The following is a 70,772-nucleotide window of genomic DNA, read 5'->3' on the forward strand; positions in this document are numbered from 1 at the left end:
CTATTGATGCTTCAATATTTTTGACTGCAGATAGTCGTAATCTGGCAATATGCATTGCAAACTAGCCATCTAATTTTGTCTATGGTTTTACGGCATTGCAAAACCGTATCACTTCATAATACAATTACTCATGTAAATCATAAATTGCATGACAACCATCAAAATCTAGATTCTTTTTAACTATAGGAAATTGGCTGACAAAACAACTGTTCACATAATATACAAGTTTTTCAATGAGTAAGCTGATCGACTACCTTCTCTCAAGTTTTGAAGCACTTTCATCAAAATGGTCACAGCAAAAGACCCTAGTTTCGAGCATGTTCACAAATGACTAGGGGTTAATTGAGAACTCCATGCAGTTGCCACTAATATAATCAAATTGCATGCTCCTCTTGTTATTTTGAAAGAGAGATAATTTAATGTTTTCTGGACTGAGTTAAGTCTTGGCTTGTCTTGAACAGGCTGTTCTTGCAGCGATTGCTATCATTCTGGGTGTTACAAAAGGAGCTGATGCTTGGTGATTCCATGGATAGAAAGTTAAAAACCATGGGCGGTCGTTGCAGATGTATATATTATGTATAGTTGATGGAATTATGGAAACAAATACTGTATATATCTGTAGAAATTATGTGGGATTATTAATTATGGTTTTGGAAGTTTTAAAGCATATATACCATGGAATTCCAATATATTTGTGGTTTTATTTCTATGGCATTTATTTCTAAAATCTTTCATTTATCTTCTGTTTCTCTCTAGATGGAATATATATATATATATATATATATATATATATTTATTTGGCTTGCAAAATAAGATAAACGCAAGCCGGGTACATGCACATAGGAAACCCCAATGATGGTTGGCTCATGTGTTTTAGAAATCCACCCCTAAGTTTCCCTAACTAGGGATTTCTACCACTGTATTTAACTATTTTGAAACCTGCGGCATCGTAGTTCCCATAATATATGTTTTGTAAGAGGTTTCCACATCGTGCTGGGATTAAAATTGTTTTGTAATATCAAAAGATCTTTTGACTGAAAGAAACACGTAGTTTAGAAATCACTATTTTGAGATTTTGTACTGAAACTACTGTAAGCGAGCTACTAAGTGTTTTTCGAGTGAAACGCATCAAAAATGCTGCTTACAAGAGAAAAGCCCAGTCTAACTGTGTTATCAAGCTTATAAAACACTTTCATCGCAATGCGTAAACCACTTTAGCTTAGTTGTTGTATGTCACCATTGATTAATTTTATATTATAGAGTCCCCAAAATAATTATCAGACTCAAATTCAAATGTCCTCGCTTGCTGTGTAGTATCCTAAAACAAAAGCATAGAAGAGTCAAAACATTGATAGGTAGATCGGTAAAATTTAAGTTAGACATTTTATATGCGCATCACCATTTTTCTAAATCCTAAGTTTTCACATGGATGTACTATATATAAAAGAAAAGTCATCTGTAAATCGCACATGAGATGCATTATATATGCATACAAGAAAAACATCATCACGCATATTCATTTACATATAATACTCTAATTAGCCTGATCGATTTATCCCTCTGATCAACTCTTTCTCGAGCATATCTCTTTAAAATAGTACCACTCTTGGTCTAAAAATATCTCAAATTAATCACTTTATTTTGTTTAGCGTATTTATAAAAGTATTGAATATAGGTAAAAATAGAGAGCTGATAGATTTTAACTAAGTGGACTTTCTTTGTAATAGAAAAGACTGACAGAGATATTTATGAACAAAAGAGATATTGAGAGAAAAGTACAAATACTATGTGATTATAAAAATAAAAATAAAAATAGAGATAGAAACTAGAGAGAAAGGAAATTGAGAAGGCAATAAGATTAGTTGAGCGCGAATGGGGTTTTAACCATTGATATATCGAGCGTCACGGACTTAGTCTATCGCAAATGGGGATCTTGAGTGGTGATGCCACCGGACATGCAGCGGCGGGGGAGATTTGATACCGGGGCATCCATGACATGCGGCCCGAGCCGGGATGACCCATGACGCCAGCGGGACACGCAGCAGCGGTTGAGATCGAGGGGCGTCACGCAGACATCTGACAGATATCCCAAGAGACGGCTTCATATACTATATATATATATATATATATATATATATATCAACACAGCAAAACGAATCTTATAAATTGTAAGAATATAATATAGATAACAGTGATTTTTCTTTTAAATAAAGATGTTAAGTTTTTCGTAAACAGTCAAGTAAATGACTCCCCTCAAGCAGATGGGTCTGATCAATCAGTTACATAAGATTACCCATCTTCTAAAAATCCTCACAATAAAAGCAAAACACATGAACAGACAAAATATCAGAACATAGAAAATCAATTCAAAACCACTGAAGCCCCATCTCATCACCAAATAACTTAAATTTTGCATACAAGCACAGGAACGATGGGAAATCAGAGAACACAACTATGAGTAATCTTCAAGCTGTTTGAACATGCAATACTCATGATGGGTTGTCAGCGTGAATTATACAATATATTTTTGGACGCACAAATGGTCACTAGTGAGACTCCTTGGACTGATAATCTGTCTCTGAGACTTATCAAAGATTGATGTTGCACCAGCATTCTGTCCAAGAGTTAGCTAAACGACCAAAATTCACTGTCTTTAGCCTGGGATGCAGCATCAGCAGCTTCCTTTGCCATGCCAATTCGTGCATATGCCTGCTCATATTGCAGATCAAGATATCATGTCAGAATTTTGAGAATTTAAACCTGTTTGCCTAAAATAATAATAATAATAATCTAGTGGACTCTATTCCCAGTGATAGCTACTACGAAACCAAGACGTGTGGCTCATTTTTGGGATCATTTCTCGTTTTGGCTTGATGAGTCCAGGTAGGGCCAAATAGATTGGCCTTCATGATGTGAAGTTGAATTGAAGAAGATTGGGTTTGGTTTGAAGTACCTCCTGATCTTTCCCTAGGTTCTGTAAGCTTTGGAATGTACTTCAGAGCCCTCAGCTTTCGCATCAGCACCAATGCATGCTTCAACAAGGGTTTATAACCTGTATAAAACAGAAACAATTGGCAAATCAAAGCAAATGTTGATTCTGTTATATTTGTGATTGGTAGCCAAAAGTGAATTTCAAGGGAAGTTGAAGATAGGTGCAAACGAAAATACCCTTCAAGAGCTTAAAGTACATATTTGGTCTCTGTCTTTCTCAAAATTTTTAGTTTTATTTTGCAAAGAATCATTTGGTGACATTAAAAACATGCTTGACCAATAAATATTACATAATTAAGCAACTTACCACCAGGTGGTCTCTTCTCTTTGGAAAATTTCTCCAGCGCAGCCCAGTCTCCTCGGGTAGAGAGTGCCAATGCTTTAAGCCAGTACCACCTCTTCTCTGGCACCTGCAACAGCAAATATTGGCTATGGCATGAAAGAAATGGAAAGGAAAACAGAGACATGTTATCAATGTGATGAGTCCTTAAACATTGCTACCTACCTTAAATTCAGTTCTGACTTTCATTGCAGCTCGATGATTTCCCGTGCTAATACAAGTGCGAATTGTATCACTGATGCTCGAATCAATGAATATTGCTTGTTTTGTTGAAACCTCTAACTCATGTTGGATTCTGTAAGAATGCCAAATTAAGTGAGAGTTTACTTTTCTAGTAGAACATAGGAAAACAACATGAAGATGCCCTTATACGGGCATTAGATCATCAAAGAATGTTATTTCACACTTCTAACGGTAATTTATCATTCATGGAGAGGTTCCAGGCTTCAAGTTTCTTCCTATATAGCATACAGGAGAGCCAAGAAAGACAACAAGGCCATAAATTTCATTGCACTCCATGAAATCCGTTATACATGTACGGTGTCAGCTTTTGTTTCACTTTACCTCAACAACTTTGCATGCTCTTCAGCAGCTTTTGATTCAAAACATGTGTTCTTTGGTTTCAGCAAAGAGATTTTGTGCCTTCTCAATAAGTTTTATGCGTGGACCGTGAAGAGGTGTTCCTTTGCTTGCCATGGGATTCTTCTCAATTTCCCATGATTCCTTCAACAAAAGAAAAGCAACATCCTGCAAAACCAACTTTTAGTGCACCAAGTCCAGCAATCCATGTATAAATTAGCATGTAAGTTCTTAAAAATACTGATAATCCCAATCCAATAACTCAGTTGATAAGATACTTTGAAAGGTATTCAGTTTGAATTGTCTGTAAGGTGGAGCCTCAAGGCTTCCTATAATTCTATGAAAATCATCCTCCATAATTGCCAGAAGTTTCTTCTTCCATTGCAATATTCTATTCCAAACCTGTTGTCTGATTTTTCCAAAAAAGGTATCAATTACATCTTTGTCCCAATAGGTTAACATGCCAAAAAGGGCTTTATTTTTCTCTAATCATCTTAAAATTATCTGAAATAATAACTTCGAAGAATGGCTTCCAATGTTGCTGTGAAAATCTGCAGCTAATTTGGGGGTATGAAGTAAAAATATGATAAATAGTTCATACAGCAAGATATGGTACTCATGTCCTGCACTAAAAAGGTTCAATTGGTGAAGTGATCCGACATTTATTGTGTTGTTTTCTTTCTCACAGACAACTTCTCATATCATCTTTAAACTAAAAGTGTCCCTGGACCATGATGTTTACAACATGAAAAATTATAGGAAAATACAGATAGACGGGCGGAAATAATAACCAGCATCCATCTCATGTATTCACACATTGAGAGATAGGGTTTCAGATTTTTCCATTAAAGAATTGAAAGATGCATCTTAGAGCAAGTGCGTATTATATTGTGAGGGTTCACATGAGATCATAATAATATTGTCAAAATAAACAGAGGACAGTGGACCAAACTTGAATAAACTACAAACTCTATAAATCCTTGTTAGCATGTGATTCTCCAATGAAATGAGATTGTCAATGTGCATCCTTTCAGATGGAAGTATAATCCAGATAGATTCTAACACAACCACTGAAAAAGTTGAGTCCAAGACCACTGTGGATTGCAATTAACAAGTTATCTCTGAAGTTGCCATGTACTAGTATGAGAACAGAATATGGAATATAGGTATCAATTTGAAGCCATTTAGAAAAAGACTAGCAAGCTAACGGAGTGAACAAAACTTAATCGTTTATATGGCTTCATAACTTAAACTTACTTGAAGTTGCCCAGTTGACAGAAAGAAGTCCTTCAAAAATTCATGTTTATAACACCTGTTAAAGGGTAAAATAAAAATTTACACAATCAGAATGCTTATTTTATGAAAGAGACAAAATCACTGCATAAGGTACATGGACAACTACCTAACATATTTGATAAATAAATCACGAGCCAAGGGCCTTGCATTGATTGTTCCAAAAAAATCTAAAGGAGGCCTCTGCAATACAAAAATATAAGTTTGAGAAGTAAAAGTTTACTGTTGCATATAGAATGGAGACTTCAATCTACAACAAGAATCTATAGATAATCCAAATTGTGCAAAATACCCAACATCAATACCTTCTGCCATATGTGGAAAAGAACAAGATAGACAAGGTCAGTATCACCACTTTCAGTTGCCTTTACCAAAGCTGTGTCTTCTTCTGCTATGCTTAACAACAAAGGGACCTAATCCATATAAAGCAATATCAGAATCAATCTGAATCAAACTTAATGAGCAAAACACCAAAAACAAATCACCAGCATAAGTTCAGGTCCTGTTCAAGTGAGTAAAATATTAATTCACCAAAAGAAAGGTGCAGTCATTCCCACAAGGAAAAAGTATTTATGCATGGTCTGCTTTTGAATTTTTGGGTAGGGAATAAAAGAATGATAAAGCATTCATTCCTTATAATAGCATCCAAACATCATAATCACACAAGAATTGAGAAATAGATACTGTATTAATACCGAGAATAGATAGTATGTGCTTAAACTATAACTATTCCAAGAATAAATTTCAAGTTTTCACAGACACTATTCCGCATGTCGAAGTATAAATTTGTTCAGTTATTAATGCTGTAGAAATCCACTATTTAAAAATTAACAATTACTTAAAGCCCCCATTCATTGTACAACATTCCATAATAGATAGTTTTATAATGTTAAACTAAAGGCTTTTTACTCTTCACTTTTAGATATGTCCCAAACTTATTTATCTTTTAAAGATCATAAATAACTGCCCTCAATTAAGAGCAACCCTGAAATCTTACAGCTAAAATTATTCTCTGCATATCCATCCACAGAAAATAATAGCTAATCTGCAAAAATCATGAAAATTCTCAATTAAATGGAAGAAGAAAAAAAATGTTCCATGTGTATTTCTTTTTTATATAGGTGTTTTTCCTGCAGAAAGTCACATGGCCCTTGTCAGTTATAACATGATCAAGGATCCAGCTATATGATAGTGCAACTGCAAGACAGGCCTTCAAAATTCATAAGCAATCTGTATTAATATTAAGCTCTCATGAAGGACAAATTTATACTATCAAATTGCAAAGAAAATCTGAACTAGCCTGCCCAGAATCTACGAACATTGATTCTTCCAATGTAATAGGCACTATAAAAACTAGTGTGGTATTAACAAATAAAATTAATGCAGACAAAAGAAAGAAAGAATTTCTTAGCCTGTGCAATAGAACATGCCTGTTTGGAGGAGCGCGGCTCATGATCCACAAGCAATGCAGCCAATTTTCTTCGGCCACAGTTATCTGCATGAGCAGCAATGGCTGCATAGGATATGCCTTTGCACAATTTTAACTGTAAACAAACATGTTTATTTCAGAATTTGCAGCACACCATGTCATAACAAGACAGAAGATGTTTCACGCTCCATTTGAACTTGATGGAAGTACAAACCTTATCGAGCAAGGTTTCAAGAAGAGGGGCGTCTTGGATAGCTGCAGAAGCAGTTATCTTTGCACATGCCCAATGCATTATAACAACCTCCTGCCAAAAAAAAAGGGAAAAGAAAAGAGGAAGGTAAGCTCATTGCAGCACAAAAGACAAGGCAACTTTTACCAACTCATTTCTGGCTAGATATCAGAATCCTTCACCTTAAAGATGGTTCAGATGTCTAAGTCTTTAAAATTTTACCCAAAAACGAGAACTATGATTGCATAAAGCAGAAAAACTTTGATTATTAACACTTGTAAACAGCTGAAGGTTTTTTTTTTAATTTCAATTTTTTTAATTTTTTAAAAAAAGATAACACAAAAGAACCTTGTAGAATAGTTACACTCCTATCACACCACACCATTGACATCCAGTTTACGCATGAATGCTAATATAAATGGGAAAGTTTAACCCAAGGAATCACAGGTATTTTCTGATCAAGAAACAAAAAATGACATGGGCAGATTTTGTTCTAGATTTACTACTATGAAACCTTACTGGATTTAGGTTGATGTACTCAGAAATCCGAAGAGCCACAAGATGATGATTTGCATTGATCAAACGGTCAATGAGAACTGGTGCTGTTAGCACCTGTAAGGAATATTGGATGTTGAATGATTACTACAAATAAAACAAAAAAAAGAAATTAAAGTTTAAATAAATTATTATGGTTAATAATGACCTTGTATTGTTGGATGCTTAAGGAAATACCGATCTCATAGTTCCGAACAGCATTTAACACGCGCAAAATTTTGCACATTTCTTGAAATCGCTCACGAGGAAACTGACTGCCAAAGCCAACTGGATATCATTACCAAGATCTCAATCAGGAAATAGTTGCTCTTTTAAAACCTAACAAACAACAGGAATAGTTACACATTGAATTTAGCATAACAACCTTCACTATCAAATAGGGTTCTATAACCTAAGGCACCATGTTCCACACTATGTTGTGTATCAGACAAAGGAGGTGTCATTGCTGGGTTCAGGACAACTGACCCTAAGTACAAACCTGTTTCATGGACCTTACAATTAAAATCTCGGATAAGAATCACCAACACAAACTGATCATGATGTGAAATTTCTAGCATTAGACAGTGGTAGAAAAATAATTTTTTAAACTGATTATGATCCAGGAGTTTTTTTGTGAACAAATAAATACTGCAGATTACACACGCGCGTACACACAAACAAGGAAAAACAAAATAAAAAAATAAAGGGAATGCATACAATCAGATCAAATTTTAGGTTAATTATCGTAGACCCTATGTGACTTAATTTTTGCAAGTTTATAAATACAACTTTTTGTTAAAAGACAAATATACAAAGTTTTTAGGATTGAAAGCATACAAAATTTTATAGGGTTTTCTTGTATAGAAGGCAGTTCAACATTGGATTGGCACCCACCATGTATTATCTCAAAGCACGCATTATTATTGAGATAACTTCAAATATATCCTATTAAATAAATCACATACAGCTTCTCATATTTTCCCCCGATCTGAAAGCAGGCCAGTAGAAGTTTCCAGGGGTAGATCATTAATTAGTATTGCCACAAATCAATATACCCACACTTTAGAGGCACCTGCACTTCCCACATATGCAAGATGCCCTCAATGGGTTGGATTTTCCATGCAAATTATAATCAAACAACATAATTAACTTTGACCAATTGTCCACTGAGATAATAGGGTGGCAAATTATCTACAAAAGAATTAGATTCAGCAACAAGGATCAATGGCAGTTGTTGAAGGAATTGAAGGAAATGCTATCAAATAATGAAACTAAATTGAGTAAAAATCTAAACAGGGTGATGAGAGAAATGTACAATCATAATTTCAAGAATGAAAGAAAGTAATTAGTATTCATAAGCAGGAAATTAAATAACTTTTCCAGAAAAGACAATTCCCTACAACAATTCCAAACGAACGAACAAACAAACAAACCTGCAAAATGCTCGACCATAACTCGCAGCCCTTAGCAGGGTTCTCTGGCGTGAAACATCAAATTCATGTCCAGCGGCATCTATACAGGCCTCAACTGCCTCAGGCAATGAGGAACGAATTAATCGTAAGTTTTCATCAGCCTGTGAAATATCAACAGATTTATCATGGTTACAGCAATTTATGGCTAATCAAGGCAAGAGTTAAAAGGTAATGTTGCAAATTCTATGGCAATTAGTGACTGAACTTACCAGATCATGGCCTCTTAATATAAACTGTCATCTGGAAAGGAAATAGGAATTTGCCAATAAAAAAAAATTATCATCAAAGAAAGGAGATGAAGGCAAGTAATTGGTGTGCTCCATATAAGATTTATATTTTAAACATTTGATCAACTCAAGTCTTCTGGCATTTGATGCCACTGCAAATCATTCTCAAATATATCAGAAGAATAGCCATTCAGTGAAGAAAGGACCCAAAGAAAAGTAATTGGGAGGAGTGATTATAAGAGAGGTTTCTATTACTTCCTAAACTGAAAATCCTCTTAGAAATTGCCAAAGATGTCTGAAACACCAAACTGCTTGGAGTAATTGAGAAGTATAAATACTTCATTGGACTACTTCACGTTCCTTTGACCATATATGACTTCCTAAAATAGAAATCTCTTAGAAATTGCAAAAGAAGTTCAAAATAACAACTCCTCGGTCAAAATGTAATATTGACTATAGTTAAAGTTGGGTGCAACCACAGTTTTACCACCAATAGGCCATATGTGGGCTTATTCTACTAGTTTCAATGAAACTCAGAAGCAGATTTCACAAAATAATATATTATAGACTTTTTGTAAAATTCAGTAACACGCAAAGAGATAAAACTTAAGGCTGTTAAAAGACACAAGGAGCAACTTTTTTGAAATTAGACGTAAAAGAAAATACCTTGGCACTACGCCGGTCAAAGTGATCCAAAGCATCATACAGTAAAGCAGCTGGAGATGTACTTCCTATTTGAAAGATGGAAACAGTAGAATCTGGCACTCGATGCAGAAACTCCATACTTGAATTTGAAAGAATCCTCACTCCATCACACTCTGGAATGAGTAAGATTGGTTCGTCATATGAATACCGCACAGGATCACCATTTGGCCCCACCATCAGTAGTAGTTCATCCCAATAAAGCAGCACAGTGTCCATCCCACACCAGGCTAACTGGTCAGGCGGCAGGGCAGACTACAAGAGCAATAAAATTGTCAATGGAGTAACCTACACATGACGTGTTTTTTTGTTGGTTAACATGAAAACCACAAGGTGGAAAAGTGTGAGAATCTTCACAGTTAGATTACTGAAAGGTTTAAATCAAAAGCAAAAAATTGTTAACATGAAACAAGGGTTCAATGTTCAGGGTTATATGACCATAAGTTTCTTAAAGATGTTTTTGTAATTTGAGGGTGGAAAGGAAAAAAGAAAGATAGAGCGTAAATCTTAATCAATTAATTTCCTTTCATTGTGCTCACCAACCTTATTTTTCTCATCCCACAAACAAACACACACTTTTCCTCAAATTTTATTCAAACCATGTGCATCCCCTAGTGATGTAGAAGCATAATCAAGATGAACTGTCGAACAAAATGGCTAAAAATGGGAAGTTACTAAAGTGCATTGCATTGCTTCACAAGTTTATCATTACATTTCTTGTCAATTGCTAATCTAACATATTTTTTCATTTAATCACATACTCAAAATACATAAACTAACACTCCAATAACAGAACAGTAACAAATTTCCCTTGCCAGACTTTTAGGTGATGAAATGAAAAACAAAATGGCGAGAAAATAAATTCACAAAGAGCAATTGCATTAGTTCACAATGAAAGCGATCACACAAGCAATAACCAAGTCAATTATGAGCACAACTAACCTCACAAGTGAATTCGAAAATAATCCTGGAGAAATCCGTGGGAATAACAAGAAGCCTCCCATCGTGCGTGAACGTCGCGAGAAGCTTCCCATTCTGCGAAACAGCCATCTTCTGCAGCGGTCCAATTCCAGCCCCGAGCGGCTGCACCCCATCCTCATCCACAAGCAAGACGTAATCCCCAACACCCAGCAACACTTCCACGTTCCCCGACATCGTGTACTGCGGCTCGATCACGGCGACGCATAGCGGGTACTCCTCCAGCCCCGGATCAGCCAGTTTGCACGGTCTAGGGTTCTTGAGATCGGGGACGCAAAAGATCTGGTAGTTCTCAGTGATGCAAACTATGCCGTTGCCCCAGAAGACACAATCAATGATGCCTTGCTCGAAGCATTCACTGCCCATGGAGAACTGGCCGACGAGCTCAGCGCGGATGTCGAAGCGATATACGGTACCATCCTGGACGACGCAAAGCAAAAACAGGTCATCGTCCCACGCCATGCCGACGAGTCGGCCGCCGGGTCGATCCCAGAGGTAAGAGGCAAGGGGTTGGCCGGAGGAAGAGAAGATGAGAAGCTTCCGACGGGCCGACTCAGCGAGGAGCTGCACGATCTTGGAGTCATCGCGGATGGCGGCAACAGGGCCACCGAAGGGGGCGCAGGCGACGCGGTGTCGAGAGAGGTCCATGCGGCCCCAACGCATGGAGTAGATCTCCGGCTTGCGGTAGTACCGATTGTAGAGGAGCTCCCACTCCGCCGCCACGGACACCGCCGCCATGGCCGTCGATCTGCTTCTCCGACGCCGATGAGGTGGTTCTAGTCTTAGATCTCGGAAAAGGGAAAAGAAGAGATGGGGATGGATCGTTTATTTTCAGAAATCGAAGGGTCCATGTGAAAAAAAACCAAAGAGAGTGATCTAATGATAGAAATCAAGATGATAAACAGAGTTCGGTTATTGGGTTTTAGTAATTCATTGGGCCTTCATACTTTTGGGCCTTGGATTAAATTTAAAACTTAATTAATATCTTCATATTTAGGGCTAATTATTAGAATTTAATTTATTAAAATAAACTGATATTTTTTTGCCAATAAGTAGCTAACTAAATACTCCAAATTAAAAATAAATACTCTTGAAAAATTGATATTTATACATAAATATAAAATTGGAAAATCCAAATTGTTATTAAGAGGGCCATTTTTTTTCGAAAATACACTAATAATAATTAAGCAATTATAATTATAATGAAAAAGAAAAGGAGAGGGCTAGAAAGCGAGGGAATCGGCCAACCGCAAAGCACCAAGCTACGTGGAACCGCAGTTGGCCCCCTACTAGCCTCCGTGGCAAGATCAACGGCCAGGATGTGTCCGCGCAAGGCGTCGATGTTTTTTAAAGGAATAAACACCGGTGAAATTACCTCCCCTATATCTAATTACCGTGAAGCCCTTTTGTACAGGGCTTGGGGTTTAGGGTTTAAAACCCAAAGCCACGAACGTGGTGGGAATGCGAGGACGCCACCTGGCACCACTTCACCCTCGTGATGACGTGTTGCGTCACTACTTTATATAAAGTTCGTTGCTGCTGTAAAAATGGCCGATGTGGGACTATCTTGTAGTTGTGGTAAAATTAAAAAAGTGAAAACTTGTGAGGGGGATCGAGGACATGATGGTTTTGATGAACTAGTAATGCACTTTTTATGGTAAAATAAGGTTATTGATTCCAATTATATTTTTAGCTTGCAGTGAAGGATGCTCTTTTAAAATACCTTAATTATTTAAAAAAATATATATATATATATATATATATATATTTACCAGAATGACTAGTGTCATAAAAAAATTGACAGATGCAACGGTGTAATCATTGGGATAAATTTTCTTGTCATGCGATCTTGTCAAGAATAAAATATTTTCTCTTATAATCGAACTAATAAACTCTGTGTGAGTTATTACTTCATTAACAATGGAGTGGTTTTGTGCTCTTAAATTTTATTAGAATTTTTTTATTTTATCATAAATTTAAAATTTAAACTGCAATTATTTCATTTTCTTCAATTTAATTTTATAAAATCAAATAATTAATTTAATCAACAGAGAGTTGTGAATTTGACGAGAAAAAGAAAGGGTTCATGTTAAAAAAAAATTACAAAAATTACATTTCTTTTTTTAATATAATAGAGATTAAAAAAAAAAAAGTAGGATGAGGTTTACTGTTTGTCCGGTGAGTTTTCTCCTTCCTGAAACCGAAGAAGAAGAAGAGGGTTTATGGCCGGAGCTCTCCATTGTTCGCCATCTTTGGCACTCTCGTTCTCCCACTGCCGCCTTCCACCCTCCTCGCTATCTCTCCCTCGTTGTCCCCGTCTTGGCCTCGCTGGTAGCCGCAGCTGGAGACGGGCCTCGGTGACCACTTCGGCCAAGTATATCCGGGAAGACTACCTCGTGGTATCTCTCTAGATCCCCAAGTCGTGGTTTTTCAAGTTTGCTTCTTGTTCTGCTCTTTGTTCTCATTGTTTTGTGAGCTTTGTTGTTGGGGTGTTGCAGAAGAAGCTGACTGCCAAGGAGGTGCAGGAGCTTGTCAAGGGGGAGAGGACTGTGCCTCTTATTGTGGATTTCTATGCTACTTGGTGTGGACCTTGCATTCTCATGGCGCAGGAACTCGAGATGGTAATTTTTGTTTGGATTTTTAAATGCTTATCTTTGCAATTGTTTCTGTTTTCATATTGTTGAAGTTGGCGAAAATGGTGTTTGTCATTGTTGGTTTACTTGTGATTTTCTCTGTTTAAAGGCATGTTGTTGAACTTGAGTTGTTTGTGCATGGTAGACACTTTGAATTTGTCCCTTTTATTGAGAATTATGATGCAGAATTTAGTTTTCATTTGTTTTTGAATGGAAACTTCTTGTTCGAAGATCTGAGTAGGTCTGGTCGAGGATTGTTGTTTATAGTGTTTTAATATTATGTTTTACATTGCTACTGAAAACACAGTCAAAGGTGCTTTTGGTGTTGTTCTCATATTCTTATGAAAATGAAGGTAGTGTTACGGGTTTATGAGTTACTAGTGTGGCCTATCCATCTTAGAGCATCTCCTGTTAGAGTTTTAGTAAATTTTTAGCTTGAACAAATTTTGTGTGGAAAATTGATGTATTATATTTTGTTATAATGTTGTGGTGGAAACAGCTATATAATACATTCTATTGGTATGTGTATGATGTGGATGATTTAGCAGGGCATTTTGTATTTTTCTTTATAATTGATCATTACCAGTGGGGAACTTTTTATGCATGGTTTGATTTTGTTGGTATAGGCCAATTACATGGTTAGATGTTTAAATCAGCCTATATTAAAATATTAATGTATCCCCAATTTTCTAGAATGAAGAGGGTTTCTGGCATATTTTTATAGGAATCTGAGAACATCAATCAAGCCCATACGTTCTGCAGTAGCCCTATGCATGACAGATTTTCTTAGTGGTTGGTATAGGAAATAACTGCAATGAATAACTTTTCTTGAATACTTTTTGTTTACAATGTATATTTGGGTAGATATTTGAAAAGAAAAACTCATTTGGATGCTATGACACTAAACTTTTCTGTGTGCCTATGCAACAATTGAAGAATGCATTCTGAAGGCATACCAAGGGTTACTGCCTTCAACTATCGCACAGACAACGTTAATATGATGGTAGGCTACACCTGAGGCACTGAGGTCTGGGTACAATATTTGGACCCTTGGGGCACATGGATCACCTGCTAAACAAGTCTCACATTGTATGATGATGCTTGTAATTGGGAATTGTTGTTCTTGACTCCTCAGTCAAACTGTGGGTTGAGGACCTAGCATAATTGCTCTTCAGGAGGTTTTTGATATTTTAGTGTCCAGGCTTTGTGTTTCATTTTCCATCAAATTGCTGATGTAGAGGATGCCAAATTACAAGTCTTGTTCTGTACCAAGTACTTTTTTAATCTAGTGGATATTTCATTTCCACAACCTTTTTACTAGATCAAGAGCTCTGAAGTTGTCAGTGTTCTGAATTCAATTGATTATTTTTAAAAGCCATTCCTTTATATTCTTCATTTCTCATTTTTCTGTTGTGTTGCCGAATACACCTCCAGAAGTTTTACCTTTTCGAGTGGTGATCTTTCATCTGAATATCCATCTTTGAGCACTGCCTTTTTAAAGCAATTCTTTTCATGCTCAACAGAATATTTGAATTTCTGTCAACCTTATTTTTTCTAACTAATCGCTGTCTTTGTTTTCCATTACGTCATGTACTGATGCAATTTGAACAATCACCTTTCTTCTTCTTTGTGATAATTTCTTCTTCTGACTTGTGCAAATCTAATGTTAATATTTTGGTAGATATCAAAAAGTAATTTTTTATTATATATTAAGTGCTGCTTCCTGTTCCTAGATCCTAAGTTGTCATATGTCTTGCAGCTTGCTGTTGAGTACGAGAACAATGCGCTATTTGTCAAGGTAGATACTGATGATGAGTATGAATTTGCACGGGATATGCAGGTACTACACTACTACTTACGCTCTTACAGCAATAGAGCATTTTGGTTTAACTACAGTTAAGAAGGGGTTGGAAATTTAAATTCTTTGTGCACTGTGCCAGGTTCGGGGTTTGCCCACATTGTATTTCATCAGCCCTGACCCAAATAAGGATGCCATCCGAACTGAGGGACTTGTCCCACCAGAGATGATCAAGAACATTATAGATAATGAGATGTGAGTAATATGCTCAAGAAATCAATCTATCTTGCCTCAGATCATCGCACTGAGACTCTACTTAGGATGTTGTTGGAACATGAGTTGTTTATGGAGTTGTAGGATTCAAGTTCCCTCCTGATTATGCTGTTGTATGCAACTCTAACAATTCAGTGGCTTTTTTTGTTGAAATTCAAATTTTGTCATATGTTTACTTAATGGCAGAGTAATACATGATTGTTGCTATATCACACAGCACCACTTTTCCAATTTTTTCCCACTCCTTTATTTAATATATGTACAAACCCATATATGATGATGGAAGGAACACTGAAATTGGTGTCAGGGATCCAAGGATTACTTACTTTGGAGTTTAATCCTTCATTCTTAAGAGGTAACAAAGTCAGGATTGCTTCGCCTGTTGTTGAGGTGGATTATTTAAATTAGTGTTTATTTTAAGATGATTTTTTTACTTCACTTTTTTTTAAATTCTTTGAGCACCATGATCTCATTAATACGCAAGGTGTATGTATATATAATAAGATATTAGAGTTATTGTTTTTCTGAATGAGACTTCAATTATTCTTCAATCCATCATATTGATGTAACTCCAGGTATAAAGCATCAGATCTCAACCAAGATTCATGAGGTACAGAGCATCAATCCCCAAACTTCATTGTCTGTTTTCTGCTACCATGTTCCTTTATTTTTAAGAACTTTTTGTTTTAGGTACTCTGATCTCAAGTTAGTTAATATATTTCAATCAATTTCAATTATTCAGTTGCCCATATTTGAATGCAAGGAGTTGCATTACACAATGCCAAGTTGAATGAAAAGTTTTCAACGTTACTTTATTCTCTTCTTTTGACAAATACTTGGGTTGTTTTCTTAAGTGATGAGCCTGAAACTGGACAAGTTGACATGAACACCTCCTCTGATGGCTTTTCCAAAGGAGAAAAACAAAAGAGAAAAAGGAAAGCAAAGGTCTAGATGATGATTGTGTAGCACCACCAGCCTCCATTGGAGATAACCATGTATGTTATCTAAACTATTCTGTGATTTAAAATAAATTTCTATTATAACTCTATTGATTGGAGTTGTTAGGACTTAACATCAGGGATGCACTTTTGATCTTTCACTAGGACATCACCAGCATCATTATTCTTGGAACAAACTTTATGCTTTATTATGATTACTTTATGATGGATTACATGGTTTTTATCAATTGCTATTCTTGAAACCTTTACTTTTTTTTTTCCTTCTTCTTTTTATTTTGGAAGATGCATTAAAATTAGTTACAAATCTCTACTTAAAAGGGTTTAGTAGTGATTGATTAGCTTGAAAACTCAAACTCTGTTGATACCAAACTATGTGGAAGGTAGGAAAATGAAATCACTTGAGTGTGTGTTGAAAGTTGAAACTATGAAAACTGTTGAAAGGCTAATATTTTAGAGAAGAGGTTATGACTTTGAAGTGAGACTGACATGCTTCCCACTATGTCACCACAATGGAAGCAGATATGGCCAAAACCTGAAAAGAAGTTGTGGATTGATAGCTGTGTTCCTTCTACCTCCTCATCAATGAGTTGTTTCAGATATCATTTTTGAATTTTATGAATGTTTGCAGTAGGTTGACATGGAGCAAAATCCTGCATTGGACCACCATTGTCTCCTCTTCATCATTTCAAAGTGTTTGTTTTGACTTTTTATATTTGAAAAACTAGTACACCTTACCTTACTAAACCAATCTTAATTATTGTTTAATAGTAATATAAATTTTATTTTGCTACATGTATAATTATGATAGTATATATTATTTGTATTCTATGAATTTTTTTATTTTTGAGTTGTATTGTATATAAATTAAATCAACGATAGAGATCATTAAATTGAGATATGATTTTTTTTTTAGTAGTAGAATTTTTTTTTTGCCTATTTGTTTTGCAAATATAGTAGAAGTACAAGTAAAAAAAAAGTAATTTGATATAGTACAAGTTTATGAATTTTTTGGACCACAAAAATCATGGTTAAAATTTTTTTCAAGGTAAAGCATAATAGAAGACAAACCTATTTTTGAAAAAGAAATTCTGATTTCCTACGTTAGATATTTTTGGAAATTAATATTAATTAATATATTTTGAAAATTAAAAATATAATTATGAATTAATATTTTTTTTTATCAATTTTAAAAATATTCAAAGGGCATTACATTAATTTTGCAGTTTTTTATCCTTGTGTTAATTAAACAAAAAAAAAATTTGTAGTTTACTAAGCATCAAATATTAAACAATACAAGCTGTAATTCAATCATATGTACTATATTGATTGTATTGTCCTCATCAGCAAATCAAATGGATTCAAAATATTTATTATTTATCACATATTGTACTGTTATATGTGATGGATTGGTATGTTTTAATCACTAGTATAAAAACTTTTAATAATATTGTGTATTTATAATTGATAAATATTAAATTGAACAATTACTTTTAAACCAAACATTTCTTATTCGCTAAGGGTGTTATGATATTTTATATATAAATTATATTATTTTATTGTAATCAACCTGTGACATTTAATCGAAGACTATATAGATTATATAACGAATACATAAAGATTTGTGATAATCTAAGATAAGATTTATCACTCATATTGTAGGAGTGAGAAAATATTTTTACGTTGGGATATATTCTTGTGTGTTGAATGAAAAACCTTTTATATAAAAGGATATGTTATTATAATTGTTTTTTAAAATTGTTTTATCTCCAACACAATTTGAATTTTGGAGACACACATATGAATGAGGATTAACAGTAGCATAGATGTCTTATTATATATACTTAAAGAATATTTATTGATAGAAATATGTAAAATATTACATCGGCACCTCACACATAAATATCTTTAATATTTGGATATAAGTGCAATTTATTGGCGAGTATAATTGTGATCATTAAGATTAATAAGGATCAATAAACTAAAATGTAAGATCCTAACCGCTCCTTGTTAAATAATCTAACCAGATATAAGATCAGAGTTGTTATCTAATTGCACTATTATTTAATACAAATTTTTAAATAAATCACATTCATTAAACTAATTGATCTATTAAATTAAAAGAAAACTACAAGAAATTACTTGAAGCAAGAGAACCCATGCGTTGGAGGATTTCATGCTTGTGAAATTTTTGTGAGGTAATCTTGATTATTCACTTATATTAATGTGTTCATCTGATTAATTTTCAATAATTTAAAATTATTATGTCCAAACTACTAACCCTATTTCGATTAGGGAGATTTCCAGTAATATTATATCAATCATGCATTTCATTTGCATTATACTAAGTTAATTCTTATGCAAATGTATCTCGATTTAGGGTTAAGTATCCATTTATCTAATCTGGTCTATATCTCTATTCTTTGTTTATATTTTTTACTATATGTGACAATCCCGCTATTATATTTGCTCATTTTATAAATAAGTGTTTTTTTAAAATAAATAAATAAACCACTAATTTATTAAAAGAAACATGTTATAAATAAAGTAGATATTATATTTGTTCAAGTTAATTCTTGTGTAATTTTTTTTTCTTTTGTGTGTCAAAATTAAACTCATTTGAGTGAAAAATTAGTTAATCATATGCTATATTTATAAGCAAGTGACATCCACCTCGATTCTTTTTAAAAAGACGAAGAAACGAACAAAATTAAAAATAAACAATAAAAAGTTTATAGACTTAAAAGCTTAAATAATGGCTTCAAACAACCTAAAAAGAAAAATGCATTACCTTAATAAAGTAGTGAGATTATCATTGATATGAAGGCCAAAACAAGGCTGGAAAGCTAATAAATTAATTTCATCTCAACCTTAAGCTCTTGATAATGATCATAGCCACTCTTGGGTCATCTAATGTCATCATGTTTCCAAGACTAACTCATGCTTCTACTTATCTGAAAACAAGTGTCAAGTAGCTATTGCAATCAATTCAATCACCATGCATGCATCTACCTTCTCAAACTAACATTTAAATAATTTAATGAATTAAATAACCATGAACTATACTTCTTCTGACTTATTAATTTATATATACATAAGCATAACCAAAGCAACTAGAATTATTGACCACCTTTGATGTGATGTGGTGAACAAAGAGATGATATGATATGCACCTCACTTGAGAATCAAAATGCATCACAAAATGAACAAAAAGAGACAACCATTCATTCTCATTTTGCAACTTTCCATTACAGAATGTACAACAGAGTGGGGGACTGTATCACATGCTCCTTCTGTTAATGCCTTTCTTACACTACTCCTCCACTTCACACCTTCTTATCCATTTCCACCAATACCACAACTCCTACACCTCATCATTGCATCACCACCAATTAACAAACTTTGTGATGAAAGAGAGTTCCTGAGGAACAACTTAAACAACATTGCCAACTTTGCGACCTTTTTACTGCAATGAGGTTCAAAGTAGTATTTCATGCTTTCCTCTGTTCTCTTTGTTCCATATTCCAGCATGACTTGCTTTACAGTCTGAAAGAATGGCCGGCCATTTTCTCTTTTGTGCTCTCTCAAACCCCACCAACCCTCCCATTGAAACAAAAAGCTGATAAAGTCTGGACAAACAGGTCCACTTAGCTTCTTCATATTATATATATTCATGCCATTCAAGTAGAGATTCCTTTATTAGCAAACAAGCTAGATTTTGCTTCACTAAACAATGAATTATATAATACAACAATGCCAGTGACTTTCTTCCTTTGATTGTTTTTGGTTTCTCTTTTAGTTTAGAATTACATTGCATATACATTTCAATGGTGCTTGCTTTACTAACATAAGCAAAGTTGGCATGGTTTGTATAATGAAAGGGAAGAGAAGGAAGGTATAAGAAGCTTGTTTTCCATCATTGTCTTGAGTTTCCATGCTTCTCAACAATATAGTCAAGCTATGTACTGATACTTCTTCTAAAAAATGCTAGCTTTTGTGAGGAAAGAGATGTCTGTGATGCTTGCAAGCTTTATGGTACTTTTACTGCCTTCTTTGGCTGCTTCATCTGTGCATAATAACCACACAAACATTCAGCAGAATCCTCTAAAGGTATTGTACAAGTTATCAGAAAATGTTGTTTGTTTTTTATTTTTTGCAATGCAGTCTTTCTTTGGTTTCTTAGTCTTCATATTGTTTGCAGTTGAATTCACAACTCTCCTTCCAAATCATATTCCATGCTTTTCTACTTTGGGCTTCATTGGGATTCTTGATGCCTGTTGGAACACTTGTGATCAGAATGTCTAACACAGTGAAATGTGGGAAAAAGCTCAAGGCTCTGTACTATTGCCATGTTATTTTGCAGGTATTTTTCTTGTTTTATCTCTCACTCCCTGTCAATCAAATCTATTGATGAACATTCTATAACCATTTTCTCAAGGACTTTGAACAATCACTGATCTATTTATTAATCAGAGTCATCAGACCAATGAATGAACTTGATTCTGTTTAATCAATTGACAGATTACTGCAGTATTGCTTGGTCTTGTCATTTTAGAAGATAAAACAGAACTGGCAGATCATGATTCATCTAGAGAAACAATTAGTGACAATTGATAATTGCCTTTATTCAATTGACAGATTACTGCTGTATTTCTAGCTCTTGCTGCGGTGATTTTATCGATAATTCACTTCGAGAACTTTTTCAACAACACTCATCAGAGAATAGGCTTAGCACTCTATGTCCTCATAGTGATCCAACCTTTGGTTGGCTTCTTTAGACCTCAAAGGTATCATCATCATCATCATCATCATCATCTAAACTCTCTTAAAACCATTGTTTATCACTAATCAAGCTTGTTGTTTTCTCAGAGGAGTGAAGTTTAGGAGATTGTGGTACTTTGTACACTGGATTCTTGGCAATGGGGTTTGTATTGTGGGAATCATAAACATCTACATTGGCTTGCATGCTTTTCATGCAAGAGCTTCAAAAAATGTGAGGCTTTGGACAATTCTATTCACTGTTGAAGTATGCATAATTGCATTCATTTATCTGCTGCAAGACAGATGGAATTATATGCAGAAACAAGGAGTGATTCTGGGAAATGAGCAAATCACACCAACTGATCATTCACCTCAAAATATTCAGAAAGATCATGAAGCTGAGATTCCTTAATGATTAATTCATCCAAAACTAACATTGTTTGGTTTTCATTGGATATAAAATACAGATTGGATTTTTGATATCCTTTTATATATATATATATATATATATACATATAGATGGTGAAGGTAGAGATTTTAGTTGGAGTGGCTTGAGTTGGTTTGTATTTTATATATATATATATATATATATATTGATATATGTAGTTTAGATTTTAATTTTGATGAAGGATGATTATATAAGAATACATTGCCAGTTTATTTTTTTAAATGTGGACAGTCTACAGGATGGATTCTAATTATTGACTTTGGACAGGAATGAAATGAAATACTAGTTGTTCTTAGAATGTAGAATTATTGGAATTAACCAAAGCCACTTCCACTTGGTTCAAATGGTTAAAAATATTAATATAAGTTTTTTAATGCGGGCAAAATGATGAAGGTTGGAATTCTCGTTTAAGGAATTATCTAATGAGTGATGTTTCACTCCCTTTCATATATTTATATATATATATATATATATATATATATATATATATATATATATATATGTTTGAGGCAATATTTTTTGTGTAATAATTTATTTATTGTTTTTGTAAAATGAAAAAATATAAAAAAATTAATTTTGAAATTAGTGCTATATATATCTATTTGTTTATTATTTTTAAAAATATAGAGAAACAAGCAGATTTGCACTCTATTATTCTTAAAATAATCAAGGATGTATACACCAAATGTTTTTTTATATAAAAATAAATAAGCTAAATTAATTTAAAATAATGTGAAGAGAAAATGAGATGGGTCAGTTCACAATGGAAAGAAAGGCAGGGATAAATCAAGAAATATTAAACAAAATTGATCTTTCACAATATTTTAAATATTTATTTCCCTCCTTTAATTATCTAAAGAAATATTTTTAATTATTTATTTTTATTATATTTGATCATTTGCTCATAAAATGACCTATTTTAATTTTCTAATTCAATTCAAATCTTAAAAAAAAATTAATGAAGTTAAATAAGTTAAAGTCAGAATAAAAATAAACAATTATATAATCATCAAGGGACCGAAGTGAATATGTTAGGGATACAAAAAACATTTAGTTACAGTTCAGGGACCAATCGTGAATTTTCAAATTCATTTTTCTCGACGAAGTCCCCGAGAATTCCCAGCGATTCAGAGAAGAGAGAAGGAGAAGGAGAAGAAGAGAGGAAGGCAGCGATGGTGGGAGAGGGGAAGAGGGTGGAGTCGCTCGGATGGCTCACCGAGTCGTCGGTGATGCCGAAGAAGCACAAGGCCATCGAGGGCGTCGGCGCCTCCTCCATCGTCGAGCTCAAGGCCCAGCTGTATCGCACTCAGGAGGAGACACGTAAGTCCAAAGACTCCGACGCTGAGTTCCTCCGCGCCAAGAAGAAGCCCCTCTCCAATGATCTCTTTTCTCACAAGAACACCGGTGTTGATGCCCGTGCTCATCGGTCCCCTCTCTTTCTCTTTGATTTTTGCTATGATTTCTTGTTTTCTTCATGGATGTTTTTAATTTAGGGTATATATATATATATATATATATATATATATATATATATATAATTCTTGCCTTTTTTCCTCTCAATTCTGTTCTAGGGTTTGTAAAGTTGATATCTTGTTGATTGGCCTTATCTATCTCTTGTGTCTGCATTGTATTGTTGTGAACTCTTTAATCTAATTTTTTATGTTCCATTGTTCTTGTATTAGAGAAAAATAAAATCTTGCTCTGATTGATTTTTATCAACAGTGAAATGAGATAAATTAGTATAAAGATTGAATTTGATCCATGTTAGAATGATGGATGCCACTCCTGAGTTATGTCATGCTAGTTTCTGGTTGATAGAGTATAGTCATGGAGATGAACTGAAATCATGCATAAACTTGCATTGTATAGCAACACTGACCTGACGGATCATTGTAATATTCAATTAATATCGACATTGTCATGATAATTTTGTTTTATTTTCACGTTCAATTGTTCAATATCGCTATAATATGTTTTTCTACCCCAAATTTTCTCTATGTTTTCTTTTCCATGGTAACACAAATGATTTATGGAATCCGATCCTTGTTTTGTTGTCTAAAATATTTGTTATTCCTTTACTTCAGTGATAAAATGGAGCTGAAAGCTGTAAATGATGGTTCGGTTAGTTATGCGGCATTGGAGAGGAAGGCTGAGTTGTATGATAAGCTAGCTAGAGGTGAGCTTCCTGATGAAGAAGACAAGGAGAAATATTGTGTGGATTTTTTCCAGAAGAGTCTTGTTGAAGATCAACCTCAGCTGTCAGAATCAGATAACACCTCTAATAGCATGCCACAAGAAAATAAAGATAGTGATGCAGATGATATGCTGCCAAATTCAAGACCAGTGGTGTCTGACCAGGCAAACTTCAAATTAGACCATGAGGAACATAAACGCTTTGTAAGGTATGGCTTGGAATGTATAATTTATCTAAATATCAAAATTCTTTCTTGTTTTATTAACTGAGTCATATGTTAGTTATCTATGTTTATTCCTGTTCATGCAGTCTTTCTAGATAAAAATTATTTGCAATCGAAAGGATTATGAAAGATACCTTGCAATTAGTTTTTATGAATAAACCAATGACAAGCATTATCCAATGTATAATGTGCTATTTATATTCAATATACAAGCTAGTTTGTTGTTGCCCAATTTATCTTTGTATCTACTGCCAATTTGCTACCTCGTGCTTTTCCTCAAAGTCATTATTTGTATATTTGTAATTACATTCACTGATTTTGCTTATAGTCAAAGCAAATCTTTATGTTCATGATGCAAATCAATGTCTGACCCACTACCCACCTATATACTCTTAACCCCATCTGTATATAGTAAAGGTGCTTGCCACCTCAAATATGCATGCAAAAAGTCTCTTCCCTTTTTTTTTCCTGAGTATTGGGGATCTAAAATTATTATTCCTCTTTGCATGTAAATTGTTTCTTCAATTTAACCTTATAAATCCTTTGCAAGTTTCTCAGTCTTTCCAACTGATTCTTCATTCTAACCTTTCAACTTCCTATTTGGTGTTCCTTGTTGCTTCTGTTAAATAAACATGTGAATATTTGTGTGCATTCATGTATGCTATATGCACATATGGATGGATGTAGGACTAATTAGCCTATCATGGTTCTTGAACTACTTAAATTGAGATATGATACAAGTCACTAGTTTTTTGTTGTTGGTGGTGATGCATTTGACATGTTCAATTTTTTTACCATCAGGGAAGTTCATGAGGAAGCAACTCAAGAAAGAGAGAAGGCAACGTCAATCAAGTTGCGGCGACAAGAGCAGTTGGCTGCTCGCAGAGAGAAACTGAGGCAGGCTTATTTGAGGAAACAACTGGAGAAACTCACATCTGAAAAATAGAAATGTTGCAAAATGGTGCTTGCGCTCACACTGTCGATTCTTGACAATATGCCTGGCCAATTTCAAATAGCCAGTATGTTATATTGTATAATTTAATCAATCCTGCTAGGAAATTTTCATAGAAATAATGTCAGATGCTCTTCCAAGATTGTTCATCTCCTATCAGGCTGTAATGATTACCAAAAAAAAATAGAGCTGTGATGCTTCTGTGTGGTCTTTTTATGCTTGATTTTAAATTCTTAAAAGTAAAAAAACATATATATATATATATAGAGCGACTCCACTGGGGATCGAACCCAGAATCTCTGGTTCCGTAGACCAGCGCCTTATCCATTGGGCCATGGAGTCATTTACCTTATAATTTGTTAAAGAACACTAAGACTAAAAATTAAATCATCCCTTCACTTTCTTTCTACCCTTTAGATCAATATCTATCCAAATCAAATTTTAGTTTTGTTGTTAGAAAACTAATTATATATTTTGTAACACTTATATATATAATATTTAAATTTTTCTGAAAAAATATGATGGCTAATTGCCATATATTTCATAAAAATTACACAAAATAAAAATTCCTAAGTTGTGAATATTGCACTTGAACTGCCCACACTGTGAACTTGACCAATCAAGGTGAGTTGAGAAAATGATAAAATACAATGATTAAATAGTAAATTTAATTTTTTTAAAAAATAGAGATTTTCTACATAATACCATATTTATTTCTCTAAAAATTATATTTGTTTATATAGCCAATGTTCAATCACAATTGAGGCATTCATTTCCATACGAGGGGTTGGAGGTTCAATTCTCACCCAATGCATAATAAACATGGTCTCCTATGCTGCTATGTATAAAGTGGTGAAAGCGCGTGGTATATTCAAAACAGATCTGTAAATACCCCTGGTAGTCACTAATCTATTTTGTCAAAATAAATAAAATAAAATAAAATAAATATAAATATAAATAATTCACCTTTATATTATTAATTTCATATAAATAATATATATCCATTATTTTATATTTTTCTTAAAAAACTACACCTAATTAGTTTGTTTGTGCTTGGGCAAATTCTGAAACATAGATAGATGGCTTTCTGGGTCTGTCTAATGTCTGCTCGAACATCCGCACCAAACCACGTTGGTTGTCTCACGCGCGCGGTCGACCCTCTCTCTCTTCTCAGTCAGGCATAACCACAAACACTTTGAAGGCATGAAAAATCCAAAACCCTTCTTCTCTGCCGCCGCTTTTTGTACCCCTCCTTCCTTCTCAGCCCCTCCCTCTCTCGCCTGCGGCTCCGATCAAGACGCCGGCGATGCGAGCCAAGCCCCTCCAGAAGCGGAAGCCCCAGGCTCGGAGGAGGCTCGCAGTCAAGGTCGACACCAAGAAGCCCAAAAAGCCACCCACGGCCTTCTTCTACTTCCTGTAAGCTATCATCTGTTGTTATCTTGTGGTGATTCACTTTTAGCTTTTCCTTAAAAACTCGGTCTTGATTGGTCTTGCATATGCTTGATGTAATGCTTCAGTGAAATATTTTTGGTTTGTTTGTCATTTGATTGGCACTCATGAAAGGAAGGCCACTAAAATTCAGATTTTGGTAATTGTGATGATTTGATAAGCTTGCTTTTGACGATGGCTTAAAGGGTTTAATGATATCATAGCAGCCCTGAGGCAAAAATGACCATATTATGATTTGGTTGATGTTTGTTCCTATTTTCCAGTAGGTGTTGCGGATTCAGGAACAAACTTCAATTTTATGAGCTAAAGTTTGAATTTTTAATTGAGGTGGTTTATTTCCATAGATTGAAGTGTGATTGATTGTTGGATTATCTCCTATATGTGTGCTATCCTTTCTTGTTAATATCTGTCGCTTTTCTATGTGTCAATGCATATTGCGGATGGTTGATGCTCTGCCTTTTAGTTTACCCAGTCATTCATTATATGCAGGCAATGTTCCATTTTCCTACTGTTAGGCTTTATAATAGAACTTGTACTCTGTACTTCAATTCCTTACATAATTTCTTGTTCCTCTTTTTTACTGCTGAACACATATTTTCTATACTTCTACTTCTTTTATTTGAACAAGTTTCTGACATTTTCTTTCTCATGCACACTGACCAACACCTCTCTCCTGCTTTAAAGGGAAGATTTTCGGAAAACCTTCAAAGAAGAAAATCCAAATGTTAAATCAATGCGTGAGGTATTGTTTATCCCTATGTGATATCATCCCTAGTTTATGTTCCTTGGTATGTAACCTCTGCCACATTGGTCTTCCAGATTGGTAAAGCATGTGGGGAGAAGTGGAAAACAATGCCATTTGGGGTTAGTTGTCTTCTTCTTTTATTTGAGACAGAAGGAAACTCTATAATTTTGCTGTACTTCTTAATTCTTTTCATTTTTTGTGTGATGCATATCTTTGGTTTGTGTGTGTTTGTAATTTCGTATGTGTATTATAATTGTATATGGCTCACTTAAAAACCTCATTAGTTGTTGTTTATATATAATTCTTTAGAGACCGGAAAGAATTTTTTTTTGACACTAGGCGATAAGAACCTCCATTTAAGATTTAAAGTTAGGAACGTGCACCGATGTAGAGCGCATCCGCAAGCTCAACAACACCGTGCTTACACCTTGCATAGGTTTTCGAACTCAGGTTTCCCCCAAAACGAGAATCTTACACAACGGACCGGTACTAATGGGGCAAGAGGCCATTGGTACTGGAGAGAAATTTTGACTAAAAAAGTTTGTTAAATTGGCTAGGCAATAAAAATTGAGTTTTTTCTTTTTTTTGTTATGTTGATTTTGCATTGTATTGCTGTAGGATTTATGATGTGCCAAATCTCTATATGTTAGTTATAATGAAGACACTTTTATGAGTTGCATCACCTGAATCCCCAGAGTCAAAAATTAAATGAATAGACAGATGACTACTTCTATGCAATATTTGCTAATATGAATAATGGTTAGTGATTGATAACTGTTTGGTGTGATTCCAAGTCTAATATGCACTTACACGGCTTTGCATTAATTTAGTTTGTCATGTGGCTAGGCTGAGCTCTTGTTAACTACCACATCAAAATCTGATGGCATGATACTCCAAAACCAGTATAATTTAGGATTACTGAGTTCTGATCATGATTAAGTCCTTTTCCACCTGTGGAGAGAATATAAACTTACATTATATTATTGTGCAAACGGGGATTGAAACAAGACTGACTTAATATTTGTCATCCAAAATATTGACGCATGATTTACTTTGCTCCACGAGGACAAGGCTTAACTCTATAGGCTCCCACACCTTGCAAATCGTTGAATATACTGTATGTTTCTGGGAATGGCTTGAATCCTAAAATAATGTGATAAAAATGAAACAAGAAAGAGTGATGCGATTGCAAGGAATGTTTTTGTACCTTGTTGAAAATGTTTTATCTTTTTCCTTCATTTATAGGAGAAAGTCAAATACTATGATATTGCTACCGAGAAAAGAGCTGAATTTGAAAAGGCTATGGCTGAATTTATCAGGAGAAAGGTACCTAATTTTCATCTTGGAATCATCCCTTCGTTCTATATTTATTTATCTAGTTATTTTCAGTTTCTCATTTGACTCTATTGTTTTGTTCAAGGAAAATGGAGAGGAGTCTGAGGAATCAGAGGATGAATATAAGTGAATCAGAGTGTAGAAGTGGATTATGTACAAATTAAGCAACAAATTGGTGCAGAAACTAATTTGATGTAGGCATAGTACCTTGTTTAATGCTGACTTTATTTTTTAATAAGAAAAAGTTTGATATAGGCATCACTTTTGTACCTCTGGTTTGGTTTCTTCTGCTTTTCTGAATGCTTGTAATTTTTCAAAGACTCATTGTTAATTGTCAAGTATATATTCTGTGATAATTCATCTGTTGTCTCTCTTAGCAACAACTTATTATTATTATTATTTTTTTTTGGTTGAAAATTTAGAAGAATTACAGAGGTTTATTTTTCTTGAGTAAATTTCAGGCTGAGGTAATTCAATTGAAGCTAAAAATTTTAAATTCATTTTTTTTTAAAATTTCTCCATCCATACATCAATGCAAATTTGAAAATAAAAATGTGATGTATTATGTATATATATATATATAGTCCGTAATAATTATTGAATATTAATTAAATGAATAAATAAATTTTATTAATTAATACTAAAATTATTAAATTTGTAAAAAACCTCAACTCCACGGTCTATAAAAATTTATAATTTCCTATTTTCACAGGGTACATATGTAAAAACAAAAAATGTACCTTTGACGAGAAGTGGGAAGTTACAGGGACTTATATGCAAAAAGTAACATAGAAAACCCTTTGATCATCACTTCGTCTTGCTCCTCAGTCCTCTCAGCGATCCCGCGTTGCCTGCCTCTTCTCTCGTTCTCGCTCTTAGGGTTTCAATATCTCCGATCTCTTCTTGTAAGCCATTCCTACAATCTATCCTCTTCTTTCCCTTCTGATTTCTGTTTATTTATTTATTTTTTAGCGTTTTTTTCTGAGCAATTTTTATAGCAATGTCTTGTGATTTGTTGATTTCGTATAAATTGCAATTTTTCTGCGATTTGAAATTGTGCAATTGTTGCCATATCACTGCGGTTAATGCAATTACAGTCTATTTCTTTTCATTGATCTGTTTATTTTCAGTGATCTTTGATTATTTTCTGTGTAATATCTATTGAAGCAGTTCAATTTTCAATTTTTAGTTTATTAATTTAGTTATACTTTGGTTCTTAGAGCGCATGTTGTTTCAAAGAGATATTAGTTAGTGATGTTATATGAGGTCCTTGATTCTTCGAAATTAGAGTCTTGTTCTGTCTGTTATTTGCAATTTAATTAGGGATCTTGGGAATCCTCCAAATTCTGAAATTTTCTACAGTTTATTTGGAACATTTTGAAATTCTTTGAAAAAATATAAATGGAAATCCTGACTCGCATTGTCACCTGAATAAACTCCGTCCACCTGTGCCACAATTATCTGCAATCTCCTTATTAGGAAATGGGCAAGACAAATGTGGGAAGTAAAATGATGTTTAAAATGAAGTTATGATAATCACAAAGTTTAGGTTTCTAAAAGATGGAGCTCTTGGAGAAATTTTAGATCAAGCAAAACACCTGAATCTTAACACATGCTAGTTAGTCAGCCAAAGATTTCTTTTTTGTTCTCTTTTGTAGTTAAAATCTTTGATTCAATTCCTCTGGGCTTATGTATGCTGTTTATGTGGTGTCTTGATCTGCAAGTGCATTAACACAAAACTTTGTAAAAGCAGTAGTCTTTACATCATGTCATTTAACGAGGAAATGAGTTGTGGTGGAATGGACAAGAGGATCATTTACTACATGAAAAGATGGAGGAGGATTTAATTCATGCCCTTCATGCAAATAATGAAAAGTTGCATGATTCTGTTGTTCAGATGCACACCATATATATACTACTCCAAGGACCAGATGTTAGTCTTAGAACTCACTTTATAACTATCCCTCTACCTGGCAATGAGCTTTTGTATAGAACTTGTTTCTTTTTCTTCTTCCATAAAGATATATATCAAGACATGAAGCTCATAGATATGGCTTGTGGCTACCCACAAATTGAGATTATGGTGGAACATAGTCGAAGTCCATTTTTGAGTTTGATAGAGAAAACACGTGATAAAGGCATCCTTAATCTTATTTATAAATTTCTCTTGCTATAGTCTCCTGTTTTTAATGTAATTAACCCACTGGCATACAAGTAACAGTCTCTGAGATCAAGTTCAGCTCATCTGATGGCCATCCTTTTTCTTTCTAAATTTTAAACAGACACAAGTCACTCAGGCTGTTAAAGACTTGAAGTTGACCACAAGCTGTTGTCCATATAAGCATTGATGGATGTTGCACCCTCTTCTGTCTTAACTGATACTCCAAACTTGTTCACCGATCATGAACCAGCAGATGAGGGGGATGATTGGGTGGTAGTTAAAAAGCAAAGGATCATTTTTCTGGTTCCTCCACCATCACCATCTGTACTTCCTCGGTCTATTCCAGAAAACAGCCACCAAATAGATATTTTAAAGAAGAGAAGGCGTCGCAGAAGCTCTGGCAAGAAGCACAAAACACCCACTGAAGAAGTTCTGAAGGATGACACTCAAATGGAACATGAAGTCCACAACTCTACCGTAGTTCAGCTTAAAGACAAGCCTGAAGTTCATGAATCTCATCAGATCCCTGTGGCAAATGTTTTACCTGCCCCAACCGGTGCTATGGAAAATAGCAATGTCCATCACAAAAGCAGGAAATTAAGACTCAGGAGTGCTTGTAGATCGACAATTGGCGCAGCCAATGTTGTGAACATTCGAGTGCGAGCATCAAACTTCGAGAAGAAGATCAGGAGACTTGGTGGCCTAAGAAAGTGGTTGGTCTCTCAGGGGCTTACTAGATTTTCAACAGTTTTTGACAGGGAAAAGTTCAGTTTGTATCAATTAGTCACTCTTACAATGAGCAAACTCAAAGATGTTGGTGTAGATGCTGTTGGACCAAGGAGAAAGTTAATTCATGCCATTGACTCTCTCTGTCAACCTTACTTCATCAAGCCCTTACAAGTGAGATGATTGTGGCATTCATGCATTCTGAGCTTGTATATGTTTGCTTTGTTTGAACATAAATGAAATGTACAAAGTGGTAGATTTGATATTGAAACTTGCATTTGTATGGCTGTAAAAGTTGATAGTTGTGTATGTACATTCATAAAATCTTAATGTTTTTGGGCCAAAATATGGAAACATATTTAAATGGTGTGTAGAAATATACACAGAAAATATCATAATTTCTCTTTGAGAAATAAATAAGCATTTGACATTGTGTACTGTAGTAATTTATTAAGTGAATTAATGGATGCTTGACAATTGGAAATTGAATAATATAAAGTAGAAGAATATGTAATAATATAAGAAAAAGAGGCAACCACATTCTCTTTGTTTTCCTTTATATCTACTTGAATTAAGTAAAGCTCTCCACTGCCATCATATTCTCTTGATAAATGTCTTCATCATCCACCACACCACAATTTGTCAGTAATGTGCACAATCCCATTTTGCTTTGTCTTCCTCATGTAGATGTAGCCCACAAAATGGTACTCTCAAAACTTAGAAAAGTAAGAAAAAAACATATTTATTTATTTATTTATTTAATGATGTGTCTCAATCTTTGATTTTAAGAGTTGGAATTTTGAATGTTGTGAGAATTGAAATTGAAGAAAAAAACAACCAATAATGATACTAAAATTATAATCCAAAGAAGAAAAACAAGAACAAATATTTATAAAATTTGAATCCTGCTGAAATTTAAATTTTAAATACATCATTGATGAGCAATGAGAATATATTTATTTATATATATAAAATGGACAATACTTTTTTAAAGGATGTGATGTGATGTGCAAACAATATGTTTGAGACATTAGACTTAAAAATGATCTTTGAAGGAAAGCAACAATTAATATTGTTCAGATAAACACAGAAAGAATAATAAAGACATCATGAAATTAAAGCTTTGTTAATTATCATGATTCTCTCCTTCATGAAAACAAAAACAAGAAAACTTATTCACATATTTCTTGAGAGAAAGAGAGAAAACATAATTAAAAATACTTTTATTCTCTCCTTCATGAAAACAAAAACAAGAAACTTATTCACATAAGTCTTGAGAGAAAGAGAAACAGCATAATGACAAACACTAACAAGCCTTAACTTGGCACTCAAACTCACCAAAGCTCCTTCTCAAAGAACATGATGATGATGATGAAGATGAAGATGAAGATGATGAAGTAGAAGATGAAGAAGAAGGATTTGGAGCTGGTTCTTTCCAGGATCCATCATCAAAGTTCTTGGAATAACTCACAGCATCATATCCAAAAGTAAGAGGTTTGGATGAGTAGAAGCTTTTGCCATCTTTGAGAAGCCTCTTGAGAGCTTCTCTCCAGCTCCTGCCCCTGCTGCCATTGTTGGAAGCTTGATCATTCCGGAGAAGATGGAACTTTGTGAGCTGTTGTTGTTTGCTTGATGGAAACCATGATGGTGAGCCCATGCAGGCATACAAGGATGATTGGCGCTGTGGGAATGAATCCTTTTCCATTTTCATTTTCATTTTCATTTTCATTTTCATTTGCTAAGGAAAACAAGTTATTGGTTTGGAATTGGATCTAGGCAGTAGTACTTCTTGGCTTTGTATGGATGTTTCTTTGTGTTCTCTTTTATAAGAGAGGATTACTTCATTGGACAGTGATGAGAATTTTATGTTTTTATTTATTTTATTTAAAATAAAACTTTTAAATATTAATGTTTCTTTGTGTTCTCTTGTGTCTTTTTAATATTAGGGTTTTTATTTATATTTAATATTTTATTTTATTTTTAATAAAATAAAATAAATCATAATTTATTGGAAGCTAAATTTTAACTGAAATAAGTGTGTATATATATTATGTAGTTTATTTTATGTTAGATGTTTTTATGTAAAATCTTTTTGGGTTTATTAAAAAGAGAATGAGATTTTAACTTTGTTTTATTACATGTTGAGTGAAAATGAGAAATGACCATGTGTGTGGAATTCTTCAACTTTTTTTATTTTAAAAAAAAAAATTCTCCATTAACCATATTGACTAAAAAATAAGAGATATTAATAATAACAATAATAATAATAGTAATAGTAAGAGTGATGAAGATGTTTATTATTGCAGAGCAGAGTGTGTAGTGTAGACAAATAAAGACGAAGGGCATGTATGACACATGTCAGACTCTAATTGGTCACTTTGGATTTTTGAAGGACTTTCCTCTTCAAAGTTCAAACTCTACTTTAGTTATTTTTGAGCTCATGAGCTGGTTTGCCATGTGCTTTCCGTACATGTTTAAGTGTTTGGAATGGTTGCACTTGCACCAACTTCAATGACCTTTTTTTTTTTTGTGTACCTTTTCGGGTCGGGTTCAATCTACAAGCCCGTTTTAGGATAAATTATAATATTCTTGATTTTAACAAAGCTCTAATAAGTAATAACTAAAGTAGATACAAATATTTATTTTATTTTACTTCATCAGGGTGAGTTTCCAGAGATAAAAGATAAGTTTAATAGCCAACACTTGTTTAGTAGAGTGATAAATAGAAAAATCATTTTAAATCTTACATCATACTAATATTTATAATGTGTTTTTATTAAAAATATAAGTATTTTTATTTTGTGGTAACATGAAAAAAATGATAAGTGTTGTTTGCCAATAAATAACTATATTGCATACAGATAAATTCTCTATCACACAATTCTGAAGAGAAAGTAGAGTGCTCCTCATACAAACTTTTCAGGCTTTCATATTGAATTTTGCGTATTGCTAGTTAAAGAATTTGAACTCAAAACCTCTCAAATCTTATGAAAAATAGATACCGTTAAACCACGTCCCTAGCACTTATGTTTTTTTGTAGTGATGATTGAAAACACTAGCATGAATAATTTATTTTTAAAAATAAAATAAAATAAAATAAATCAGGTCAGGTTAAGGGTTGGGTTCATGGGTCCATTGCAAGGGCTACTTGAGAGCCAAATTGGGACCCAAATTTGTCTGAATTGATGCAGAAGCATGTGACTTGTGAGTGTCAGAAAATAAGAGAAATAGTGGAGGGCCAATCCTCTACTCTGCAAACTAGTCTCTCTTATTAATTCCTAGTGAAATATGAGGCATCCCATGCCATCACTGTCATTCTCTGTTTCTATGAATGAATGGAGCATTATTATGAAGAGCAGGTACATTGGTTTTCTTTTTTTACTCACCAAATAAGTAAATATTTTTGTCAACTTTGGGATTAATTGTCAATGAATTTTATTTGATTCGCGGAGGAGTCTTTTAAATTAAATTAAATTAAATCCAGTTCATAATATCTACACATGAAATTGAGACTGCATGAGAGTACATACACTTCATAAACCACCTCTGTGCATATATAATGATAACAGATTTTTTTTTAAATAGTATTTTAATTATTTGTTTGACATTTCAAGACAACTATTTTGCTTTATTTAAAATAATAATAATAATAATAATAATAAAAAGATAAGAAGCAAGAGATGGCTTTATAGAGCCCAATGAAATGAATATGAATGAAGGGGCATGATTTGGGCTAGACAAGCGTGTTGGAACGCTGAATGATGATGAATGATCAATCATGTCCGGCGCTCAACGCGCGCACGGTCGGCCAAAATATGAAGCAGATCCGGTGTGCAACCGAGTCCCAACGCGCGCGCAACGCACCGCTTTTCTTGCGTCTTCTCTCCCCGTGCATAACACCATATGCTTACTTATTTTTATATATATATATTTTATAAAGAATTTACATCCCCTATGGATGTTCATAGATAAGAAATCTATAGACGTCCAATTATCAGTCATTGGATCATGATCCAACGGATGACATTGATAAACACTATCACTGTTCATTATACTGTTCTGAAGAAACTGTAGTATCTACTGTTCATCAATGTTAGCCGTTGGATCGAGATCCAACGGCTGATAATAGACATCCATAGATTTCTTATCTATGGACGTCCATAGAGGATTGACCCTTTTTTATAAATATTGATAAATTATATATCACTCCTGTCACACAAGCTCTCGTGCAAACTAAAATTTGAACATGTCTTCTTAACATAACACGAGCTTAACACGAGCTTATGATATTAATAGATCAAATGATCATTGATTTATATATATCTATATATATCCAGAATTGCAAAGAAAGTGGTTTTTTTTTTAAATCCATATTTATTTAAAAAAATAACCAAAATTTTTTTGGAATTTTGGATATTTGAACTAATAAAAGTTGACTTATTGATAATCTAAAATGAAAATTTTATTACGGTGTGATTGTTTCAGTGGGAGGACATAGAAAAGGTTGGGATTTGTTACATTTATTTTTAAAAAAAAAATAAATAAATCATAATAATTTTATTAAACTAATAAGAGAGCAAATACAAGCACCGTGATAAACCATCCCACCAATGAAAAAAAATAGAATTTTTTTTTAAAAAAAAATATAAAACTCCAAGTGATGACAACTAAAGTAGTCTACAATCTGGCGTGATTAATAGCTAACTTTTGTTGTTGTTGTTGTTGTTATTGTTGTAATTTATAAAAAACCAAAATGAGTATTAGCTTTTGGAAACATCCTCCATAGTAAAGGGAAACATGACCTCAAATCATTACACAAGACTCACAAATATGGAGGACGATGATGAGCGTCTAAATTGTTTATTTAATTATTTATTTAATTATTTATTCTGTCCACCATCTTGTTTTGCTAAATAAATTACTCAATAATCCAAAAGAGAATGATAAGAACAGGCACATAGCATTAGATATTAGTAATTTAAGAAGAACAAATGGCAAGCCAAGTCAAACATATTAGCATTAGAAATTTATATTGGCAGAACATCAAAATTACACAGATTATAATTAGAGATACACTAGAGACTCACATGTTCTTCCTGTCGATTTCTGATTATTTATATGCATAAAAAAACCAAAGACATGCTGCTTCATTTCATCATTATAATCAGGCATTTTTACTGAAATAGTGAGTTGTCATACCATAACATCAAGGGATGCTTCAACTCCCGGTTCAAACGGTTGTCGATGAATTGGAAGCTCTTCTCAGCTTGTACATTAGTATGGAGATGTCAAATGGTTATATGGGGCTAGCTTTCAGAGCCTGCATTATGTTTTAAGTTAATACAAGCGGAAATTAAGACTTCTAAACAAAAAAAAAACAAAAACAAAAAAACTTGTTTGGAAGATGGAATGTGCATCGGTCGCTGGTTTTCATGTTCGTTTAATACAATACAAAATGATATGGTTGCTCAAATTCTTTCTGTGTGCCAAAGATTGATCAGGAATTTCAAAATGCAAATGAAATTGATTAGGATTTTATTAAATGGGAAGATGAGTTTTGCAAACAGACCTTGTTCTGAGAACTTGTTACAGCAGCTCTCCATTGAGGATTCTGCGAAGCTGTTGGCCTGTCACGAATGATAGTCACCACGCTAGACTGTATCGGTCTTTCAACTACGAGTCGAGGTGGCATTTCTCTCATTACCCATAGTACAAAGCCCGATGGGACCGATGAACCTGAAATATTTCCATAGTGAAGTCTGGTTCAGGAGCAATATGGTTGCTTTCAGAAACTAATAAATGAGGACTGTGCTCAATTATTTCATATAGATAGCATTTGATGTGTTATGAGACATTATAGAGACAACTATCATATAATCGCAAACAGTCTTCTTTGTTATAGCTACCTAAGCAAATATGTGAACACATCCCTAAGTTGTGTTACAAGGTAGCAGCAAGAAAGATGGTAAACATAACCAATTAAAAGTAGCATTCATATGATTTCTAGTTAATTTTGTGGATCAACTAACCAAGCAAGGCATCATTGTATATATTATTAACAAGTAATGAAATAAAAATCTTCAAAGGCATATAATGGTAAAATCAGAAATTACACATGCAGGAAGATTCCCAAAGAAGATCCTAGAGTGATCTGGGATCTAACAGATGCAATAAGATAAAAAGCATTCACTTTGGACAACACAGACAATCTTCATCTCCTATGAAGCAACTTGTAACTGGTTCACAAAGAGATGAACAAACATGTGGGCAAGCTCAGCTTAATTTCATTCATATGACATAGCTTGCTGGTTTGATTTCTAAAATTATAGCAAAAGGCAATGAGGGTACCTATGAAGTAATACAGAAATAAGAAAACCGAACTATCTATACTGTTTGGTTGATCTGGCAGCCAGTAGGAGAGCACCTGCAACTATAACCATCATTGAGAGTTTAAAAGACAGTAGTGCAGTCTTCACTATTGCAAAATGTAGTCCAAAATAGACCAGTAATTGGAACATACAGGTATATTTGTAACGAGGGCCAATATGGAAGATGACACAAAGCACAGGAGAGAGAGAGCTGCCAAACCTGCAACCTGACAATGGAATCAAATAATCAATAAAATCAAAATTCCTGAAGGTTAAATATATATGGTTTTCAAAATTCAAAGTAGTTTCTCTGGTGAAGTCATATGAATTCTTTTATATAATTTGAATCGCATTGAAACTAATCATGATAAATACTTCAACTTAAAAATACCTTCCACATTTCTGTTGAGACCATTTCCGATCTTACTTTCTTCATCTTTAAGAATAGCAGTATTCCTGAACATAATCAAATAGCAAAAGTAAAACACTGTAGAAAGGTGTCTCAAGTTCGAACGACAGTTTCTTTATACAGGTAAAAATTCTAGCTTATGTATAACATATATAGACAATTGACCAAAGTAATCAAATACCTACAAAGTAAAACGTTGGATTTAATAAAAACAAATTAAAATTACCCTTGAATTCAGTAATTGATATCCGAGTTATAATTACGTATCCCGATATTATCTATCAAACCACTGGAGATGCATCATTGTTCTCTTCAAAACAAAATACAACAGAGTAATTACTCACCGTAACAAGCCAAAGCTCCTCCTAATAAAAGAAACACTGCTGAAAAGATATCCAGATAAACCTGCATCACATTGGAGGTCAACATTGGCAAGAAGTGCATATTTCCAAAGGTAAGTTTCTGAGAAATTAAAAAAGAAAAAAATCAAATATTCTTCTCTATTTGTAGTAAGCAGTTTGGAACATGATTTCAACCTTGTGACTGAGAATTAATTGATGTAAGAAAATAAGAGCACCATAAGTTACTTGACAAGACAATCCTACTAGGTTAATTCAACTGAACTCAAACTTCATACCTGAGCCATGACTGAAGCATCAATAGGATTTCTGCCTTTTCCAGCCCATATTAGAAGTGTGAATGCTACCACACATATAAATGTCAGCACAATTACCTACAGAATAGAAGCAGAGACCTGAATTTGCAATACATTATACCACTTATTTTTGAACTGAGTACCATATCAAGAGAAACTGGTTCAAAACACGAGGATAGAAAAATAAGTTGATGTCCAAGGTTATTGAAATATATGATTGTTCCAGGCAATGAATTACCATGATTACAAATTTTTGTCGGCTTCCGACATGAATGGTTTGAAATGGGCAACATCTTCTGCGCCCAACTGCTTGGTGGGAACCTGGTTTAACCTTTGATTTTTCCAGCAATGTTTCGTTATAACCCTGCCCATCATCTTCTTCATCTTCATCATTAGGCTGATGGCAGAGATCGACCCTACAAGCAAAGCTCTGAGCAGAATGTCATAAATGTAAACATGAAGGTCTATATCAGATCGCCAAAGAGGCTTATCTAAAAATATAACAAAAAATAATGAGGTATATATAAACACAAAATGACACAAATGCCTATAAGGAAACTAGGAACAAATGGTAAGGAAGAAAATTGGCATGTACTTGATATCTTCAAAAGACAACTCAATAGACTTTTCCAAAGAACACATTAATGTGAAAGACATGGAGGTCAACTTTATCCCAAAGAATTTCATTAACCAGCACAGCTGGCAAATGGTTGGTTATTATAGCTCAAAAATATCAAAAGGGCATCAGGCAGACTGCAAAGAAACAGAAAGGTTGGATATCTTAGGGAAAAAACATCCTTAGGAACTGTCCACTAGTATCTTATCTGTTGACACGGAGTATTCCAGTGATCCCCACGATCCGAGTCCGGGCCGTTGGAATTGAAATTGGTTTGGCAGCAGATCACGAAATCTTGGTGATCTTCTCTATCTTATTAATGAGAAGTCCATTTTAGGGATTGACAACTTACCCATTCAGTGACTTTGGCACTGGACGTTCCAAAAATGGGTACTATCGGGTTGGGTGAATTAGAGAATAGACCAACTGCTTTGAGACAAGACTTGCAAAAGAAAATGAAACAACAGTAATATCCAACAAAGGAGCACAAATTGGAGCTACAGCCATAAATATGTAAGAATATTTATAAAATGGTCCAATCTTATATGATAAGTAATATGTACCAATAAAATATAGCAGAACAGCAACTATAAACACACAATCAATGTTAGACTGAGGGTTAAAAGTCTATAATAACCTAATCATCCCATGAGGAATTAACTTTAGTAAGGCTACCCCCTTATGAATGCACAAGATAAGTGAACCAATTTAAGTGAATGTTTTTAAAGCTAACGTATGCAATAATTACCCATATATCTATGTATGTATACTCCTGGCTGAATGGACTGAAAACTTACCAGAATGACAAAAGCAGAAGAAATGCAGCCAGAAACAATATTTGGGGACAAGCTGCGGGGGCAAAATAATAAATTTGAACAGTGAGATCAACTTCAAATCCAAATTTCAGTAGGAAGATCGTGTGTGACCAAAACAACAGATTATACTAGGAGAGCAAACGACAGAAGAGAGCATACCCATGAGGATGAATCCACAACCACCTGACCAACATAACCAATCCTCACAAGTAGCAACAAGAGTGGTTATAAAATAGATCAAGTAGCCTGCAATAGAATAAACATACTCAATCTTATTATATCATTCTGTGAAAAGAACAAAAAAAATCTTCAACAATTGAACTTTAAACTAGTTAATCATATACAACGTGAAGACTATAATCCAGAAAGTTCTGGTTATAACTTATAACTCCCAAAACTCTAATATGAAAACAAACACAAGATAATTATCACGTTCACCTTACATTCAATACAAGCATGAATTAGAAAACTAAGACAATGCAGCTAATCCATTTATATTACAGTTAGTCAGAACTATTTCATAACATATTATGACAGTATGTTTTCTACATCTTGGCAAAGCTTCCTCAGCATCTCAAATTTTCTATAATTTCCCATAGATTCTGTGTTTGTATAATGAATTATGGTCTATTTTAAATTGTTAACATAAAAAGATAAACATAAATAGTAGATGAAATGCCCAGAGATATCAAACTGAAAGGACTAGTTCAATTGCAGTCTAGAATAAAAGTAAAACTTAGCAATTTAAAATATTGCTCAAGTAAATACTAAATATATGATGCACATTGACAAGGGAAATCACCATTAGCCATTTAACATTGCATTTCATTGTCCTTTCTGAAAGAGAGACAAAGTACATGATGATAAGCATTTGGCTACCTAACTAACAGCACTGCAGAGAAGATCTTGAAAAAAAAAAATGAAATAAATGACCATGTACTGAACGAAATATTAAGGAACTTAGGAGTTTAAGCTAATGGCAGGTTTACACTTAAGAGAATATAATATCCTCACAAGTAGCATGACAACAACAGTAAGTAGAAGTTCTGATACATTTTAGGTAATTGCAATAACAAGTATGGGCAGGAAAAAATATTCTTAACAAGCTAAATTAATAATTTCAAGACTCCAAAATATGAAAAGATAGAATTACCTATGTTTGAAGAGCCAATCATGAGATGAAAAATCTGTGCCATCATAAATATTTTCATCAAAAATAATGTGATTGTGTGCGTAAAAGCAGGCATCTATAATGTTACAAGAAATGCAACAGAAATAGTCTTACTGCTAGCCAGAAACTTTATCAATGCAATTTGGTTAGGAAAATACAAGGCATAAAAAAGCAGAGCACCTTCAAAGCCTGAAGGTGAAAAATATCACCCTAATAAATATAAAAGGAATGCTGGCAGCCATTAATAAGATAATTATTGAAGATCTATTGCATAAATAATGCAATGGACACACAAAAGCAAGTCCATGTTAGGATATACATTTATAAAACAATTTACTAAACAATAGAATTTGTAAACCTAAAGAAAATCACCACAGATCATATTTTGGTTAAGAAAAAGAGCATCTTTAAAACTCCAAGTATTCCATGGACATTTTAAAAAGTGTAGCCATCAAAAAAATAGCGAGGCAAGTTACCAATGCTCATAACCACTAGACATTAAAACCCATGTATGATAACAACAGCAAAAAAGAACAAACCTCTCTAGTTCTTTCTTTTATAGGAGTTGTTTATTCAAGCAGGTGGTACATAAAACTAAAACACTTTTACGTGGAAGCATGATGAAAAGTTGCTTTTAGAAAATGATATAACAACAACAACCTCATTTCAGTTAAAAGTCAAAACAGAGAGACAAAAGAAGTCCAAGTGAACATATTCTATTTTGTGAAAAAATCCCATACCTTTTGACGAGTCCAGCCAAGTTGTTGATTCCGAAAGTGCATCCTTAATAACTGGCATCAAAGCATCACAATTAAAAAAAAAATGAATATCTATAATTTTTTCACTAATTAATCATCCATGTCTAAAGTTTGCTCAATAAAATAACATACTCATCAACAATAATATAATGATAACTAATAGCATACTGCACATAAAAACTATTAAAATAAAATTAAGCAATATTTTCCGATGAAAAATAAGTGCTGCCAGGATGTCATCATGCAATTTGGAAATCATAATCACTTGAAATGTCACTTCATTATTTCTAACATTATGAATCTTTATTTCCACCATAACGGAACAGAGCATTTGAATCACTCAATTACCTCCACCAAAAACGAGGTGACACTTATGCAAGTAGATAAATTTACAGCTTGCAAAACTTGTAGAAACAACAAGACGCTAATACCTCAGAGTGTTGAATATATGCTCCAAATAGGTTTATCATATTTTGTAATTGACCTCAGGGCATATTTTATTGCCAGTTTTAAAAGAAAGCATCTTATTATAAATTTAAGTTTCAATAAATCAAGTAATTGGGTTTTACATTTTTAACAAAGAATGGAAAGCAGATCTTGCCATGTTTGTTTTCTTCGTTATTAGTCCCTATTCCCTAGAAATGGAAAGCAGTAGTGTTCATCCTTTTTTAGTCTTTTTTCCTCTAATATTTGCATATGGGGAGAAGTTGAGTGGTGGCGGGGGAAGGCTGTTGCTGGCCACTAACCAAAGCCACATGCAAGAAACAGAAAAATAGGAAATTGGCTATTTACTACTGCATTGGGATTGTTTGATTTTTTATTTTATTTTCGAATTTCTCCTCTATTAAAAATTTAAAAAGAAAGGAGAATCTTAACAGATATAAATCTACCAACACGGAAATAAAGAAATTGGTTTGAAGTTATAAGGAAAAATAAACGATTGAATGGACTACAGAACGAAAGTTCCACCAAAGACCTTTCACCACTTCTCTTGTGGCCAATCAAGAACTCACGGTGAATTTGCCCACAGACATTTAATCTCATAATGCTAAGATATTAGCAGTATGCACACAATCTGTATCCCAACCCACAACATTTAACTTTAATCTTGAACTATAATTAATATAATATATCCTTTCCTAAATGCGACAAACAAGACTAGGAATGTACATTTCCAGCTCAAACATTGATTGTCATGTAATGCACAATAGGAAGACAAGATTGTTATTCACATTTCAAGAAACAAATGTCTTCCAATTGAAACACGTGTCCAAGTTTCCAGGAGATCAAATGAAAGGTTTGATCAAAGTAAACCATTAAAATGTCATATCAACCAGAAGGTGAGGAAGAGTAAAGACAGAGACATGTATACTGATGTTTTGCGATCTTTAACACCTAAGCGATATAGATAACATGTCCTGGTTAAAAGGCCCAGATACAGGCATCACTCAGAGGATGCAAAGGGCATGTGGCAACAGCAGATACAAACCTGAGGAGGAGGGTATGTTCCATCGTTCCCGCCTAACTGCACATTAAAAAGTTTAAAAAGTAGTTTAATTGGCACTATACTAATCCCATTTTACTAGTCTTGACCCGTTGCTTCCTATATCTAATCCTACTTTCTCAGCATTTTTTGAGATACCCCATGCCAATATAATTAAACGTGGTGGTCATGTATGGTTCCCTCTTTCTGAACTCAGCTTCAGAGAAACTAGTCATACTAGAAAACCAATGCCAAACGCTGCAAAATTCCTTTAATGCAAGTAAGGTAAGGTAAATCCAGAACTCCTAAAACCACTTCAATATCACAGTTCTCTTCAGAGTTCAGACCCAAGTTTGCCTATTGCATTGAAAATTCAGAAAGGAAAAAAAAAAACAATTTTTTTTTTCTATCAACTATCTACTTCTAATTAAAATTCATAAACCCCAAGTAAACACACAAAATGTAATCTTCCCAAACTCATAACTTCCAAGCATAACAAGCACCAATCTTCCATAAGTACAACACTAACAGTCATTGCTATATCAATAATCAATCACATTACCGAAGCATGACATGCCCGAATTCGGAAGCACAATCGCATCAATGAAACAGAAAACCAAGCACAAAGGCTTCGATTACCAAGATCAGCAAATCACAAACACTAAGAGACAAATGCGGGAGCAAAAAACCTGAAATACAGCGACGGAGGCGATAGCCCCATCAACGCAGGCAAGTAAGACCTCAGCGGCAACAAGCGCAGGTGGGAGGCATCTCCGGCCAGCCCAACCCCCTGTCCCCCCCAAGAGCACCACCATCTGGCCGCCGAGAAACCGATACGGCGCGCATATACGGGCACTTCGATGGAGTTCTCGGAGCTCCGATGCGATGGCGAAGTTCAATGAAGATGAGGAAATCGGGAAGGACGCGAAGCCGAGTCAACCTGTGGAGATGAATAGCTTGTTGTTTAACACGAAACACCCGCACCATGAGGGTGTGATATTAGCCGTTGATTTAACTTTGAGATCTGTGGTTTAAGATTGGACGGTGGATGATGCACTAGGGTTGATGGTTTGCGTGTGGGCCCTCTCTTGCCTTGCTGGCATTTGACTACATTAGAAATCCAACACTGACACGGCCACGTGTCCATAGACCAGACAAACAGACTTGTGTTTAAGGGAACACAAATGTGACATTTGTTAAGTTATATATATATATATATTTATTTATTTATTTATTTTGGAATTATTTTATTTTATTTTTTATTGATAATTTGGTTTAGAATTTTCTTCAATTTTAAGTAACATTTTTTTTTCATATATTTCCATAAAAATTAAAAACAGTAAAAAATTTTAGTTTTGGCACAAAACTTCCTATTTATTAATTAACTGTGTACGTATATCTTAAAAAAAATTACATTTAAAGCTCATAGAATGTATAATCTTGATGTAGGTGACTACACAGACTAGATGTTCAATTTTTTGGCTTGTACAGACTTCTGATAACACTCATTATATTTAAAAAAAATTGTATATTTCTATTATTTTTTATGTAAGGAACACTTCTTAACTAGAGAGCAAAACAATTTCAACAATGTAAAATATAAACGACAACTAAAAAATGTTAATAATTTATGATGAATGTGATGCACATGCCTATAATACAATTTGATACAAAATAAGTTTATCACATTGATGATAATTCATTGATACAAATAACATTACTCATATTATACATGACAACCACAACAACAAAAGAAGAAACCAAGTATCGAAACAAGTACAACTGACTCGACATGATAGAGTACGAAGAAGAGGATATCGTTGAGGAGGATGATCGGTCGCCACCGCCACCGCCATCGCCATCGCCATGGCCATTGTGTTGGCAAATGAAGATCTTTATATATCTTCTTAAAGAACCATAACCTTCTTCTTGCTCCCATGAACACTAGATCCACACAAGAGATGTGTGTGTGTGTGTGTATATATATATATATATATATGAAGGTTTTAAGGTGTGTATATGTTCATAAGTTGATGTTGTTGTTTGAGTGTGTGTATTTATGATGTTGTGAATGTGAGTGGGCTTTTAATTAAGATGCTTTCTCTTCACACGCGGTTTGGCTGGCATGACAGAAGTGCAAGGCTAGCTTTCTAAATCAAAAGAAATTCCCTACTCGATTAAAAGAAAAATTCTTAATTAGTATTACTTAATTTTGGGTTTTGGTATTTATTTTTATCTTTTTAATTATATTTCTATAAATACTTCTAGTTTCACTAAATTTGAGAATATATAAGTTTTTACAATATATATTGTTGAGGTTAAACTAAAAAACTAAGTCCAAAAAATTAGGAGAACCAACTATAAAAAGAATTGTTATTCAATCACTTCACTCTATGTGGTTGTTGCCCAACATGCATAAGAAATAATAAATTATAATTAATTAACCCAAATAATCACCAAAATCAAACCTAATTACTAATCTATTCTTCATTCTTTAATAAAAAAAATTCTAAATGTAAAAGTAGTGATGATCATGTCTACTAAGCAACAACCCACGTATTCTCAACAAATCAAAAGAAAACACTAGACTTTTTTCTGTTCTTTTTCTTTTTTTAAGTAGTAAGAATCTCTTTTGACAACCTTTTTAGAAAAGGAATCCAATACTTCCTTGTTTCCCATTGCCTTTTTCAAAGTTGGTGATTAAAAGATAACTAATGAATTAAATGGGAATTAGATTGTTCCAAAAGCGCCAAGGATAGTGTCACTTTTATTTAAAAATTACTTTTGTTGTTTTGATTTCTTGATTAATTATCTTATATTAACTAATTAAACTATAGTGGTGCTTTTTGTTGTTGATGAATCATTGGAGGTCCATCTTATTTTATATAGGTTGTTTTGAGATAATATATTTATTAAATAAAATGTTTTAACTTGTTGACACAATTTAATTTACTACGCTAGAATGATATTTAGTGTATTGAAGGATGAAAACTTAAAATTTTGATAGTCTGTTGTTTATGGTCCTTATGGAACATATTTTTTGTACTTTGAACGAAAAATCTTTTTGAAAGACAGTACTTTTTGACATGCATAAGATTTTAGTTTGTTAATTTTAATTAAAATAGCATTAACTTTTTCTAAATGTTAAAGTTAAAGATTTGAATAAAATGTGGAATCAGGTTCTTCCCTTTCTCATTTCTTTCAAGCTTTGATTTTCAAAGGAAGATGGCATGCTTTATTCCTTAATTATAATAATTTTTTTGAAAGAGATTTTGGTTACTGCATGTGTGTGTGTATATATATATATATAAATTAATCTTCCTCTCTTTTAGTTTGTTCTCTTATAAATTTATAATATAATTAATATAAATTTATAATTAATATTCCTTAATGTAAATATTTCCTTCTACTTAATTCATAGTATCAAAGCACATATAAACTGATACTTTTCCACAACTTTGACATTAAGAATTAACTAAGAATTAAAACTAATGATGGTTGCATGTGTTAGTAAACCTAGTAATTAATATATACATGCCAACATAGAAAAAGAGGTTGTCTTTGTATTCTACGACAATCTCCTATTAATTAATTATAAGCTTGATAATTATAATAGTTAACTAAAGCATTAAACTTTAAAACATTATATATTATGGAGGCATGTTTGTCTTTTAAACACTCTTTTTAATCTTGATTTCAGTCAAACTCATTTCATTATAATCCCCATGCATGCAACATTCCGACATTATCATTAACCTGCACCTTCTTCACCAAAATTTCTTCTTGTTAGGCCAAAAGGAAGCATTGTTTTTTATTAAGATTAGATAAACAATGATCATTGTTTCATGAAACGTTCGAACATTGTTTAAATAATTCAAGATATTTAATTGGACTTGCATAAAAACAAATAATGATGATAATAATATACTCCATATATATTATTTCTATGCTGGAGAAGTAATTGAGAGGTAACTCACGAACTTATTGCGTTCGACTTATATACTCCTCTATTCTGAAATACAAGTCATTTAAAGATGTTGGATAAGAATTAAAAATGACACTAATTTTTTAAAATTAGAAAAAAAAATGAACTAAATAACTAAAATACCCACCATACTTTTGTTTAAACTGAAAATTATCTTTTCATTTACATAACTTAGAAAATTAGGAATAGTAAAATTAAAAATAAATAAATAAATAAGTAATGCCTTGGTATGTATATTATACAATGGCAACTATATATAAAGTGGATAACCACAAATGCATTAAGAAGAAGAACAGTACAAAGTAATCAAAACAAAAGAGGGGGAGGGGCAATGGCATCTATTTTAAAACAAAACTTTTGTACTCAAAATAACTCATATTTAATAATGGAGAGAGTATTTAATAAATAAATAAAAACTAAACCTATGTCGAGGTAGAGTATAGGTTTCGTTTACTAAACTTTAGTTTTGAGGATGTATTATATGTTAAAGTAATTAATTTTATTTAATAAGACATAAACTAATTAATGATTCATTTAATAGTATAAAAATCCTTAATTTTGTTCTTCCTTTTTAGTTTGTTTTTTTATTGAAATTAATGATCAGTGTGCCTTCTTATTAAACAAGAAGGTTTTCTTACATGGATCTTAATGTGCGGCATGTATTAGTGCAATTACTATTAAGCTGGGCTCTTATTGAGCCTCGCTGGCCTCTAAGACAGCCCACAACAGAGCCCAATTCTCTAATTTTGTATAATAATAATAATAATAATAATAGAAATTATTTTGTTAAATTTACGATAAATAGAAATTATAAAAAAAATTGGGGGTTCATCCGTAATGAGTGGAAGAATCCCTTTCTATTTCCAAGTAAAACGGGTATATACCCACATGTTTAAGAATATATTTTAACATATATGGTATACTATTCTCTCAGGTGATTTTTATTTGACCATTTTAATTAATTCACATCAATTAAGAAAGTTGATTAAAACTAAAATTTATAAAAATTAATTATATTAACTTTTCAATATTACTTTTTTAAATAAAGTATGATTTAATAAAATGTGTATTCTTTAATATGGTTTATTGGAAGTTATAAAACTACATTAAATATAAAAAAAATTAAAAAATTAAAATTTAATGTTTTATAAGTTTTCTAAATGAACAAGTAAAAAAGACTGGCGGAGTATGTATGTAAATATATAATTAAATTTAATTAAATTTCAAATTTTTAATAAAATGATGATTAATTATAATTATAATCATAATAATTATTTTTTGATAAAAGCTACAAGGACCTGTTAGTATCTGTAACGTGTGTGAATTATTGTCTCGAAATGGTTTTGTCAAGTTGCATGCACGCTGAAGTTAATTGTCTTGAACACACCCTCACCTCATGGTCGCAAAGTGAGTAAGAGGTGCAATATCACTCGTGAGTTAATTCCTCTAATGAAAATTCAAACTTTCACCACGCCACACGACGGACCCATTTTAATACATCTAACCACTTGAACCAAGTAACTTCGATGACGATAAATTATATGTTGTTCGCATGCATGTTCCTTTAATAACATATAGTTTTAAAAAGATAAAAGTTGTACTCCCTCCATCATCAAAGACAAGTCATTTTTGGAAAAGTTTCTTTTTTCAAAATAATTGTTATTTAATAATACCAAAGCAATAGTTTTTTTAAATTTTTTAATTTTTTTTAATTCTTATACAAAATCTTTAAACAACATGTATTTCAGAATGGATGGAGTATTAAATACACATGTTTAGACATTACATACAAATATATATATATATACTATGGTGATTTAGTAGAAATTTCCTCCATATGTTTACATGTGTATTAATAATAATTGAATCAAATTTTAAATTTTTTTCACATACAAAAATTATAATTTTGATATAATTCCATAAAAACGATCTTATAAAAAGCAAAAAACACTTGTATAGTAGCTATACATACCTTTTAATAAATTGGCAATAATCTCCATTTTTCATCTTAATTATTATTGTGAAAAAATTGGTCCCTCAATCTCTCAGTTAGTAAATAAAATTTATCATTTTTCTAATATGAAGCTGATTGCCGCCTGTCTGCTTACTCATCGAGAATGGGTAAGAAATTTATATACTTGTAAAAATTCTAAAATGTTCTATCCACACCCACCAATCAGCAAGTAGGATGACCAAAGGGCGAGTTTGACCCGCTAGTCTTGTTTTTATTTAATTACAATAGATATCAAATATATATAATGCGGCCAAATATATAAATATATATATATATAATCCTGGCAACCCTACCAAACGTTATCTCGGAGAGGTGTTGCTGATAAAGCACTATAAATCCAAAGTGGATCTTATTGCAATTCATGAGTGGGGAAAAAGTTACATTTGGTGCTCCTGATTGACATGTGTTAATTTCACGCCAAGTTGGATCATGAGTACCACCAATCATCAAACTCTTATCATATGACCACATCAATGACCCCAATAATAAAAAAGATTGCATTTCAGATTCAATGAATGTTTCTAGTCACACTTTGCCTAAAGAAAAAAGAAAAGTTTATTGTACATTGCTATATGTTCATGGGTTAGTACATTTTAAGATTTTTTTTTTTTTTGTTTGTTTATCTCATCCAAGATCTCATTCTATTACTTTAGAACATCAAGGACCTTGCTATTTATAATACCACTTTGAGATTCCTATATATATTTTTTCCAAAATTGAATGGGTATCATTCAACCTCTGTTTATAAAATCTAATTATTTAAATAAATATGTTTCATAATTCAACTAGTTTTGTTTCAAAAAAATAAAAATTTTACTGTTATTAATTTTATTATATGCATCCTGACTTCTTTTAAATGGACACTTGTCGTCTATTTATAAAAAAAAAATAGTTATATGAACTTAATTACATAGTGATGTTTAATATTTGCTCGATAGCCATAATAAAAAACTTGGGTGTTTATATATATATATATATATATATATATATATATATATGCATGGGATCATACAAAAAAAATATGATGAAGCTACTTATAACCTCATACTAAGATTCTCTTCTATTTGACTAAAATTCTTGATATTGATATTTCTCGGAGTATTGTAGTGCATCTTATGATTGTTGCCATTATTATAGCTCTCGGATCACTATCAGCCAAAAAGGAAATTAAATTGTATAAAATCTATAAAAAAAAATATCACCACAAATTCATTGAAACATAAAGTTAGGGCTAGAGTTAGGGTTTAGATCAGAGAAGCATGAAGAGAGAAGAAGCAGAGAAAGCAAACATGATTAGACTTTTGAGTTAAATCTGATTGACAGTACTGTTTTCCATTCTAGTCATGCGTCATGCTCATAAGATGGCCAATGGCTTTATGATCATCTTCTCTCAACCTTTTTGGGCACTCTTGTGGCCATCTTCATGGATGAATGAAAATCACAGCACTTGCATCCACTATTTGAGTAGCCCACCAACATAATTTGAAGTGATAGATAAAGATGGAGACTACCTCCAAACAAGCTTACAATTCACTGTAGATGAGCATGCCTAGCTAAACCTCATATATCTCATGAGTGTTTGTCACATCATGGTGATGTTATATGTGTAAGTCTTTTGCACAAACTTTATCTTTTTCTTTGCCTCTCTGCATTGCAGAGTGGGGCATGCATTCATTATTATATTTTAATATTGTAGCTAAACCTTCATATCTACGTTTGCATTAAGGTAAAACTATTGTGATTAAGTCTAGTTAATGTTTCATTAGCAAGCTAGTGAAGTTCATTAATAACAATCAAATGCATGAGCAATGTAATTAATAAAGCAGTTTTGAGTTTGATATATCCATTAATTAACCAAGCTGTCAAATGGATATTACTGTGCTTATTAATAAATCATGTTTAGATATATATATATATATATTTATATATATTTATTGCATATTGTGAAGAAGTGGCATGCGTGACCCATAAGATTGCATGCATTTGCATGTGAGCCTTGTGCATGCCACTGCATGCAGAGGAAGTTCCTTCATGTTAATTATTTGGGAGCCTACCAAATGAGTTCCTGTGTGAAATCAAGGACTTCATAGTGCAATGGTCCAGCGCAAACAATAATAAACAAATCCTTGAATCCTCTTTGTGCTCAATGTTATATATATATACACACACACATGTACAGAGGAGGTCAAAAGCCAATAATAATATATAGGGAATGATGCACCTGCTCTATATTTTATCAAGGAGAACAACACCTTAAAACTTTAGCTATGTTTGACATGCTTAAAAAGCTTTCAGATGAATGAATATTTAATGGTGCCCCATATGATATGCAACAGCAACAGCAACAGCAACAGCAACAGCCACGCCATTTTATCTGCTTTTTAGTTGAGATGGTTTTTTCTAAGCTTCAACCACATATATATTCACACTTTGGGAGGGATTCTCTATCTTCTTTGCCTTTAATTTATAAATCATATAATTTTTTATTAATTACATGAACATGTAGTGGTTAGAGTGTATATATGTGTGTGTGTATAATTTGATTTATGATCCATGAAAAATAAGACACTTTCCCATAGTGATGTTAAAAGGGTTCATTCAAAAGGTTCTCTTAATTAGTGCTATATCTTTTGTGTACTGTTGGAAAACTACGACCATATCTTTATTTCATTTCCCCTTTACTTGTTGTCTAGCTACTTCATTATTGTTTTTAGACAATATATATATATATATATATATATATATATATATATATATATATATATGAGTCTCATAACTTGACCTAGCCTTCGGATTGGGTTTGGAATGCATTGGGTCCCCCAAAAGACCATGCTAAACTTTTTAAATTGCAAAAAACCATGAAAGCACTCCCTAAGATTTGGTTTCTTCTTTTTATTGATCAGATGTAGCTTTGAAGTCTTGAAACCGCATAAACCACTTAGACTGCAACTTGCACTTCTTTTTTTAAGCCATTTGCAAAGAAGATATGTCTTTAAATTTTCTAAGGAGAGGTTTAGACCAAGTCAAGTCATAAGACACTTTCAATTCCAATTCACTTTTTTTTGCAGAAATGAGAGAAGATGACTTCATTGAATGCCCATAAATATAATTGACTTTTTCTTTATCTTGCTAAATACCAAATATTGAGTCAACTTTAACCTAGAACATGACTCCTCTGATGTATGCAATACATTATTTTTTTTTTATTGATATTGTTTAAACTTGGAGAATCAAGTAAACAAACATTAGTTGAGTACAACAAAGGTTTCACAGTGGTCAACCATGAAAAGAGGAGAAAAAGCTTATGTACATATATATGTCTAGAAGAAGTACTTAAATATATATATATAGAGAGAGAGAGCTATGACAAGATATTATATATATAGCATCAATGGACATTAGAAGAGTATATAAAAAAAAAGAAGAACAAATCTAATTAAGGTCTATAGTTGAAATTATATCTTTTTATTGCTTTAATTTATTGCATTCATTTTGATTATGCCAAACTGCATTGGACTATGTCTTTGCATATATATCAAAAGACCAGATACAACCTTTATAGATATCATTCTCTCAAGTTTCATTAAGTATATATACATAAAGAGCTTTGTTAATTAAAAGAAGAAATAAAGGGTGGAAAAAGGGCAAAAAAAAAAGTTGATTCCTTTTGAGTCATATCAAATAAACCTAACAACCAACCAGGCACCTTTCATCTTTGAAGCACTATTTGATAAGGACTTCAATTCATGAACACAAGTAGCCAAAACTCCCAACATCTTTGTTATCATGCAAAGTGAGACCATGGCCTCTCCCAAAACTCCAGTCAACAATCTCATGCTCTCACTGTCCATCACCTTCCAAACTTTGTGAAAGTCCTCATTCTCAAGCAACCACTCAATCTCTCTCTTTCTCTTTCAAAAGTCTTTTCGTTATCTCCACAGTAAATACTTGGCTTGTTATTGGAGCTAGCTAGGTAATTATATGTTCAAAAACGAAGGGTGGCAAGCTATATAACATCTTCTGTTAATTTCATGGATTAATACATGATATCCCTTGACTTATGTGCTAGTTGAGGGTGAATAAAAGCAAATTAAGGAAACTTCTATCAATACATATATTATTCCTTTTACTCTAATATTTATTTCCCTCAATTCTAGCCTTGATTAGTGATGCAATATTTCATGGCTTTTCTTGGTAATGGGTTGGTTGGGAGTTTGAACCTCCACAATGACATTAATTTTCAGGCATTGCTGGCCTAATGAAACTTTGTTGAATTGCATATGTATGCATTAAATTTAAATTTCTTGTGAATGATTGGTAAACATTCTTTATATATATTTTTTCTTATTTGCTGTAATTCCAATGGTGGTGATGATGCTCAGGATGCATGTTGGTTCTTCATTGATTCAAGCATCATATATATATATATATATATATATGAACAATTAATGAGGGCCCATGGCCTTGATACAAAGTCAAAAGAACAGTAGTCTAATAGAAACAATTAATGCTGTTCATGAGGGGCATGAACTATAGTTTATATAAGACATACGGATTAGTTTATATGTCATGAGATGCATGTTGATGCCTGTTGTCCTTTCTTAAAATATTATATATTTAGATCCATTAACATCAAATAATATATCATATAGTTGATCATCTAATTTTTTTATAGAAGTTAAGATGTCAAAGGCAAGCACCAAACACAATAACAAGCTTCCTATAACATCTTATTTATATATCAGTGTCTTAAACTTAGTCAAACCAAAATGAAACTTACATTTTACAAATTTGATGAAATATATATTATGTTAACTAAGAAGACTCTTGCCTTTGATGTGTTCAACTAATTACACAACTTCTTCTGGAATGCTTTGACATCACACACACACACACACACACACATATATATGAAAGATTAATTTCCCAGAATTTTATATTATGATTAATTTTTTTCAACAGAAATAATATGATTAATATATTATAGGAAGTTTACATGTATGTACTCTTGTGATGGTTAGGTTGATGTTTTTTTTCTCATCAATATATATATAATATATTGATATCTCAAATACACCAATAACAAAGTTTATTATTTTCTTTAAATAATTTATTAAATTAAAACAACTCTTTCAAGCCATCAAATATTATTCAAAGAAAATGCTGCTAATCACATTTTTATATTTTATAAAAAAAAAGTAATAAATTGTTTGTTTACTGAGGCAATTCAAGGATGTTCAAATTAAGACATATATGGGATTAATAATTTCCTAATTTTTCATGCAATAAATAGAAACCTCATAAAAATGTCGGCTTTGACCACCCAACAAATGCAAAAAATAATTTTCCCACAAACAATAAACGTGTCATGTTATAAATAGTCGGCCATAAAACGCCATCACACACATGAATTCACACACCCAAAGAAAGCAGCGCACCAACCACCCAAGTGTCGCACACAATTGGGTCCCATTTCCACCGTCCGATTCCCAAAGCACGAAATTTGATGTATCTTCGGATCATGACGCTAAGAACGCGTCACTTTCCACGTGTCAGACTTTCAATGGATTTCCTCGTGCCAGGCTTCCCGCTAAAAATGACGGTGCCTATTTCCAGACACGTGTCGGGTAATGTTCGGCTGTGTATTTAAAGTCTGAATGCTTGACCGCCAACTTCAGCACCGGTTATTACCGGTAGTCTTCGCCGTTCGCTGACTCCTCCCATCTGACCATTGACTTTTCAACCATTTTTAACTCTTTTGCGCGAACACCCCCTCATTAAACTAATATTAACTAAAGTTCTTTCTTCCTTTCTATTACCTCACTTCCACACACTCATTCTCTCTTGCACCCCAAAACCTTCACCTCCTATTCCTCTTCATCATCTTCATTTTCTTCTTCTTCTTCCCTAAATCTGTATAATCACTGATCATGGCAGGGGAGAACAGAGAGATGTATGAAGGTGGTGGAGGGTTTCAGTTCCATGATGATCTCTCCTTGTTCTTCACCGGACAAAGGAATGGGGGCAGTGGATCAGGGATGCTTGACATGCTTAAAGAAGACCCTGCTACCAGTTTCATGGGCTTCAATGAGTTCTTAGTTGGCACTGGTGATTACGGTGCATTGCCGAGGTCTTTGGAGTTGTCGTGTTGCTCGCCGGAAAACTTCTTTGGGTTAGGTGATGGGGGGAAGGGGATGGGAGAGGTGGAGGTGGAGACTAAGTGTGTTGGTGGTGTGAATTCTAATGGTGTGATTAGTGGCGGTGGATTAACTCCAGTGACACCAAACTCTTCGGTATCTTCATCGTCTACTGAAGCAGCCGGAGAGGAGGATTCAGTGAGAAGTAAGAAGAATGATCAGCAGCAGAGTGAGAAGGGGTTGGAGATAGGTGGAGTACTTGATGATGGAACTGACAAGTCTAAGAAAGTGTAGGTTTTCATCACTCTTTTTGCTGATATTTTTAGGGTTTTCATGTTACAATGAAGTTAAATCTTTTGTTCGATCTCCATACTTAAGTAATCAAGTTGAACATATGGTTTATTTTTTCCTCTGGGTTTTAAGTTTCTCAAGATCACATTGAAGCTAGCTAGAATTTCCTTTTGGTTGGTTACTTAGCTTCATTGCAATCAAGCAATATCTTTGTCAGCTAACTAGCTATAGTTAGGTTTGGCTGTGATATCGATCGCTAGCTAGGGTGGTTGTTTACCAAGGGCGTGGAAGAATAAAAGTAGCCATCATTCAATCTTTGAGAACTTTTCCAATTGATTTGATAGCCGTAAAGGGACTTCTAGCAAGGAAGAAAATAATGGAAATGGACCAGTCTGAATTGAAGATATGGGAACACATGTTGTACTCTTTTATCAGATCTAGAGCCACAAAAAATTTACTGTTCTAATGGTTGCTCAGGACCAAACCAAGAAGAAAGGGAGAGAAGAGACAAAGAGAACCTCGCTTTGCTTTCATGACTAAAAGCGAGGTTGATCATCTGGAAGATGGATATAGATGGAGGAAATATGGCCAGAAAGCAGTCAAGAACAGCCCTTATCCAAGGTATAATTATGATAATCTTATTCTCATATATGTGAACACTAAAATTTATACATTGCAAGTAAGTGGAATATTATATTTTTCGGCTTATTTTATCGAAATTATTGTCATTGTTAGGAGCTATTATCGGTGCACGACACAGAAGTGTTCGGTAAAGAAGAGGGTGGAGAGATCATATCAAGACCCGACGATCGTTATAACAACATATGAAGGGCAACACACTCATCAAAGTCCGGCAACACTACGCAGTAGCTCACATATTTTATCTTCTCCGAACATGATCCACCCGAGCTTCGCCCATGAGTTCATGATGCGTCAAATGCACCAACCGATGGCCTTTCATCATGCCAATGTAAATGCTGCTGCGAATGTGAACACTACTATGTATCTTCAAAGCCTAACTTCTCCACTCCAACAACTGCAACAGCTCCCTGCAGACTATGGCCTCCTTCAAGACATCCTTCCAAACTTCATGGAAAGCAGTCAATTACCATGATCATATATATATATATATATATATGTTATTTAGGCTAACTAGTATTTAGGCTCAACGATCTCTACTCATCTTGTACATGCATGTACTTTGAGTCCTAATACTATGAACTTAAATTGGTATTTCAGGCATATATATATATATATATATGCATGGAGAGATGAGTTGATGACTAGCTATATAAATAAATATTATTTAAGTTAGAATATTCCTGTTGTTTCTTTGGTAACTTTCATGAGTACTCAAAGTTCAAAAGCAAATCTAGACAGTGTTTGTCTAGATTTGATAACAATGCATTTATGTTGCAGCTTGGTGTGCTGAGAGAGATGATCAAGTGGCATGGATTTTTCCTTGAGGAATCCATGCTTTTGTTAGCATTGCATTTAATAGACAGAGGTGACAGAAGCAAGATGAACTACTGGATATGTTTGGTAGGAGTTATTGTGGAAAGGATTCGGGCTATTTATGAATAAGAATTTGGAAGTTGTGGTTGTTTTTTTGGTGATGTTGAGCTTCCAAAAGGTACTTCAATTACTACACCTCCATCCCTCTCTTTATGATCCCCCAAAACTTTAATTTTCTACTTTTATAAACTCTTTGTTTCAATTATTATATGTCACACACACACACACACACACACACACACAAATATAATATTGCAACTGAAACTGCACGTAATTAATATGATATGATTTTGGGTTAGGCTTGTTGGAACTAATAGTTTGTATTTGAGTAAAATAGAATATCTTTTATTAAGGACATTGCAATGAGTTTGAAGGTTTTCTAAACATGTGGTCATTAACTTTCTGGTTGCTTGTAGGATTTTGATAATATGGTGGAATTGGTCATATGTAGAATGAAAAAGAAAGGTTCCAAAAGTGATGCCATCTAATTAATTTACCTGAAATACTTCATCTTTCTTTAGAATATTTTGGATTTAATTTATGCATGACTGAGTTTGGTTAATTGCACAGTACTGGAAGAAACACACATGGCCTTCCCCTTCAGAGAATTCCGCACTAGCATATATGTGAAATTCATGAATATGTGACATTGATTGAGGTGTGTGTGTGATTGTTTACTTTTATTTTATTTTTTTATTTTTTGAAAGAGTACTTGTGTGTTTTTTGATCAAAATCATGACTTTTCCATTGAATTAAAATTTTAATAATTGATGGCGTCTTTTCATCCACGAAATAAAAATATTAGATTTTGATTTTTATGCAGATATTAAAATCTCGAAACATCATGTGAGTCTTATTATAAGTTTACATATGTAGATATGTGAATAAGTACAATATATATATATATATATATATGTACAGAAATAAGGAATATAGCCCAATATTATTGGAAACCCAGGACACACGGGACACAACCTTTCAAACATTCAAAGTCTCTACCAAACCCTTTTATGTATTAAAATATCTCAAATTCTCATCCACTCATATATATATATATATATATATATATATATATAGTTTTTGGGTTTTAGTAATCATTCATAACTCATAAGCACAATATTACTATTTATGATATAGTGTAGAACCGTTGGATCGAAATCCAATGGTTAATAACAACGTTTATAAATTTAAAATCTACAAACGTTGGAAAGTCTAGTAGAAATAATGTTCGACGCTTCATATTTGTTCAATTACTGTATACAAATTGATTGAATGGTTCAGATCAAATCACTGATAAAAAATACATACATAAATATATAAAATATTAACTTCATATCGCTAATCCATATATATATATAAACTCTTACAACAATCATTCTTCCGAGCAAATAATATTTCTTTTTAGGTAATTGAATTTAATAAATTCATCATGTATAATAAAACAAGTATTCAATATATATTATTGAACCCACATCATATATATAATAAAACAAGTATTCAATATATATTATTGAACCCATGCAGGGCAATATAAGAGAGAGAGAGAGAGAGAGAGAGAGAGAGAGAGAGAGAGAGAGAGTGAGAGAAAAGGGGTGAGGAGACAAGGCGTGCAAATGAGGCTTTCATGTGAGATCATCTTGGTTATCATATCAAGGGAGAGCATTGATCAGCCATGAAAGCAAAGAAAGAGCATGCATGCAAAGAGGGAACTTGGACTAGCCCTCTGATGTTGATCAGATGGTGATGTTTCTCATTCTTTAGTTTCAAGGTTTGCAGCTTTGTGGCAAATCAATGGAGTACGGTTTCTGCACGCATGGCCATTATATGTTCAGGGCTCACCCTTTCATGGAACCTCTTTCAAGTCTCATCTCTCTAACACTTAAATACTGACTCTTACTAGACATGCAGAGGAGAGATCACCATGATCTTTGAATCTAAAGTGAAAAAGCCATGCAAAAAAGTAATCCATGCTAGCTCTCCAAGAGTTAGATTACCAGATTCTAATGGCAATGGCAATGCTTAACACAATGGCAAAAAAAAGTTAACAGAGGAATATGATTCCAAAAGGCAGACAAGCATAACAACAGTTTTGAGATTTTATATTTAGAATGTGCCGATGAAATGTCGAACATCACAAAGGATTCGATAGATTAATAATATCACACCAACTTACAAAGAAAGGAAGAAAAAAATTAACACAGTTCTGAAGAGAAGCTACACACCAAAGGCCCACCAGCAAACAACAAAGTATAAAAGCAGAGCCTGGTTTTTCTACTCTTTTAATAGGGAACACGCCAACATCATCCCCATGATCTAATCATGAAGCATGAAGTAGCAATGGTTTATGGGAAGCACACAGCATGAGCTATTATAACACATATAATAAGTACGAAAGGTTTGTGTTACGAGAAGAATTCACTTTAGTACCTTTAGTCATTCCCCATCGAAGATCATATGTTGAGGAAACAGTTGGCAACAATGCTTTACTCCTCGAGATTTTGAATCCCAAGCTTCTTTGCCTCCACTTTGAGAGATTTCAAGTATCTGACAGCTTCATCGAGAACGGCAGGAGTGTCTAACTGTTCACCGCCAGGTATGATTTGCCTGAGAGCCTTGACCATCTTCTTCATTCTCTCTCTCTTCCTTCCGCTACTGTTGGCACTGCTCGAGAATGAACCCTGAGCCGAAGAAGGGAAAATTGTTTTCTGAGATGTTGATCTCATTGTCGAGGATAAAGAGTATTGCGGACTGCCTCTCCAGTTGCATGGAGTGTGACCGGTGCTTATCACATCATCATCTTCTTCTTCTTCCTCTTCAGAGCACAGCAACGCATCGATCTCTTCTGTATCTTCTTTCATTGAAGAGGAGAGTTTACCCTGGTTGTCAATAGCACTATCCAGGTTTTTGCCAATCTCATGTGGAAATGAAGGATGGATGTCAAAGCTCGGGTAAGAGAAATTATGGGCCAATGCAGGGTGAAACATGACCCGGCTTTTGTTATCTGTCTGGTCAAAGATGATGAAATTCTTGGGGCAGGTTTCCATGGGTTGGAACTCAAATCCGTTCATAAGTGGACCAGGAAAATCTCGGTTCGCCACTGGTACATCGGGAAGAAAGGAAGGTGCAGCATAGGCACCATAATTACCACCATCTCCCAGATGGTTATAACCACCCACTTGATACCCATGAGACTGAGATCCGTTCCCCCTTAAGTACATCCAGTCACTCGGCATAGGTCCCTAACGCTCTGCTCTGCTTGTCGAGTTCTTAACAGAGTGCCCAAACAGGGGACAGGCTATTGGTGTTGCGTAGGCCAACACTTAAATTATATATCATAAACCCCAAGCAATCCCTAAGCTTAAATTTGAAGTATAGGCTGTCAAGAGAATCTTGCAATTATGAGATTATGACACGCAGAATGGAGATTAATTATCTATCCCGAAGTTGGCCATCCTCCTAATTTCACTACCGAAACCCAATTACCTTCTTATGCTCAAAGACACGAAAAAGAGAAGCTATCTTTCTTAACGCTGAACTATGATTCAACCTACGTAACAGGCTTAAGCAACTGACGGAAATACTCAGCCTGCCAATTTAAAAAAATAAACAATAAAAAGCTCTCAGCATTGCATATTGACAACTAGAAAATTGAAATATATAAATCAACTCAAAGATAAGTTAATGCAACAGTAGTTAAAACACTAAACTGGAACAATAGAACATGAAAACAAATCATATAGCTGATCAGTGACAGGGTGATAAATATCTTTAGGCAAAGCCTTCAAATACATCAAATGATCAAATCATGCTTGTGCTCTGCTCTTTGAACAGAAACCATCATATAGTTCATGTCCCAAACTATCCTTGGATTAGGACTTTGGATATAAATATATATATATATATATATATATGATGAAACTGAAACTAAAACATGAAATTGAATCATTTGTAAGATTAGATTAACAAAAGGAGATGTAAATGTGTAAGAACAAATGGAAATTCAAATAGAGAAAGAGATCGCGGTAAAGTACCTGGCAAACTTGCATCAATTGGTTATATGCGATGATTCTAACATTCATTATGTTTTCGCCTACTCTCTGCACAGCAATGTACATCCCCACTTTCCTCGAAATAAATGTAACTTAGGCTAAAGAACAGTTGACAAAGATCAAACCCTAAACTAATTCACCTGCACAACAACAACATAACATAGAAATGAACATCAAACGAATCAAAACAACTAATTAAACTAAAAGAAAAGATAAACCATTTCTATCAATCAAACAGAAAAATAAAATAAAATAAAATAAAAATAAAATTTTGAGAGACTCTATAAACAAATAAATCAAAGCTTTTTGGGGGGAGAATCACAAGTAGAGATCATACACGATAACACGGAAACGAACGCACTTCCTGACGCTGCTAAAATAGTTGGAGAAAGACGACACCCACCGCATGCTGCTCGATCAAAACCGCTCCTTTTCTTCAAACCAAATCAAAAGAAAACAATTAGATAAAAACAAAGTATATGAACCAAAAGAGAAAAAGGAACGATCTTTAAGAGGGAAAACAGGAATATGAAGACAAAAGATGAAAACTTTACTATAAAACAGAGACTGATCGGCAAAAATAAAAAGATTTTAGAGAAAAATGTGGAGCAAACCTGGATCAAAGGGACTAATTTGTTAAAAAAATTTCTCTTTTTCTTTTGGTTTTTGGTGAAGGGAAGGAAGAGAAGGGACTCTCGAAGGGGATGAGGTTGGATTTGCGGAAACTTCGGGGAGCTTTCGGCACGAATTCGGAGGGCGGAGCAGGCGGAGAAGATAACAAAAGAGCACGGGGGAACCGATTGACAAAAGGTATTGCCTTTTCAAAGAGAGAGAGACAGATAGAGACTCCACTTAACCTTAACTCAAGGGTTGGGTTTAACTAACCTGAGGTTCATATTTAAGACTAATTTTATTTAATTATAATTATAATTATAATTTATTAATTTTTTCAAACCGAAACAAAATATAATAAAGTATGAGAAACGTGACATAGTTCTGTGGTACTCATCTTGTATTAAATTTAAAAGGATTCGAATTCAAGCCCCTCAACTCGTAATTTGTAGTATCTCTTGTAGGAGATATGTGTGAAAATATTTTTTTTCTCCTTTAGTGCTAATGACAGAAAAAATTATCTCAAAAAATTTTGCAAATCATCTTAATTAGTGCATTCGGCATGTTTTTGATTAACAACACTTGTGATTTTTGTAAATATATAAATAATAAAATATGAAAATCAATTCTTTTAATCGGTCACTAACCGAACAACCCCATGATGGGTGATCCTCTCAGGATAGTTTTCAGGGCATCACTTTGTTTTTTCTTTTTTGGTTTAATTGCTCTACATGTCCCTGTAATTTTGTACTTTCTGCCTTTTTAGTCCTTGCAATATTTTTAGGTACAATTAAATCCTCATATTTAGTCAAGTTGGGTCATTTCAGTCCGTAATGTAGATGAGTAAGTGTAATTTTAAAGACTTAATTGTACCTAAAAATATTAGAGTGGACTAGAACGACATAACTCGACCAAATATGAGGACTTAATTGTACCTAAAAATATTAGAAGGACTAAAAGGACAAAAAGTATATAATTATAGGGTGTACTGCAATTAAACCTTCTTTTTTTCAATCGGTTTTGTAACTTGTGTTCACATGTAATGGTTTTTTTTTTAACGGTTTGCTTGCTTAATTAAATCTATCGTTTATGTATTTTATCAAACAAATAAAATAAAATGGGTAGAAAATTTCTTAACAACAATGTATTTTATTTAATTACTTTTAAAATAAAAATTGGTTTCTTATTAAATTTTTTTTGGAGAGAATTTTTTGTTTGGTTGTTATGTGTTGGAAAATTTTTTTGTTGAGTTTATAGAGAGGATAAAGAGAGCTAGACAGCTTAAAAAAATAGAAAAAAAACTAAACACACAAGATACAGCTTAGAAGCTAAGCCCATAAGCAGTGGCTGCTCTCAGCAACCACCGTGAACGTCCTTGATGGAACAAGGAAACATCTGGGTGAAGGCGAGCTTGATTAGCAAGGACATCGGCAACTCCATTAAGGTCTCTAGGGATGTACTCCAGAGTCAAATTGTTGTTGTTGTCCAGTAAATGTTGAATTCTACGAAGTTCTTCCTCAAATCTCCAACTAGTGTAGCTATCACCTTGGCTCACCATCTCCACAATTCCAAGACAATCACAAACCACACGGTCTAGCTTCACAATCACATGCATTTAGACCATGCTCAAGGGCTGCCAATTCTGCTCGAAAACTAAAATTCAAATTCAAAGTCATAGTGCCTGCCAACAGAATAGTGTTGTTATAACCTGTAACTACAAAACCAAGGCCACAAGGTCCAACAGAGTTACTCCAAGATGCATCACAAAACAAAGTAGTGGATCAAAGAAATCTAGAGCTAGAAAAAATTCCCTGACATTGGCTCTTAAATTCCTAGCATACTTAGTGACTAATTTCACAACTTATGCAGCAGTTTGATGAGTATTAAAACTCCTATTCCTAAAGATTTGATCACATCTTGCTTTCCAAATCGCCTAAGCCGTGGTAACAAGCAAAGCCGGCATGGGCCTATTTGCCCCACCAACATCTTGATTATACTTGAGCCATGTTCCATCATGAAAGTCCTTGATGCTTTGAAGATGAGTTCTAGTCATGTGCTCAACCAAGAGCAAGCATTGCCTACTTGTCCTACACTGCCTAAAAAGATGTTGCATCGATTCCCTTCCCATTCCACACAACGGGCAAAGAAGCTGAGGGCCAATATTGAGGCTATATAAAAATTCATAAATTGGAATACGACCATGTAGCATCCTACAGATAAACACTTTGACTCTAGGAGCTACAAGAAGCCTTCACAAATTATTCCAGCCTTCCCAAATCTCATCATCTTCCAAACAATTCTGATTAACATGATTGTAGACGACCGTGGAGATTTTATTTGAAACAATCATAGGAAATCAGACCTATTGGTTAGGAGTGGAATTATTAAACACCATAGATCTTAATATTTCCCAATCCAAATGAGGTCCCAGAAATTCCATCAAGAAGTTATGATGAATGCAATTATTGTGCAGAAAATCCGAAACACCCAAGTCATCCAAAGGAAAATCCATGTTTATGAAGGTAGGCTTAAAAGCAAGAGGAGTATCAAAAATCCAAGGATCTTTCCAAAATTAGTGGAATCTAGATTGCAATCCTTAATCCAAAGGGTGGTTTTAAGGCAATCAGCAAGCTTGCAAAGCATGTTAAAAAACCAGGAGGTTTTTTTAATAGAATAACTGTCCTAGATTCTAAAAATACCATACTTAAGCTTTAAAATATGAACCCAAAATTTGTTTTCAGAATTCAAAACTTCAAAAATATTCCTTGCCATTAGGGAAATCTTAACATTTCTAAAATTCCTAATATCTAAACCTCCCTCAGATTTTGAGTTGTTCCAACCCATGAAATGAAAGCCACTGTGATTGCTACCATTTCCCCACAAGAAATTCCTAGCCACCTAGGAAATCTCATCAAGGATCGAGTCAGGCACCGGGTAGCAAGATAACATATATGAAGGCATAGACAGAAGGGAACCGTTAATGAGAACAACTCGACCAGCTGTGGAAATCTTAGAATGATTCCAAGAGTTTACCAAATTATCCACCTTTTCAACTATGTAATGACATTGTTAAACGGACAATCTTTTGGGAGAAATGGGGATCCCTAAATAATTGAAAAGGGCCCACATTCATCCCAAGACTGGAATTGATAGCAACTCTAAGGTTTTTGTTTAGCCAATTAGGAAAGTGAACAGTGGATTTGCTATGGTTAACCTTTTGACCAGTTAAATCTCTATAAATATCTAGGCATAGCTTACAGTTTCTAGCAGCAACACGGGTTACCCTAGTGACAATAATGAGATCATTGACAAACATTAAGTGATTGAAATTGACAGTAAGGTTTCATTTCATGCTTGTGATTGAGAGGTATCGAGTTTATCGAAAGTTTTGATGGGATAAAATAGATAAATGCAGGAACCGTGGGCTAGCCTTGGTATAGTAACCACTCGTGCTTGTAATTGAGAGGTCTTGAGTTCGAGTCTCTCATATTACAATTCATTTTCTGGGTCTCTTGTGGGAGTTTTGTGTGAAGATTACCTCTCGTTCTCCTCTTCAGGATTGCATGACTGGAGGTTTATCTTTAGGAAATCAATCAAGCCACTATAACTAGTGGACTTCCATACATGTTTGTCTTTTGTTTTGTCGCTTGTCGACTTCGTAAAAAAAAAAAATAATAAACATTCTTTTAAAACAAATTAATATAATTTTGAATTATATGAAAAAATATATTGATCCGAAAAGATATAGCAAGTTGGCCCTTAACATTAAAAGAAAAGCTAATTAAATAAAATTGTAATTTTGGATGGATTACATTTCTTGTGTTTAGTTAATAATAAGTATTTAAATCAACAAAAATTAGGCCATATATAAATATAAAATTTAAAATAAAAAAATATCAAAATACAAATATTAATATAGAGCCTTTCCTGCTTCCTCTCCTGTTACTGCTCAACTCTCTAGCTGTTTTGTATTAACTCCTGTACTTATATCTGTGAAATGATTTGATTTGATTTTCATATTGTGGATTATTTTTGTTTAATATAATAATTTTTGTAAAAAAACTCATAGCTCAGTGGTACGGTCATACATGCTTAAGATCAAAACATGGGATTTTCATTACTCCAAATTATAATTCTCCCAATAGCAAAGTGGTGGTAATGGGTTCCTGGCATAGGCTTATTACCTGAGCTTCATGTCTCCAAATGAGAGTGCAGAGTTGGATGTTCACTTTTCGCTCCGTGCATGCTCCTGACTCCGTTGCTTGTACACTTTATAATATATATATATATATAATATTATATTTTGGAAAAAAATCAATTGATTTTCAACAGGAGAATATTTAAACATAAATTCAATTTCGTTTTAACAAATATTTTGAACGTCAGAATAAATAAATAATACCTATCTGATCTCATGATTCTCATTTGATTATTAATTTAATAGGCAACATATTTCAATTATTTTAATTTTATGAGCATATGAATGCCCACAACTATTTGTTTTCCAAACACATCAGCAGCTGTTGTTGCGCAAGTCTCTGAGTTCTATTATATTTTATTTTTTAATCTCCTACCCATGTTTCCAGCGGTGGTAGTACTTAATCTTCATTTCATAATAGTAGAAATTAAATTAAAAGTTTTTAAAGCACTCTAGTTTGCCAATTAATTTTTTTCAAGCAAGTTTAGGCCGACCTAAATTTATCTATTATTAAAAAATTAATAGAATACAATTATTATATTAATGCTAATAATAAATAAAAATATAATAGCCATCCTATAACAGTGTAATTGGTATTTTTTTCTTCCTCACTATTCAAATAACAAAAAATTGTGTTCTATCGGCATCTTACCCATATTTTTTTTATTTAAAAATCATATGTATAATATATAATAAAAATACAAAATAACTTATAATATAAATCAACATAAAATAAAACCAAATCCATCAAATTCTTTAAAATTTTTTAACCTGTTAATTTTTTTTGAATAAAATAGATAAATAACAACTTTATTAAACAAAGCGGAGGAAAACATGAAAAAAAACACTACAGAAAAGAGTGAAGCAAACTGACACCTGTTAATTTTTTTAAACCACCATATATACTTAATCTTGATATTATTGAAAAACAAGGTTTAGAAAAACCTCTAGATTATATTTAATAAACACTATAACTTTTGCTATCATCTTGAGAATAGTCAAGAAAAACGGACACTACTCCTTTGCATGTACTTACAAAAGGAATAAGTCAAAGTTTAAGATAATCATCAGCTAATTAATTATATTTATTTTGACTGTTAAACCTGGTTTGATCATATTAAATGGGATTAGGACGTTTGTCTTTATTTGGGCTCTTGATGATACTTCATTGTGTACATAAACATTGCATCTTGGCTTGTGTTATTTGGATGTTTTTATATTAGTAGTATATTAGTATTCTCTAAGCAATTAACAATCCAAAGATGGATAAAAGTATATTCTCAAAAGATTAGCAATTAGTTTGAATATCTTAATTCAATCATATTACCTCTTATTCTAGAAGAACGCATATTTGCCGGAATTATTACTTGCTTTCATATTGAAAGATTTCCATTTATTTTATTTTTAAAAAACAATGGAAAAAGGTTGATTTATTAGTGATTGAGATTATTATAAGTGAGATTGATGTTCATATTGGAGTTGTTATCACATCTTTAAGTATGTCAAAATTAAAATCTATTAATATGGTTTTTATTTACAATTATAACTTTATATTTTATTCCATTTTAAGACGAATTTATTAGAGTTTTATCCATATTTTATTTTTCATTGTGTGAATAAGATTTAAAAAAACTTGACTTAGAAATTTTTTTTTTGACTTGTTATTATTGAATTACGCACAAGTCAATATGCCATATTTGAAGGTATATATATCTCTATCGTAACACTAAAAAAATATTTAGTTACTTATATACATACATACGACATACATGTATATATTTAAAAACTAAAGAGAGAGAACTAAAGTTGAGAGTCATGACGTAATAGCAAAGGTCATAAGACTTGGATTAATGCAGGGTTGCATGGATTGCCACGTCTCATTTACATAAGAATACAACGCTTGTATTTATTTATTTATTATCTATTTTGTTATCATAAATCAAACCTCCCCGTTTTGTCATCATATATTCATACAAATATAATATGCCTCCAAACTTTATACAGTCTTACAGTACATATAAAATTAAGGGTTGTTTATAAATACAAAATACTTCATAGGCGGTTGAGTGCTGACACAAATAAACAATATTATAATAACAAACGTTATAATTTATAACCTTTGTTATTATAATATTGATATAATATATATTATATATAATATATACGATATATAATATATAATATATATAGTACAAACAAAACCAGTAAAACATTAATTAAAACCAGCTGTCCTACAAATCATCAACCCTGTCCTCTATATATTTTCACAAGACCATATATACTATGATACATAACAAGCTCAACTAAACAAATTAACCACTTATATCTTCATCTTCATCATGAATATATGGGGGGCGATGGTGGCGGTGGCGGTGGTGTTGGTGGTGGGGTGGGGGTGGAGGACGTTGGAGTGGTTATGGTGGAGGCCAAGGAGGTTGGAGAAGATGCTCAAAGGACAAGGGCTTCGTGGAGGGCAGTACAGGCTTTTTTATGGGGACCTTAAGGACAACGCTAGGTTGATAAAGGAGGCAAGGTCTCAACCTTTGGCCCTTAACTCTCATGACGTGGCTCCTCGTGTTGCTCCTCTCTTTCATCACGCCATGAAACTTCATGGTACGCATATATGCTTCTCTTAATTTCTATCTATCTATCAATCTGTCTTTTCTTTCTTTCTATGGGGGATGTTGTTCCATTTTGACCTTGAAGAAATGGATAATTAATTAGTTTTTATCTTTGTTAATATGCACATACTCTTCTTTCTGTTTGTTTCTATATATATATATATATATATATAACTATATATATATATATGTTAATATGTGCAGTTGAAGTGAATAATTATTTAGTTTTATGGCTTCTTAATTTCCTAATTCATGAGTTTACATCCTTACACAAGTTATTTAAAAAATTTTGAGTATTAAATTTTATGTTAAGTTATGATTTTTTTAATCATTTGAATCTATATATATATATATATATATATATATATATATATATATATATATATATATATATATATATTTGTGATTTTAGAGTTTTATATGAAATTCAAGCACACAGATGTATATATATATATATATATATATATATATATATGCATGCATATATGTATAAGAGTAGTTTTATAACTTAAAAAGTTATTATATAAAAAAGTTTAACTTTTTATTAAGTGTGTGCATGAGATTTTATAGTAAAAATAACACAAATGATTTGCTGATAGTTTGAACAGTTTAGTCATACTGATAAAAATCTTAAGTTGACTTTGAATGTAAACATTTAATATGAATGGGTTTTTGTACATATCAATGTATCGCTTTATATAGAAAAAATTTGTAGTTGTATTTTTAAAATATAATATTTGTAAAAATAGTTGATTTTGTTTTAATTTGTTATATATAAATAACTAAATTATTTATAATTGAGATTAATAAACTTTTAATCAAAAATAATATTTTTAAAAATATATAAATATTTATTAATAAATTTCATTTAAATAGTAAAAAATTAGAAATATTTCAATAGTTATAAGTACAAATCTTTGTACCTCTATAAAGACCAAAGACATGCACAATTTTTTTTTGAAGTTTTTTTTTTTAACTGATTTAGAGTCAGTACGTAGCACATAGAAATTAGTGAGTCAAAAATCAAATAAAAAATATATAAACAATTCTATACATAAATTGTTAATAGCGTGAGCATTAATGAGTTTGCTTGGGTGGGAGACATGACAAATCTTATGGTTGACAAGAAACTTCTAGTGATACTCAATCATGGCCCACTTGGTAATGTTTTAAATTTTCTTGAAAGCCCCACTATGGATTTTTTATTAAAAATCTTAATTAGTCACATCTCAGTAATTTTTATTTTATTTTAATTGGTCAGATCTAACTTAATTAATTATTAAATTTAAGCGTGTTAAACAGGTCAGTTTATTTCAAGAAAAATATCTTAATTTATGGAGCTTTTGTCTTCTTTCAACCAAATTAAGGGATGGCTTTGAGAGTTACTAATTTTTTATTTAATTTATAATTATTAGAAAAAATGTTTATAATATATCGTTATTTTTTTTAAATATGAACAAATGACGGGTAGGATTTGAACTTTTGACCTGTATTAAGAGGAAAATAAAATATATTTATTGAATTTATAATTTTTTTTCTATATTCATGCAAAGATTTTTTTTTTATGCAATTTTGTTTATAGTTAAAAAAATCAACTTATACATTTCATAGAAATATAGATTGTTTATTATTGTTTTTTATAATGAA

General features: G+C 33.1%; 10 protein-coding genes and 1 non-coding gene across 15 annotated transcripts in view; 7 read left to right on the forward strand and 4 right to left on the reverse strand.

Moving 5' to 3' along the window:
- Positions 1–2,625: 2,625 nt before the first annotated feature.
- On the reverse strand, positions 2,626–11,649 carry LOC120251476 (protein VACUOLELESS1-like). The gene is given in 16 exon segments (XM_039259991.1): positions 2,626–2,709; positions 2,829–3,052; positions 3,299–3,401; positions 3,497–3,626; positions 3,896–3,936; positions 3,938–4,078; positions 5,168–5,222; positions 5,313–5,386; positions 5,509–5,616; positions 6,634–6,747; positions 6,847–6,936; positions 7,381–7,473; positions 7,565–7,670; positions 8,829–8,968; positions 9,761–10,051; positions 10,739–11,649. Coding segments are annotated over 16 exon segments (2,568 nt in total). The 5' UTR covers positions 11,513–11,649.
- A 1,290-nt stretch (positions 11,650–12,939) lies between these two features.
- LOC120251699 (thioredoxin-like protein CITRX, chloroplastic) lies at positions 12,940–15,658 on the forward strand. Its single transcript, XM_039260322.1, has 4 exons — positions 12,940–13,173; positions 13,273–13,395; positions 15,167–15,247; positions 15,348–15,658. The coding sequence occupies exons 1-4, from the start codon at positions 12,997–12,999 to the stop codon at positions 15,462–15,464; spliced, it is 498 nt and encodes a 165-aa protein (XP_039116256.1). The 5' UTR covers positions 12,940–12,996; the 3' UTR covers positions 15,465–15,658.
- Positions 15,659–19,930: 4,272 nt separating this feature from the next.
- LOC120251238 (cytochrome b561 domain-containing protein At2g30890-like) lies at positions 19,931–21,844 on the forward strand. Of its 3 annotated transcripts, none has more exons than XM_039259786.1 (5): positions 19,931–20,075; positions 20,426–20,544; positions 20,636–20,797; positions 21,073–21,221; positions 21,304–21,844. In XM_039259786.1, the coding sequence occupies exons 2-5, from the start codon at positions 20,443–20,445 to the stop codon at positions 21,605–21,607; spliced, it is 717 nt and encodes a 238-aa protein (XP_039115720.1). In that variant the 5' UTR covers positions 19,931–20,075; positions 20,426–20,442; the 3' UTR covers positions 21,608–21,844. The 3 variants fall into 3 exon arrangements, with proteins under 3 accessions (XP_039115720.1, XP_039115718.1, XP_039115719.1); XM_039259785.1 differs by lacking the exon at positions 19,931–20,075 and adding an exon at positions 20,091–20,329 and having other exon boundaries at positions 21,304–21,843; XM_039259784.1 differs by lacking the exon at positions 19,931–20,075 and having other exon boundaries at positions 20,090–20,544.
- Positions 21,845–22,746: 902 nt separating this feature from the next.
- On the forward strand, positions 22,747–25,229 carry LOC120251140 (uncharacterized protein At4g18257-like). Its single transcript, XM_039259681.1, has 3 exons — positions 22,747–23,069; positions 23,728–24,045; positions 24,862–25,229. Exons 1-3 carry the CDS (start codon positions 22,816–22,818, stop codon positions 25,004–25,006), a joined length of 717 nt encoding a protein of 238 aa, XP_039115615.1. The 5' UTR covers positions 22,747–22,815; the 3' UTR covers positions 25,007–25,229.
- A 52-nt stretch (positions 25,230–25,281) lies between these two features.
- TRNAR-ACG lies at positions 25,282–25,354 on the reverse strand. Its single transcript has one exon. It is a non-coding gene; the product is annotated as a tRNA-Arg (tRNA).
- Positions 25,355–26,222: 868 nt separating this feature from the next.
- On the forward strand, positions 26,223–28,896 carry LOC120251477 (high mobility group B protein 14; the record flags this gene model as incomplete). Its single annotated transcript, XM_039259992.1, has 5 exons — positions 26,223–26,428; positions 27,146–27,203; positions 27,281–27,325; positions 28,452–28,532; positions 28,627–28,896. Coding segments are annotated over 5 exons (435 nt in total), but the record flags the coding sequence as incomplete, so codon positions are not given.
- A 458-nt stretch (positions 28,897–29,354) lies between these two features.
- LOC120251155 lies at positions 29,355–31,858 on the forward strand. The gene is made up of 2 exons (XM_039259694.1): positions 29,355–29,446; positions 30,824–31,858. Exon 2 carries the CDS (start codon positions 30,889–30,891, stop codon positions 31,609–31,611), a length of 723 nt encoding a protein of 240 aa, XP_039115628.1. The 5' UTR covers positions 29,355–29,446; positions 30,824–30,888; the 3' UTR covers positions 31,612–31,858.
- A 4,562-nt stretch (positions 31,859–36,420) lies between these two features.
- On the reverse strand, positions 36,421–44,636 carry LOC120251704 (tobamovirus multiplication protein 1). Of its 3 annotated transcripts, none has more exons than XM_039260328.1 (13): positions 44,393–44,635; positions 42,203–42,253; positions 41,445–41,478; positions 40,451–40,537; positions 40,274–40,325; positions 39,099–39,276; positions 38,843–38,938; positions 38,550–38,610; positions 38,188–38,252; positions 37,949–38,023; positions 37,777–37,852; positions 36,998–37,164; positions 36,421–36,748 (listed from the first exon to the last, which is right to left on the reverse strand). In XM_039260328.1, the coding sequence occupies exons 1-13, from the start codon at positions 44,516–44,518 to the stop codon at positions 36,725–36,727; spliced, it is 1,092 nt and encodes a 363-aa protein (XP_039116262.1). In that variant the 5' UTR covers positions 44,519–44,635; the 3' UTR covers positions 36,421–36,724. The 3 variants fall into 3 exon arrangements, with proteins under 3 accessions (XP_039116262.1, XP_039116261.1, XP_039116263.1); XM_039260327.1 differs by having other exon boundaries at positions 37,777–37,858; positions 44,393–44,634; XM_039260329.1 differs by lacking the exon at positions 37,777–37,852 and having other exon boundaries at positions 38,017–38,023; positions 44,393–44,636.
- A 10,772-nt stretch (positions 44,637–55,408) lies between these two features.
- On the forward strand, positions 55,409–57,434 carry LOC120251191 (WRKY transcription factor 71-like). The gene is made up of 3 exons (XM_039259728.1): positions 55,409–56,129; positions 56,608–56,751; positions 56,866–57,434. The coding sequence occupies exons 1-3, from the start codon at positions 55,633–55,635 to the stop codon at positions 57,242–57,244; spliced, it is 1,020 nt and encodes a 339-aa protein (XP_039115662.1). The 5' UTR covers positions 55,409–55,632; the 3' UTR covers positions 57,245–57,434.
- Positions 57,435–59,762: 2,328 nt separating this feature from the next.
- Positions 59,763–62,498, reverse strand: LOC120251776 (transcription factor bHLH144-like). The gene is made up of 4 exons (XM_039260419.1): positions 62,309–62,498; positions 62,032–62,128; positions 61,677–61,834; positions 59,763–61,231 (listed from the first exon to the last, which is right to left on the reverse strand). The coding sequence occupies exon 4, from the start codon at positions 60,876–60,878 to the stop codon at positions 60,129–60,131; it is 750 nt and encodes a 249-aa protein (XP_039116353.1). The 5' UTR covers positions 60,879–61,231; positions 61,677–61,834; positions 62,032–62,128; positions 62,309–62,498; the 3' UTR covers positions 59,763–60,128.
- Positions 62,499–68,861: 6,363 nt separating this feature from the next.
- LOC120251150 (cytochrome P450 CYP72A219-like) overlaps positions 68,862–70,772 on the forward strand; it is a 3,951-nt gene continuing 2,040 nt past the window's right edge. Inside the window, exon 1 of the mRNA XM_039259689.1 lies at positions 68,862–69,117. Within this exon, the coding sequence (XP_039115623.1) occupies positions 68,862–69,117 (256 nt within the window). The remainder of the gene's footprint in view (positions 69,118–70,772) is intronic.

Source organism: Dioscorea cayenensis, chromosome 20, assembly GCF_009730915.1.
Source record: "Dioscorea cayenensis subsp. rotundata cultivar TDr96_F1 chromosome 20, TDr96_F1_v2_PseudoChromosome.rev07_lg8_w22 25.fasta, whole genome shotgun sequence".
In the NCBI taxonomy this organism is placed as follows: Eukaryota; Viridiplantae; Streptophyta; class Magnoliopsida; order Dioscoreales; family Dioscoreaceae; genus Dioscorea; species Dioscorea cayenensis.

Coding starts and splice junctions, on each gene's coding strand:
- LOC120251699 (XM_039260322.1), top strand. CDS start 12,997: ATGGCCGGAGCTCTCCATTGTTCGCCATCTTTGGCACTCTCGTTCTCC. Junction 13,174..13,272: donor TCCGGGAAGACTACCTCGTG/GTATCTCTCTAG, acceptor GGGGTGTTGCAG/AAGAAGCTGACTGCCAAGGA. Junction 15,248..15,347: donor AATTTGCACGGGATATGCAG/GTACTACACTAC, acceptor GCACTGTGCCAG/GTTCGGGGTTTGCCCACATT.
- LOC120251238 (XM_039259784.1), top strand. CDS start 20,419: ATGCTAGCTTTTGTGAGGAAAGAGATGTCTGTGATGCTTGCAAGCTTT. Junction 20,545..20,635: donor TTCAGCAGAATCCTCTAAAG/GTATTGTACAAG, acceptor TATTGTTTGCAG/TTGAATTCACAACTCTCCTT. Junction 20,798..21,072: donor ATTGCCATGTTATTTTGCAG/GTATTTTTCTTG, acceptor TTCAATTGACAG/ATTACTGCTGTATTTCTAGC.
- LOC120251140 (XM_039259681.1), top strand. CDS start 22,816: ATGGTGGGAGAGGGGAAGAGGGTGGAGTCGCTCGGATGGCTCACCGAG. Junction 23,070..23,727: donor GTTGATGCCCGTGCTCATCG/GTCCCCTCTCTT, acceptor CCTTTACTTCAG/TGATAAAATGGAGCTGAAAG. Junction 24,046..24,861: donor GAACATAAACGCTTTGTAAG/GTATGGCTTGGA, acceptor TTTTACCATCAG/GGAAGTTCATGAGGAAGCAA.
- LOC120251155 (XM_039259694.1), top strand. CDS start 30,889: ATGGATGTTGCACCCTCTTCTGTCTTAACTGATACTCCAAACTTGTTC.
- LOC120251704 (XM_039260327.1), bottom strand. CDS start 44,518: ATGGTGGTGCTCTTGGGGGGGACAGGGGGTTGGGCTGGCCGGAGATGC. Junction 42,254..44,392: donor CCTCCGTCGCTGTATTTCAG/GTTTTTTGCTCC, acceptor CTTTGATGCCAG/TTATTAAGGATGCACTTTCG. Junction 38,611..38,842: donor ATGCTTCAGTCATGGCTCAG/GTATGAAGTTTG, acceptor AATGTGATGCAG/GTTTATCTGGATATCTTTTC.
- LOC120251191 (XM_039259728.1), top strand. CDS start 55,633: ATGGCAGGGGAGAACAGAGAGATGTATGAAGGTGGTGGAGGGTTTCAG. Junction 56,130..56,607: donor ACTGACAAGTCTAAGAAAGT/GTAGGTTTTCAT, acceptor ATGGTTGCTCAG/GACCAAACCAAGAAGAAAGG. Junction 56,752..56,865: donor AAGAACAGCCCTTATCCAAG/GTATAATTATGA, acceptor TGTCATTGTTAG/GAGCTATTATCGGTGCACGA.
- LOC120251776 (XM_039260419.1), bottom strand. CDS start 60,878: ATGCCGAGTGACTGGATGTACTTAAGGGGGAACGGATCTCAGTCTCAT.